Here is a 68,963-nt window from a genome sequence, read left to right as displayed (position 1 = left end):
CTCGAACCCTTGCCCTTCATTACCACCCCCCAAAACCACTCCCCCCCACCCCCGTCCAGTTTGGTCATGTAGATCTCACCCATTTCTCTCTTCTCTCTTAGTGCGATGATCCCTGTGTCTTTCTTAGGGTCTTCTTTTCTAGGTAGCCTCCCTGGAGTTGTGAGTAGCAGTCTAGTCATCCTTTGTTTTACACCTAGTATCTACCTATGAGTGAGTACATACCATGTTTGTCTTTCTGGTGGGGGAAGCTCATCAGCGGGTCCACTTGCTGAGTGTTCCTCACTCCCTGGCGCTTGGGAAGGTCTGAGATTGGGGCCTCCCATTGCCCTAACCTGGCTCTCCCTGAGTGGAGAGGTGAGTTCCCAGAGAGCAGGGCTCCAAGCATGGGCAGACTGGGCAGGAGAGGCCCCGAATGGGCTGGTGCCTCCCTCGCCGGAGCTTGGAACAGACTCACAGCCAGATGGTGCCCTCTTTTAACAATGTTTTTGTTGGAATAGACAGCATCAGACAATAGTCTAGGTGCTGCCCTCAGGACATCCAGTCCAAGAAACTGGTCTCAAGGATATCCTGCCATCACTCCCAACATAGCTACAAGGTAGGAGTTTTATAGAGTCAGTCTTTGCAGCCTGTTCTTTGGCTTTTTCAAGTGGAGGTTCAGGCCCAGGAGATTTTTCACACTCCCCATTCCCATATTCTTGGTGAAGCATGATCTCTCCTTGGGAGAAGAAACAGTGAATCTGCCTTAGTGTCATCAACACCGGACAACTCTGGGGAGTTGCTAGACCACTCTAACAGCTCAGTACTCAGGAAGCATTCCCTCCCAATTTATTCCTTTTCCTTGGCTCTTATGCTATTGTCCTTTATGGTCTCCTGGAACCTTCCCATTCTCCTTCTCTTGTAATTTTGTGTTATCTTTCCCATTGTGACTATCTCTCCTGGAAAGCTTTTCTAGATCATTGCTGCCTGCACTTCTGCTTCTATGACTTTGTGCAGGAGCATAGTCTTCTCTGGGCCCTCTTGTGAAGGGTGAATTTCTAATATGAAGAGGTGAAAGTCTCTATGGAGGGAAGTCCTCTCTGGTAGCTGAGGGTCTAGACTGTCCCCCACAGCATACCTTTGTATTACTTCTTAAACCACTCTCAGTAGCCATTTCCTCTCCCATTCCCGGTAGTGTTCTTTCTCAAAAGGGACCCTAAGGTGGACCCTCTGCCCTTAATAGGTTTTGATGTCATGAGGGTGGGTGAACCTTCTCTGAGGAGATCTTGACCGAGAATGATAACGTCTATTTTCAGGTGACCTTGACCTAGATCTGTGACCTGCCCCTCGAGATCTGGACCCTGAAGGTTGATGATGTCTCTCGCCTCTGCCTCTCTTGGGGAACAGACGTGTTGGCGAAGAGAGGCCAGAGTGTGGGCGGCTGGAGGATATAGAGTAAGAGCTCGACCATGTCGAGCCAGATCTTGACTTTGAGTCAGTATATGCACTTCTTGGATCTGATGAACCAATAGAGGGAGATTTAGGCCTGGAACAGGAGCGTCTACACTTCCTCTGAATCTTTTAGCACCCTGTCGACGCCTTAAGAAAATCATTGGTAAACTCGGCTAGCCTGGACTTTTCCTTCTCCTCTTCCCTCAGTCTATGTTGCTCTCTATAGAATTCTTCCCTGGACAAAAGCCGAGCTTGCGTTGTAGGCGTGGTGTTTGGGTGAGCAGTCTGCACACCTGACGACCATACCCAAGGTTTCCATGTACTGGCAGGAGCTGGTAGAAACACTGGACCGGGGACACTGTATCCTGAAGGCTTCTGCTGGCCAGGAGGAGACCCAGGAGAGACCTGTCGGGGAGGGACACCTGGAGGAACAGGCACACAGACCGGAGAAGCTGGGAGTGAGGGGCCTTGAGGCCTCTGGGATCTACGGCTGTGCTGTCTCCCATGCTCTGTTCTCCTGGAACAACTTCCTTCCCCTCTTCTGACTTGCTGTGGTAGAGAAAACAGTTAGCCAAACTCGTGGAAATGTCCCGAACCTGGTGGTCCACCACCTGGATGAGCAGCACGTTTTCTTACCGGACCAGTTGTGGGGATCAACTTTCCCTGCATTGATGACGGTCCCAACAGAGATGGAGTTCCAAAGACAGGCACCTGGTGACCCTTTTCCTCAGGAAGAGCAGCAGTTGCAGTTGAGGGGACTCCCTTAGAATGTTCTGGTTCCACCGCTGTGACTAGTGAGAATTTATCACCTGCCTCCGGAAAAGGGCCATCTAGCTTTTCAGAATGAACTGGTACAGACACCGTCCCAGACAAATCAGGTACCAGAGCTGGGCCAGAAGATGGATTTCCAGGAACAGAAGGAGCCAAGGAAGATGGACTGGAAGTGAACTAAGATAAAGAGGGAGCTGGGCCAGCTGAAGAAGAGGTCACTGGGATCCTCAGGGGATCCTGCTGCCTCGATACTGGGCTTCTCATCAGAGGCTCTGCTTTCCCCTGAATGAGGGGTATCGGTGGCAGGACTGGGGGTGGGGCTGGAGCTAAATGTTTGCCAGGTCCTTTGGTATAGCCAGTTCCGTTTCCAAAGTTAGTAACAGCCAGTTGTAAACACTTGTTGGCAGTTAAAGCATCTGGAGAAACATCGTTCTGATGACACGTTGGACATGTATGTTCATCTGATTCCAGGAGGGCTGTCCTAATGCATTCATCACAGTAACTGTTGCCACAGCAGGGGATGATGGCGGCATCCACCATGAGGTCCTTGCAGATGAGGCACAGGAGCTGCTCCAGGTTAGGATGGTCTTATTATGAAGATGAAGATGACGACGGTTCCCTTGGTAACAAGGGTGCCTTCTCTTTCTTCCCCACAGCATAGGGCTCTGCATCTATGGTTGGTATTGCATATTTTCCAGTGCTCATAAGCAGTGCACCCTTCACGTTAGGATCTTTCACCTCAGTGAGAAAACTTGTAGGAATTCCAGTGCTCCTTCTGATTCTCTGGCCAGATTCAAAGTTCTTATCCCCATTTGTTGGGCAACTCTTAACATGATGACCAGGGACACCACAACGAAAGCAGGTATAAGATGGAGGTGGTGGACCTAGAGGTTTCTTCACGGAACCCATTGGGCCGTATTCACCGCCACATTGCAACATCATTGCTTTGATTTTGTCTTCCTCCGAAGCGTTGGCTTCAGCCAGATTGGCAGTCTCTGTGAGCTGGGCCAGAGAAATAGATGCAGATGAGTCAGCGCTGGCCTGTTTGGTTCCCGTCACTGGTTCAGTTCGACTTAGAGCATATGTCTTCCTGGCTGACTTAACACCTCCACTAGGAATTCTTCTGACAATTATAGATGTGTTTTTAGGAACTGGCGCATTGTCATCAGTATATTCTTCTTCTGTCTCTGCGTTGAAGATCTGCAGATCGCTATTGGCTGCTTTCAGTTTCTCTCTCCTCATAATCTGCTTTTTTAAGTTGCAGAGGGAAATATTGAGCCCATCAAAGATGATCATGTCTTAGTTGGGTTTAGAGTTAATTATATAGTGCACACAGGGCATGGTGGCAGAGGATTCTGTGTGCTGGGCACAGCTCTGAACCCTGACCTTTGCAGCTGGGCCTGAAGTCAGCGCCGGGACCTTGATTTAACTCCTATCTTCCAAGACACTGTCTCAGAATAGAGCTAGCTCCGAGGGCTATAGCCGAAGACTCTTACTCTGAGGGTCGTGCAACTGTGCCTCACACTGGCTACCAGCTAAACCACCAGTTCTACTTGGTTCGAATAATAAAAACCCACAGACAGATATCTCAGACAGTAATCGCCAAAAGATCAGAGACCAGGAGTCAACCCCCAGCCAACTCTCACCCACCTTTTCAACTCCTCAGCTGGAAGGCGGAGATCCCATCTCTAGGAATCCTCAGACCGAATGAGCTGAGATCCTGTCTCCACCTGCCTTATATTCCTGTCACCACCTCCCTGGTGGTGGGATTAAGGGTGTGGCTCAACCCCACCCACTGGTGCAGGGACTCTCTATCTATCTATCTACCTATCATCTCTGTTATACTGATTCAATCTGGTGGAACTAAGGTGGTCTTGAACTCCTGATCTTCCTGCTTCCTCCTCTCAAGTGCTGGGATTAGTGGTATGTGCTAACACTCCCTGGCCTCTACGCTGAACTAGTGACTGGATCTCCACTCTGATCTTCAGGCAAGCTTTTATGATTGGGGCACAAACAAAATATCACCACTGTCATCCTCGGCTACAAAGGAGTTAGTGACCAAGCTACAGAAAACCCTTTTTTAAAAAAAAGTTTTCGATATATAGCTCTACTGCTGGGATTCGCAAAGTGTATAAGTAATGGAGGATGTGACAGATCAGGCACAATAACACTGTGGCAATGCTGTGCAAAAAGTTGAATGGAAGAAACAGCCGTACAGGATATAAAGTTGACTGCAGAACTTGCCATGTACGTGAAATATCAGAAAGAAATGGAAATAAGCAAAAAGAAAAACACATACGAACTGAAGAAAACACTGGGGTCATGAGATGTTTAGGAGCTTTTAATTTTTATTTTTCCATCTCTCAAGCTGATATGATTATATTCTGTTGCCTCCTTTTAACAATGTTTTGTTAAAATAGACAGTATCAGATGCTAGTCTAGGTGTTGCTCTCAAGACCAGTCCAAGAAATTGGTTTCAAGGATATCCTGCCATCACTCCCAATATAGCTACAAGATCTTTCTCCTACTTCACACTCATTAGTTGCCTATAGACCTTTATGTAGGGTTGAGGTCTTTACGTTTTCTCTGTACTTCCTTCAAAGAAGCAATTCATTGCTTGGTCGAATCTTATTAATGTTCATTTGGCCTCCATTTCTTAAAAGCCTGCCATGGTCTTCATTATTTCTTACTACTTACTGCTTCTCATTGTGAATGTTCTTGTTTTTCTTAAGGTACATCTTAAGGTTATGTATTTTAGGTTTTTTATTTTTAGCATACGCATTCACAACTATAAACTTTCCCCTTAAATGTGCCTTGGTCAGACCCCATAGGTTCTGTTAGGTCATATTTTTATTTTCATTTGATCCTAGGGACTTTTTTAGTTTTCTCTCTGATTTCTGTAATAACCCATGAGTCATTTAAGAGTGTATTGTTCAGTTCTTATACACACTTGTAGTTTCTGTATTTTATTTTGTTGTTGATTCAGTGTCTCACTGTGTATCTCTGGCTAACCTGGAACTTGCTATGTACACCAGACTGGCCTCAGACTCTAGATGTGTAAATTTAAAAAGGGAATCACAGGGGGAATGGGTTCAGGGCAGCTTCTTTCTGGGTCCTTGAAAGCTGGAGGCTACGGGTTACATCATGGAGGAGGAGGGGGAGTCGTCTGTCAAGCTTATGGACACTTGTTTTACCTGTGGTTTACACTGTGGCAGCATCTGTACCAGACAGATATCTGCAGCCTAATCCCTTCTTTGTGTCTCACCGCCCTCTGCTGGTCACATCTATATTTGCACTCTGTGGGCTGGGCAGATTCCCTCACCCTTCTGAGCTCTTCAGATCATACCCACTTAAGGTGGCAAATGTTTGCACTGGGGATGATTCTGGGTAGTGTGGGAGCGTGGAAAGAAAAAACACAGCACTGTAATCCATGTAAGCAGAGCACATTTCCTCACACCTCAGCATTACTCACCCCACTGTAGAAACACAGCAGTGGGTACATTGTACAGCCTTGGAACACCAATGTTCTTCAGCTCCATGGCAGTACACGATGGGCTGGTGGCTCCAGAATCTTCCAAGATGCTTCAGGCTCAGGACTATCAAATTCCAGGATTATATCTGTAGATACAATTTGTCTGTAACCACCGAGAGCTGGGCTAGCTCTCTTTATTCTCTTCACAGCCTGAGCCCAGATTCTGTCACTTGAGTCTTTGGTTTGCTAGTGTCTGGCCTCCTGTTCTCCATGACTGCCTCTCTGGGTGTTCTCTCACCCAGAGGATGTGACAGGCAAAACTGAGACCTGTGAATGTTCTGAGGTATCCAGCCCTCACAGTAGCTCAGCTTTTACTAATAGATTGTCAAGACAATGCCTAGCCACTGCCTCTTGCCCCATCAGTCATCTGCTGGGGGGACGACTGTCTCCTCAAAGCCTGCAAATGAATCTGAGCCTTGTGAGGGCTGTCGGTAAGTGCCCGTGCCTACTTACCATGCCAATGCCTCCTGACATGGTGGCAAGAAATTAAACCAGGCTGATTGGAGGGGCCACAGCAAGACTGAGGCTGTGACAATTTTATTGAGAGCAATCAGACTTTTTATACCATTATCAGAAACAGAATATAATGGTAAGGGGACATACAGAGAAACACAAAGCGGCCTGAATGCTTCACAGTCTAAAGGAGTGCTTTGGTCTCTCAGGAACTGGAAGGCACATTGTGCAACCAGGAGCCATGGACTCCAACTAAAAAACCTATGGCGCATACCGCTCCAGGGAGTTAGGCCAGGCCAACTCCGTGGTTCCTTGTAATTCCCTTTTTTTATTTTTTATTTTAATTTTAGGCTATGCAAGTCCATATTCAAAGAAGATGTGGAGTAGCAAATTATTCTTAAGACTATAATGCTTCCCAGTATAACCAACCAAAAAGTTTCCCAAAGGCATCCCTATGGACCATAGTTTAGAAATCCAATTAGAGACAGAAAAAAAATGACTAAAAATCTTTGCCAGGTTTTGTGCAGCAATGGAAGAGGGTAATTCATCTAACTTTGAATGCAGCGTGGTTAATGTTTTATCATGTAAGGCCTGAACATCAACACTCAAATTATCATGTGACCACCTTGCCTCAGGAGCAATATGGTTAGCGGTGGGCGCATCCAGGATCTGGGAGTCATTTACATAAATAGGGATGTTATTCTCTTCCCAGTTAACAAAGCAAAGCACAGGAGGATCAGACACATAAACCCAAATATGCTTCAGCAGTAACAGATGCTTTCAACAAAGACAACTTAGCAAGAAATAGCAACTAGGCAGGCACAGCTAAGATTCCATTAATCTCTCCCTTCAGTCAGTAGTTTCTTCAACTGAGTCATTGTTGGTAGGGAGACTCTGTTCTCCATATGGAGTTTCTTCAATGCCCATATCTTCTCTGAAGTAAATTGGTACTGCCAGGAGCAGACATATCTCATAGTCATAAAAAAAAAGAAAAAAATCTATGTTTTCTTGTTTGTTTTTTATTATGAAAATTTTTATTCATTTTACATACCAATCAAAGATCCCCCTCTTCCCTCCTCCCACCCTTCCAGCCTCCTCCTCCCAACCCACCCTCCATTCCCTTCTATAAGAAGGTGAGGCCTCACATGGGGAGGTACATTTAGTAGAGGCAAGTCCAAGGCCCTCCTCCTGCCTCAATGGTGTGTGAGGTGTCCCATCATAGGTAGTGGGCTCCAAAAAGCCAGCTCATGCACCAGGGATTGATTCTGATCCTACTGCCAAGGGACCCCTTTAGCAGATCAAGCCACACAACTGTCTCGCTATGCAGAGGGCCTAGCCCAGTCCCATGCAGGCTCCACAGCTTTTGATCCAAATTTCATGAGTTCCCATTAATTTGGATTGGTTGTCTCTGTAGGTTTCCCTATAATCTTGATGCCCCTTGCTCATAGAATCCCTCTTCTCTCTCTTTGTTTGACTGGACTCTTGGAGCTCTGCCTGGTGTTTGGCTGTGGATCTCTGCTTCTGCTTCCATCAGTTACTAGAGAAAAGCTCTACAATGACAGTTAGGGTGTTCACTGATCGGATTACTGGGGTAAGCCAGTTCAGTTCAGGCACCCTCTCCACTATTGCTAGTAATTTAAGCTGGGGTCATCCTTGGGGATTTCTGGGAACTTCCCTAGCACAGTTTCTCTCTATCCCATGATGTCTCCCTCTATCATGGTATCTCTTTCATTGTTTTCCCACTCCATCCCTGTTCCAGCTTGACCACCCCATTCCCTTATGTTCTCATGCCTCATCCCCTACTCTCCATTGCCCTCCCCTCATCCCTAGTTCACTCATTGAGATCTCATCTATTTCTCCTTCCCAGGGAGATCCATGCTTCCCTCTTTGGGTCCTCCTTGTTAGCTAGCTTCTCTGGAGCTGTGGGTTGTAGTCTGGTTATCCTTTGCTTTAAATCTAGTATCCACTTATGAGTAACTACATACCATATTGGTCCTTCTGAGTCTGGGTCACCTCACTCAGGATGATATTTTCTAGTCCCATCCATAAGCCTGCAAATTTCATGATATCATTGTTTTTCTCTGCTGAGTAGTACTCCATGGTGTCTATGTAAATGGGACCTCCTGAAACTGAGAAGCTTCTGTAAGGCAAAGGACACAGTAAATAAGACAAAATGACAGCATATAGAAAGTGAAATGATCTTCACCAACCCCACCTCTGACAGAGGGCTAATCTCCAAAATATATAAAGAACTCAAGAAACTAGACATCAAAATAACGAACAATTCAATTTAAAAATGGGCTACAGAGCTATACAAAGAATTCTCAATGGAAGAATCTCAAATGGCCAAAAGACATTTAAGGAACTGTTCAACATCCTTAGTCATCAGGGAAATGCAAATCAAAATGACTCTGAGATACCATCTTACACCTGTCAGAATGTCTAATATCAAAATCACTGAAGACAGCTTATGTTGGAGAAGATGTGGAACAAGGGGAATACTCTTCCACTGTTGGTGGGAGTGCAAACTTATACAGCCACTTTGGAAATCAGTATGGCAATTTCTCAGAAAATTGGGAATCAATCTTCCTCAAGACCCAGCTATACCACTCTTGGGCATATACTCAAGGAATGCTCGATCATACCACAAGGACCCATGCTCACCTATGTTCATAGTAGCATTATTCGTAATAGCTGGAACCTGGAAACAACCTGGTTGGCCCTCAATTGAAGAATGGATTAAGAGGCCAGGTGGTGATGGTGCAGGCCTTAATCCCAGCACTCGGGAGGCAGAGGCAGGCAGATCTCTGTGAGTTCAAGGCCCACCTGGACTACAGAGTGAGTTCCAGGAAAGGCACAAAGCTACACAGTGAAACCCTGTAGAGAAACCCTGTCTCAAAAAACCAGAAAAAAAAAAAATGGATTAAGAAAATGTGGTACATATACAAACTCTATGTTATTAAAACATCTTAAATGCCATATTCTGTGGATCTCTGAAGTGTTTGACGATGACCTGTCTATCTAAAATATATCTCTGCTTGACCTTGAAAACATACCTAATGTGCCTACAAGTTCAATTATAATGACTAACTACTAACTTTCATTTCTTTATATCCTAATATCCTTTCAAGGATTAGCAAATTACACTACATTGTTAAATGAATTGTATAGGTACAATATCTTGAACAAGATTAGAAATATATGTACAATATATTCTAACAAAATCAATCTCAAATTGGTATCAATTAAATAATCTACCTTTTTATCTTATCATATCTATATAAATCAATCTCAAATTTGTAGCAATATACATAATTTGCATACAATATACAAAAATCCAATCCAATGTAAAATATTTATAACTAGTAGTTGCCTTTTAAAAGTAGATTCAATAATCTATCTTTTTAATCTATATCCTCTTTTTTCTTTTCAGAGTAGATTCAATAACCTACTCTTTAGTCTATCATTTCTGTATCTTTTTTTCAAGAGTAGATTCAATACTCTACCTCTTATCTTTTTTCTTTTTCTTTTTGTTTCAAACAAGAACCTTAAATCTAATCTCCTTTGTTTAACCTTTTTCCTGACCATTAACAATAACAACTTGTAACCAACCATCCTGAACAATGACAATTATCCAAAACCTATAGAAAGACCAAAAACCATCCACCCCACCTTTTGGAAATGTGGATGTGCTGTTCTTAAAATTGCTTCCTGCTGTCTGGGGGTGAAGGCATCTTTAAGGGATCCTGAAAAGGAAAATTTTGAGTTAAATGTCAAATCCTGGAAGAAGTAGCTGTATCATTTGTTGTCTAGTCTCTGTATAATGCAAAAGTGCAGGGTTTATCTCAAGTCCTCACTCGAATAGTCTGTGAGGCTGGATCATCTCAGCTAGACATCTCGAAATTGTGCTCAGCAGTTTGTAGTCCAAAGCTGAACTTTGGGTGGTGTTTGTCAGCTTAGTGGTATTATCATTATCCTGATGGAATCCTTTTTGTGGGGCCCCATCATCTTTTTGGAGACTTCAAATTTGCTGTTAGGCATGGTCATGATTCTCTGCATAAAACTGATAAAGACTCAAACATGAAAACATGTACAGGCAGTTAGATGAAGCCTTTTTTTTTATAGAATTAGTAATCTATATGACCATTAATATCATGACGAAAGTTAAAATATATATACATATATTATAAATTTTGATATAAAATTCATAACTTAAGAAAAGTTTTAAACATCCAACTGGCCCCTGGTCCAGTAAGACAGAAGATAAAGTCTGTATTCAAAAGGAAATAGTTCTTTTACCTAACTCTTCCAGCCTCCAGTTGCTAAAGAGACCTTCAGCAGAAATAGCGATGCTGGAGCTTCCACGAAACCCAATCCTCCAGTGCTGTTCTAGAGCCAACGTAACAAAAACAGAATGGTCCTGGTACAAAACTCACATGTGTAGACCCGTGGAATAAAAGAGAGGACCCAGAAATAACCCACACAGTTACAGCCACCTAAGTTTCGACAAAGTCATAAAAATATATATTGGTACATTCAAGAACACAGCCTCTAAACCCACTTATCTTACTTCCTGCTTGTGCTCGGCTGCTCTCTCTGAGTTTCATGCTTAGGCAGGCAGCTTTCTAATACCATCAGACATCACGTCCTTCTTTAGGTCTCAGTGAGTCTCATGGTTGGCAGCAGCCATTCCGACAGAGGTGAGACAGAATCTCAAAGCAGTTTTAAATTTCATTTCCCAGTTGATTAAGCATCATTACTTTTTAAAAACTTTTAAGAATATGTATTGGTCATTTATATTTCTGAGAAGGATTACCTTTAAATATCCACTGGATGGAGAGAGAGGGAGAGAATTGAATTCTAGGTTGACAGACTTTCAACACTGTAGATTCATGGTCCTCGGTTATATAAACAATCTGGAAAATGATCATTTTAAAGGAAAATGTGAAGATGGTGGTCTGAAGATATACTGAAATGGAGAGTTTAGAAGCATGGAAAAACATGTTATGAGCTTAAATGTATGTAGTGATTCTGTTACCTGTTTTAACACATGTCTAATAAATGTAAATGCGTTAGGAGTACACAACATATAAAGATCTGCAAGTATGGAGGGTTAATGATGGTTAGTTTTCAGCTCCGAGACCAGGGGGTGGGATCCTGATAAAAAGCTCCACTCTCACTCTCCTAGACCAGCATGAATCTCTGCTCCTCCCAGAAGCTTTCCCCAGCAGAGAACTCGCCTTCAGGCAGAGACAGCAGCTCAGGGCTGTAACCCACTGGGCCAGGCCTGCAGTGAGGAGTTCTGCCCACGGACCAGGATGAGGGTTTAGCTGAAGACAGAAGGGCTGCTAGACAGTCCAATCCACCCTAAACCAACAGTGAGCTCAAGCTGGCAACGTGCCAAAGACCTGCAGCCAGCCTGAAAATAGGAACGGAAGTTACAAGGGTAGATTCAAACAGCTGGCTGAGATCACCACCCACGCTGGAGACAGAGCTGCTCCTCTGCGCCCCACAGGCGGGTGACCAGTCCACCACTGGAACTCCACCCGACCTCAGACCCGCAGGTGCCAGAGGCTGAGTTCTGGAAGGAAAGGTTCGTGCCTGTGTCCAATTTCTGCTCTCCGAGGCAACCAGGGGAAGTGGAGCAAGAGAACTGGGAGTCCTTTCTGTCAGATTAAAAGAGGTGAGGATTGAGCGCGACTTCCAGGGGGCCAGGGTCGGATGCGAGGCGGGAGGCAAAGGGGAGGGCCTGGCGAAGAGCTTTTCTCCTCTTGAATGAGTTTTATCCCTTCTTGTGTAATTAATATAGACATATGAATAGATTTGATAAACAGATTGATTGATAGATGCAGATCAATGGGCAGGTGCCTGAGCCCTGGGAGAGCGGAAGAGCAGGAAGGAGTAAGAATGGCGGCGGAGACCAAAAGAGGGACTAAAGACGCCAGGAACAATTCGGAAGCTCAATGTATCTGAAGTCTAGGATGATTAAAGTTTAGCTCACGAGTTTCAAGTTTCCCTGTGTTTAGTAGACTTCCTATTGGTCTCTTTGTTTCCGCGACTTTGGCGGGGGAGCACAGCCAATCATTGTAAAGGAAAGGCGGGACCTTAGTGCCAGCCTGGCAAACTCACTGGATGTGGGATTTTAAGGCCAGGCCCAGGTGCTTTTCCGCCCCTCAGCTCCCTAGCGCAACCACCAAGGTCTAGCCCGCCAAATCCGAGACGTGCAGGCCTGAGCAGTCTAGCACCCAAGGTTACATCTGTGTGTCTCTCCTGCCTGAAGGCCCAGGTATTTTATCAGGCTCAGCCACAGGTTCCTTAAAAATGATGAGGGTGATAGGGGATGATCCTGACTAGGTTCTCATAGGGGAAGGGAGGCCAGCAAAGACAGAGTAAAGGACAAGGGGGGGGGGGGGGGGGGGGACACGGAGCGGGACAACGCACGCACTCACATGAGAGCCGCTCTCAGCAGCAGGTTTCTGTGCTGGCAGAGCCTGTCACAGTTAGCAGATGCAAGTTAGATTCCAAGAGCGCAAAGTGCTCAGGCCCCCAGCTGCAGTTTTTGAAGTTGCAATGTTGAAAGAGATTCTACAGGTGCGACTGAGTAACCCCTGTAAGACACTGACCTTAGCTAAGGAGCTGAGAGGAGGAAATAGAACTGTTTCTATCTCACCCGGAGTTTATAATCTAGAAGCTGTTAGAAAAGAGCCAAGAACCCTGTGATTTCAGTTTCCCAAAAGTCTCTCATTCTACAGTGCTATTTCTTTCTGTTCTGGTTCTGCCCCAGGATAGCCGGTTCCAACTTGTTATGCGCAGTGTCTTGCTCCAGCCTGTCTAGAGTTTTGTGCGTCTAAGCACATCCATCAGAGGCATAATCTTTCACCAACAGTTTCTACGGTGGCCTAAAGGAGACAAAGATCACTTTTCTTTAGTTGTCATGGAATGGTGCGATTGACTCAGGACCAGTTGTCCCACAGGGCCCTCTGTGGTAGCTTACCCATTTCCTGTTGGGAGGCATTCTGCCTATCAAAGTCTAGCATAGCTTATTATTCTGTGTCATATGACATTTTTTAAGATTTTACTTCCCAAAAACTCTGTTATCTGGAGCTGGACAGACGGCTCAGCAGTGAAGAAGACTTCTTGTTTCTGCAGAAGACCCAGGTTCAATTCCCAGCACCCACATGGCAGTGAACAACTGTCCATAATTCTGGTCCCAGGGATCTGATGCCCTTTTCTGACCTCCACTGGCATAGGGCAGGTGGTGCACGGAAACACATACAAGCAAAACACACTGAGCCATCTCTTCAACCTCTTGTCTTTAAGCTTTTTATTTAAATACTATCATAATATACATTGTCCTGCTATAAAACTGCTTTTTCAAGTCATTATTACATTTTATGAATTTATGTGTGTTGGGTACATGAAGACATGGTATAACACTGTTCAAGGTCGACTTGATGAGAAATGGAATCACCTAGAAGAAAGGCCTCCGGGCACATACCTGAGGGATTATTTCATCTATAGGCATATGTGTGAGTGATTATGTTGACTGAGTTAAAGGAGGGTGGCACTTTTTCCAGGCTGTGGTGCCGAGACTGAATAAAAGGGCCAGCTAGCTGAGCACAGGCATTTCTTGCTCCCTCTTCCTGACCCTGGGTGGGTGATTACACTGTGACCAAGCCGTGCAAACTCCAGCTGCCTTGTCTTCCTGGCTCTGGTCATCGGTACTTCTCACCATGAGCCAGACAAACCCTGTCTTCCTAAGTTGTCTTTGTCAGGGCGTTTTATCACAGAGGCAGAGAAGTAGCTAAGACACATGGCTCACACGTTTTCTCTGCAATCTTCCTTTGTGAGCACATCCTTCATTCCCCATATCACTGTGATATTCTTCAAACTTTTTCCACTCTATTGCACTACATTTCTCAGCAAAAGCCTCTTTCCAGAGGGGGTGACTTTGTTTCCTAGCTGAAGAGGAAAAAGGAAGTCATCGGAAGAGTCTCCCTCCTGCCTCCCCCCACAGCTATAAACCTAACCTCACTATCAACAGGTTTGCTTTTTTCCTCTTTGTCTTCTTCCAGATTCTGAACCACAATCTTTTCCAAACTTGTTTCAGTCACTCGGCCTCCTCATCCATCTTTAAGTTCTCACTTCCCTACTGGCTCTCTCTCTCATCCATGGCAAATATTGTTAAGCCTTTTCCATCTTAAAGAAATACAATCTTCAACTTCTCATCCTCCATATACATTTCTGTACCTTGTAGCATGAATCTTAAAAGTTCTAATTAATAAAAACAAGCAAACAGCCAGGTATTGGGGTGAATGCTGAATGATCAGAGAAACAGAACAAGCCACGTCCAACCTCACCTTGCTAGTTCCTCAGCTGATCTTGTTTCCTCAGACTGGAAGCCTCTGTCTCCTTATCCAAATGGATCTCAGCTGAACTGCTGCTAAAAGCTTAACAGCTCTCTAGTTCCTGGTCCTCATGCCTTATTTACCTTTCTGCTTCCTGCCATCACTTCCTGCTATTAAAGGCATGTGTCACCATCCTGGCTGTTTCCAGTGTGGCTTTGAACTCACAGAGATCCACACAGATCTCTGCCTCCTGAATGCTAGGGTTAAAGGTGTATGCTATCACTGCTTAACCTCTATGTTTAATATTGTGGCTGTTCTGTTCTCTGACTCCCAAGTTTATTAGGGTGCACAACATATTGGGGAACACAATATCACCACAGTACCTTTTTTTAAAGTAAGTTTATCTAATGACTTATTGTCTACCCTTGATAACACTACACCTGTACCTAGTATCCATTCCTCAAGCCATTGTGACATAATGACAATTAGTATAGTTTAGCTTACCAGGCATCTGTGTGCCAACACACAGTGTTAAGTGCTTGGCAAATTATTTAATCCTTACACTAAGAGCCATATTAAGGTAGATGATCCATGCTCTGTTAACAAGGGCATAGAGTTAGGCATTTTAAGAATCCAGATAAATATAACAATAGTATGTTGTAATGGATCTTTCTCTGTCCCACTAGCCAGCTCCCAAATTTGTAAGTTTGTTTGGACTGTATAACAAACTTCTGTCCATGCCATATGTGTGGTTTATTGCTCTCAAGAACAGACCACTTTAAGAGTTTTATTGGTAGAGAGTGGGGGAAGGGAAAGGGAGGGACTAGTCTGCTTTTAAAGGTATCTCAGCTTACACATATAGGGGCTGGAGTGACTAAGCAGTTTGCCTGAATGCTGAACAGTGGATGTGTGGCCATGGAACCCTGGAAGTGGCCAGGGATGCCAGAAATGATAATATTCCACCCTTTTGTTTATTATAAAAAAGTAAGGGGTTAAGGGTAGCAGATGGGAGGGAATGAAGGGGCCAGGTCTCACAAAATTGCTCCCAGCTGACTTGGTGGTTATCAGTCTGGGGAGCATGTCCTGAGGTGGCTGCTTGTCTTCCTTGTTGTTTGAGCTCTGTGGAATTGTCCAGGGTCACTTGGACCTGACAGTTTGGACCTGACAAGATGCTGGCAAGGTAGAAGATGAAGTTTAGAAAAATTTTTCTTAGATCCTGGTAATTGAGGGAGGAGGGTCACAAGGTGAGGGGGCAGTCCCAAGATGAGGGAAGGGGGTCCCAAGTACAGGGAAAGGTTGAATGATACTTATCTGGAGTGAATCTGACTTTTTCGGATGAGTCCAATTTGGCTCCCTGGAGCTTACAAGAATTTTTAAGTTTACAAAAGATAAATTTTAGGCACCTTAAGAAGCAACCAAAGGGAATTTAAAATCTTGAGCTTGTGGCTATGATGCTATAGTGAAATAGTATTTAGTACTCTGCTAGAGTTGGGTCAGTAGCTTATCATAATTTTATTGGTTAGTGTTAGGGTTATGGACAGTCACATAACAAGGCACAGAGAGAAACAGAGAGAGAAACACACACACAGAGAAGAGAGAGAGAGAGAGGAGAGAAGGGAGAGTGAGAGGGGGAGAGAGGGAAGAGAGATCTGGAACATGCTTTATTTTTCTTGGTACCAATTAAACTTCCTATCTCCACCTGAAACAAACCTAAGGTGCCTGTTACTTTTCTGTCATCATGGTATTATCTTGCCATTCAAGAGACACAGGTGGTTGATTGCTGAGGTCAGTCAATAATAATAAACTGTTATATTAAAATCTGTTCTGTGAGTCTCCCATTTGAGTCTGGGGGTGAATATCTCTGGGGTGTTACGTTCCTTACCACTTGGGCAAGTCTGATAGTCTTTGTGCCTCCAGCTCTGTAGCTAACGGTGGTCCCTGCAACCACAGCTGAGTAGTTAATTAGAAATTGGATATGTCATTAGAGACACAGAGAGAAAATTGATGAAGCAGAGTGTGTTCAGTAGAAACAAGAGAATGCAGAGCAGGAGACAGGAAGGAAAACATATGGGGTTTCCAATACAGTAGATTTGAGTACAGTTGTGGGGTGAGACCTCATTCTTCTGGAATTGGAGACAAAAAAGTTGATCTCGGTGTCCTCTGGAACCTAAGAGACAGGGCCCTGTTTGAGTCGATGTGTATGAGGAAAGATTATCCTGAGGTGGGGGAGTAAAGGGTTTAAGGTAAAATAGGTGAGTCCGATGAGGAAGGCCCTCAAGCTTAGCAGCCGTGGGGCTTACAAGAATTACCCTAAAGGGACCCTGCCATTTAGGGAAAGGGGGTGAGAGGCGTTGGTATGGGGAGAGAGAAGGACCTGATCCCCAATGTTGATTAGAGGTGGACAGGGGGTATCACATGGCTGGAGTAAGGAATAGTCAGTAAAATTCCACAGGAGAGAACAGAGGTGATAGAGTAAGTGGGTGAGCAGGTGGTCAGGGAGGGGTGAAGGTTTGGATGGGAGGCTGGGAGTTAGAACTGGCCTCCCATCCATGAGTTCAAATGGTTTGATTAAAGGGGTCACTTGGGGAGAGTCCAGAGCCTGAATAGAGCCAGAGGCAAGAGTTTTACCCAGTCAAGGTGAATTTCCTGAGATATTGTAACAGGAATATTTTTTAAGGAGTGGTTAGTTTGTTCTACCTTTCCTAAGGACTGAGGGTGATACAGAATATGAAAATGCCAGGGATTTAAGAGCCTTAGATAAGATTTGGGAAGGTGAATTCAGGACCACTGTGAGACTGGAGAGAGGCAGGAATCTCAAATCAAGGAATAATCTCCCAGAGAAGAAGGTCAGAGACTGTCTGAGCCCAGATATTAGTAAATTGGAAAAGCCACAATCCAGCCTGAAAACGTATCTACTAGAACCAGAAGATACTAAATACATCTGACTGTGGGCATGTGAGTAAAATCAAGTCCCCAGGAGGGAGGCCCTAGCCTGGTGGGTAGGAAAACGGTGGCTCTGATGTTTGGAATTAGAGTCTGACTTTTGACAAATTTTTTAAGAGGCAGTAATAGTTTTCAAGAACTGTGAGCCCTCAGGGGTTGGATGGAGGTAAGCTTTGCAAAATGAGACAGAGCCTGACTATTAGGATGAAAGAGCTGGTGTAGCCAGAACAGAATTTGCCGAGTGTTAGGGAGTGGCTGTGAGGACAGTGTGGGTTGTAGTGTATGGTTTTCCTGTGGTGGGTGAGGTGAGTCTGGGCCCTGGAGGGCTGCTGTCCTGTCTGCCTAGTCAGCTCAATTATTTCCCTTGGAGATGATGAAGCTTTCAGTCTGATGAGACTGCCCATGAATAATTCCAAAGCTCTGGGGAGATGGGAGGCTTTCAGCATGGCCATAATTTGGCCTGAATTAGTTATGGGTCTCCTTTTGTCGTCAGTAGCCCACACTCTTTCCAGAAGGCAGTGTGGGCCGGGGGTGGAGGGAAGTATAAAAAGCATATTTGGAGTCTCTGTAAACATTTAGGGACTGTCCTTGTGCTAATTGGAAGGTCTGGGTAATGGCTATTAGTTCAGCCTGCTGGCTAGTAGTGTGGGCAGCGAGTGCCCATGCTTCACCCCCCCCCCCAGTATCTGAAACTATGGCATGGCCTGCTTTATGGGTCCCCTCATGTAGAAAGGAGCTCTGCATGTGTATACCAGGTATAGGTGGCCTGAGGCAACATGCCATGTGTGAAGAATGGAGCAGTATTTCCTCTAGGGATTCAATGCAGGAATGAGATGAGGAATAGTCAGTATTGGGTTGAGGGAGAAGATATGAAATATTAAGGGGTGGGCAAGATTGGAAAGTAAGTGTGGCCTCTTCCATTACTGCCACTTGGAGAGAAAGAACTCGGGAAGGAGGTAGAGTTTGTAAACCTTTATAAGTTAAGAGATGGGACAGGTTGTGGTGGGAGAAGACAAGGTCTGAGAGACGAAAAACAAAGCCTCAGTCCTCAATCATGGGGAATTGCCAGAGTTGACAATTGGCAAAAGGAACTCGTCATAGCCTTAAAGACCATGGTTGGCAGCTCTCCTACTCTCAAAGACACCAAATTAGGACTCTGGGTGATCAGCAGTTGTTCCCAGGGGTCTAGGAAAGCTTTTAAGCTATCTAGAAGAGGGAAAACTCGCCAATTGAATCAGCCAGTGTTGCACAAAGCAGTCCTGCAGCCAGGCAGATGGAAAATGGGCAGTTGTAAATGGGCAGAATCCTGGTGCACCCCAGAGGCACCAGGAGAGCCTGTTGAGTCTCACAGCACCAACTGTTGTTTATCCCATGTGAGGACAGACCACAAGATATACAATGAAACCCACTTTAAGAGTTTTATTGGTAGAGAGTAGGGGGAGGGAATGGGGGTTGGATACAGGCCTGCTGGAAGAAACGTGACAGAAGAAGGAATAAGGAATGTGCAAGTCTGCTTTTTTTCTTTATTAAGAAATTTTTTATTCATTTTTACATACCAACCACAGATCTCCCTCTTCTCTCCTATCACTCCCCCCTCAACCATTCCACCCCAATCCACTCAACACCACCACCACCCCACTCACCCCTGTTCCCTCCTCTGAAAAGGTAGGGCCTCCCATGGGGAGTCAGTAAAACCTGATATATTCAGTTGAGTCAGGTCCAAGCCCTTCCCCCGGTATCAAGGCTGTGCAAGATGTCCCACCATAGGTAGTGGGCTCCAAAAAGCCAGTTCATGCATCAGGGATAGATTCTATTCCCACTGCCGGAGCCCCTTAAACAGACCAAGCTGCACAACTGTCTCAATTATGCATAGGGCCTAGTCCAGCCCCATGCAGGCTCCACAGCTGTCTGCTTTAAAGGTAGCTCAGCCCATGAATATAGTGGTTTATGTATCTACTCAACCAATGCACATAGATTATGTAGGATATAAGGCCCTGGAATGACTTAGCATTTTGCCTGAATGCTGGCAGTGCATGTGCAGCTATGGGACCCCAGAAATGCTAACGCCTGGGGTGACCAAGCATTTTACCCGACTACTGACAGTGGACATGTGCCCATGGGACCCCAAATGGGATGCGGGAAATGATAACAATAAGAAAGGATGGCACATAATAAGTCATGAGGACTCTGTAGCCAAAAAGATGTATCATATCTCATCCAGCCTCACAGCTGTTCCCATGTTGAGGGATCAGTTTATACATCACCTGTCTTGTAGTCTTTCTTGGCTTTTTTCCCCATATATCTGTAGCCAAGAACCTCAGGAGGTCTCCCCCACTCAAATGTGATCTCAATTAACTTCCAAGGAATCCATAGCTTTGCATTTTCTGTGGAAATAAAAGCACAACCTCTCCCCCAACACAACATATTGTCCCACTTCTGAGACATCCCAAAAGTATTGAGGCTGGTTTAATTCAGCACTCTCTTCCACAATCAAATGTCTCTCAGCAGCTGTTGTTCTCTGTTCATTAGCATTTTAAAAATTCAAAACTAACAAAGCATCATACAGGATCCAGGCACCCTGTGTATTTCCATCCACATGGCTTATTTTTTTTATATTATTTTACTCTCTCTTTAAAGACTTTATTATTTTAAGCTATATTTTTTCTATGACTGTCTATACCATTTCTTTTCTTTCTTCAGCATCTAAGCACATTTTTAAATATACTGTACCTTTTCAGAGGATTTTTGTGTCTGGACCTGACTTTATAAGCATCTATAGTGTTCTCTGACCATGTGGGACAAATCTTAAACTGCCATGTCAGCCACTACATGGCTCAGGTTAGTGCACAGCACTGGCACATGGCACCGGAAGCTGACCCAGGCCACAGGCGACAGCTGGTAGCTACGCCTCTGTATGCCACTGAGCACCAGCCCACCTGAGAGACTCCAGGACTAGCTAGCTAAATCTTTCCCCTTGTCCAGAACTTTTCTTAGCTTTCTCAGGCCCTGTGTTTGGATATTTGAGCCCCACGTTGGGCACCATATGTATCAAGTCTTTCTCTGTCCCACAAGGCAGCTTCCAAATAATGACGTGGAGAATTCTTAGTAATTATGAATGCTCAGCCTTGGCTTAGGCTTGTTCCTAACTAGCTCTTATAACTTAAATTAACCCATTTCTATTCATCTGAGTGTTGCCATGTGGCTCATGGCTTTTACCTTGCCTCCTGCATGTCCTGCTTCCTCTGTATCTGGCTGACAACTCTGCCTTTCTTCTTCCCCAAGTCCTTCCTGTCCCCAGAAGTTATGTCTAACCTCTTCTTGCCTAGCTATTGGCCATTCAGCTCTTCATTAAACCAATCACAGAGACACATCTTCACACAGTGTAAAGGAATACTCTGCAACAGTATGTGATAAAAATACAAGCCAAGCCATGTCTGTTGGCACTTGTCTTAAGACCTCAGCTTCTGTAGTCCTTTCAAAGTCACCAGTGTGTCATTTATTAGATCCTTTTTTGAGGCAGGGTGGATTTTTTGAGACAGAGTTTCTCTATGTAGCCCTGGTTGTCCTGGAACTTACTCTGTAGACCAGGCTGGGCTTGAACTCAGAGATCCTCCTGCCTCTGCCTCTGCCTCTGCCTCCGCCTCCCAAGTGCTGGGATTAAATACATGCACTACCACCTCCTGGCACTTCAATAATCATGCAATAGACTTTCCAATCTCAACCTGCAGCACCTGTCAGTAGCTAACATACATGAATTCTCAGCAGGTGGCCCTGTGCTCTGATCCCTGATACCTTATTCCTTTTGTGTTTCTCCTACCTCTCTGGGTTTTCACAACCTTTTTGATATTTCCTACCAGTATATTCTCTATTTGCCCCATAGTTCATTGGGAATATGTTTCAAGCTGAAGTCTCATGCCATGGCACACCCTTGTATTAGGTGATACCTCCTTCTCCTATACCTCAATGCTGATGGCTTCACTCTAACAATTCCAGTGAGTAGCTGACATTAGCCCCTCCTGAAAGCATTATTAAACTACAGTTTAATGGGCAAATTTGTTCAGACACCTCTTTAATGTGTTTTTCCTCCCATAGCCAATCTCACATGTGATGGTAAGTTCTATTTTCATTACCCCCAAAACAATTTGTAAAGAGAAATGGGTATTTTTATTACTTGATATTTTATTGCCCTGACAGGATATATTTGACTAAGACTAAATATTTTCAGTAAGTAGATGAATGAATTGTGTGCTTGAGAGAATGAACTGTAGTAAAGGTAAAACAAATGTTTAGATTGTTTGACTCTAGGACCAACATGGAAACAAATCTCTGCTTAGAGGTGATACAGTCTCACCCAGACTTGGTCATCCATGTAAAAGAAGTGACTCTTGGGGAAGTAAATCGAAATAAAATGGACTCAACGAAGAGAAAGCTGGAGAACACAAAAATTACAAAGGCTGCCTGTGCTCTGTTAAACTCTGGAGGAGGAGTGATTGAGATACAAATGGCCAACAACCATGATCATCCTGTGGAGATGGGACTTGATTTGGAACAGTCTTTGAGAGAGCTTATCCAGTCTTCCGATTTGCAGACTTTCTTTGAGACCCAACAACGAGGAAATCATTTTTACATTTTTGTTAAATCTTGGAGCTGCAGCCCTAGAGGTGGTTCTGCTAAGCCTCGTATTTGCAGCAAAAATTCTTCCTTGTACTGTAGATCTGGAACTTCTGTGATTGAAATGAATTCTATAGATGCATTCACATTTCTAAAGGAAAGGAAGAGTGTCAAATCTAGTCTGACTGATGAAGGAACTCCACCTGCTAAAAAATCCAAAACTATGCATCAGAACAACCCTGAATTAAAATCTGCTTCTGAAATTTTCCAGTGTGAGAAACTTGAATATGGTCAAGCCTTGCCTTTTCCTGAATCTACTTATATAGAATTTAAACAATTCTCTACAAAAAAAATTCAAAACTATATAAAAAATATAATTCCAGAGTATGTCTCTGCATTTGCAAATACCCTTGGGGGCTACCTTTTCATTGGAGTGGATGATAAGAGTAAAAGGGTCCTGGGTTGCCCAAAAGACAATGTTGATTGTGACTCTTTGGAAAGAGTAGTAAAAGAAGCAATATCCAAGTTGCCAGTTTTCCATTTTTGTTCATCTGAAGAAAAGGTGTCTCACCAGACCAGAGTCATAGATGTGTTTGAAAAGGGGAATTTGCATGGTTATCTCTGTGTGATCAAAGTGGAGCCTTTCTGCTGTGCAGTGTTCTCAAAAGATCCCACTTCATGGATGGTAGACAAGGAGAAGGGTATCTACAACCTGACTACCAAGGAGTGGGTAGACATAATGATGGATGCTGGTCCAGGTAAGAGGGGAGAGTTCTTCCTTCTCTGTCCTTTCAAACTCTTTTGAGTTCCTGTATATCCCTCACACTCTCAAAGCCTGAGTTCATTTCACCTACTGAAGTTGGCTTTCTCTGGATATTTATGCTTTTTTGGATATAAGAAATTTGTAGGTCTGGAGAGATGGCTCAGCAGTTGAGAGCACTGGCTGCTCTTGCAGAAGTCCTGAGTTCAATTCCCAGCAACCACATGGTGGCTCACAACCATCTATGCGATCTGGTTCCCTCTTTTGTCATGCAGGCATGCATGCAGGCAGAACACTGTATATAATAAATAAATCTTATTTAAAAATTGGAAATGGATTTCTTTTGTGGCACACGTGTGCATATGTCATGGTTCACACATGGAGGTCAGAGACCTACATGAGTCACTTCTCCTTCCACCATGTGGGTGCCAGAGATTGAACTCAAGTCATCAAGCATGGAAGCAGGTGCCTGTCTTAGTCAGGGTTTCTACTGCTGTAAAGAGACACCATGACCACGGTACCTCTTATAAAGGAAAATACTTAATTGGAGTGGCTTGCTTACAGCTTCAGAGGTGCAGTCCATTATTGTCATGGTGGGATATGGCAGTGTGCAGACAGATGGGTGCCAGAGGAGTGCTGAGTGTCCTATGTAGTGCATTCCTGCTGAGCCCCTGGCCTGGCTCCAGAGAGCAGCACCTAGCCCTAATCCTTCCTTTGTTTAACCACACCTTTTGTTTCGCTTACCTTTTGTTTCTCTTAGCACCCTATGTGAATCTTGTCTGAGAGTCAAGGATCAGAGAGTCCCCCAAGGATCAAAGGCCAATGCAAATTTGGTTCAGGAAACCCTGAAGACCATGGTACCTAACAAATCAAGTAATTTGCACTTGGCGTTTGGTCTCTGGGAGCTCCTTTTAGATTGCTCTGAATGTATGGAAATTAACTAGCTAAATGGTAATAGACAGAAAATAAATATGTCCTAGGCAAAGGGTAAGTGCTTCAGTCCTTTGAGGCTGGACCCCCCTGCAGCAATGAAAGGCTATATTCATTCTTAAGCACCTCTGAGTCATCATTCCACAGACCTCCTGAACCCACACACCCATATCACAACAAACAGCGACAGTCCTACATCTTGCAGGCAACAGGAAGTGATCTGAGAGACTGGGCAGTATCTTGAGCACATATGAGACCTCAAAGTCAGCCTCCATGGGGGGAACAGAGGGTGTACCCACCACCCCCACATTTCCCCACGTGCTCTTGAGTGAGAGTAGCAGAAAATATTACATAGAAAGATTATAGAGGGTGGAGATAAAGATAGAAAATACAAGATAGCCTCAAGACAGCATGGAACCTATTCCATCAGGCCCAGACTGACTCTGCCCCAGGGTATTTAGAGGAATGCCAAGGGGAGAGAAAAAAGAACTCCCCCAGGCATAGCCAAGCGCAGACCATCTCAGGCATGTGAACTCAGGCCCGAAGTCCAATCATCCTCTCTATGCAGACCTGCTAGATAAACCCCTAAGAAAGCTGGAAATGGGCTCCCACACTTCCACACTGGCATACTTCCTCCAACAATGCCACACTTCCCAATAGTGCTACTCCCTTTGGGAACCATTTTCCTTCAAACCACCACAACACCTCTACCCACTGAGCCATCTCACCTGTACCATAAAAATGGACTTCTTATTTATACACATATTATTTAAAATCCTCACACTATAATTTGCAGGAATGTCATAATAATGATTACCTGGTAACAAAGTTAAGCATGTTACCAACTCCGGGGAGTCAGGAACCCACACCAGATGTGGTGTATTTTGGTTGGACTTAATTTATCTTTTTGCTAAATCCTCTTTGGCTAATCAGTCTCTTGTTCTTCTGTACGAATTCCAGGAACTTTTTTCTTAGTTCTGTGACAAACATCATTGGAATTTGATAGGGTTTGTAGGGACTCATTGAACTGAGTTTAGTGACAACCATTTTCACAGGAGATTTTGTTCTTCTGGTTTCTGCCTCAGGATTGAAAGTTTTCATCTTAGAGGCCTGTTGCCTCCTTTATTAGGTATGTTCTCAGTGATTTTTTTTTAAAGCAGTCATTAAGGAGATTTCCAGATCTGTTTCTCATCAAGTTTGTTATTGGTATATAGAAGAGCTGCTGGGTTTGTCCATTGGTTTTTATATCGTGCTTACTCTGTGGGAGGTTAGCATGTATAAGAATTCACTGGTAGAGTCTTTAAGGTCTTTAAGTTTAGGGTCACATCATCTGCAAATGGGGACAATTTACTTCTTTTCTATTTGTACACTTGCCTTGAATAAGAGTGAGCCCTTGATTTTAGAGGCAGTAATTTTAGTTATTTCTTACCTACTATAATGTTAGACTTAGGTTTGTATGCAGCCTTTATCATGTTGACGTCTGTTCTTTCTGTCCCTGGTTTCTTCAGGGCTTTTATTATAGAAGGATGTAAAATCTTGACACAGGCATTTTCTCCATCTAGTGAGATGCTCTGTGATTTTTGTCCCGGTTCTACTTATGTGACACATTGCATTTATTAATTTGCCTATGTTAAGCTACCCTTCTCTGGAATGCAGCCTACTTTGATGGGAGGTGATCTTTTCAGTGTTGGGTTAAGTTTGGTTTGCAGGTTCTTTATAAGTTTATCATGGAAACTGAGTGCATAATTTTTTTGTTTTTTCTTTTTATGGTTGTGGTAACAAGACAATACAGCTTTATGGGGGTGAATTAACAGTGCTTCTTCCCTTCTATTTCACAGAATAGTTTGAGGAACAATGATACTAACTCTTCAGTGATAGTCTATTAGAAGTCAACATGAATCCACCCAGATCTGTACTTTTCTTTGCTAGAATTCTCTTCGTCTTCCTGTTGGGTATGCACACATGGGAGTCTGTATTTCTGTCTAAGCTCTATGCAAAGAGACAACACAATCTTCCTGCAAAAGTGAGAAGGTGCATTGAATTGAAAGGGATTTAGCTGCATTTTGGCAGCTGCCACATGAGCAATCTTGGGTAGGTGATACATGTCCAAAGGATACATGTCTCCTTTGATCCAAAACCCTAGGTTTTTCACCTCTTTAGAATATAGGTTTTCAAAGTATTCCCTAATGATCCTCTGGATTTTACTGATACCTGTGGTTATGTTATCTCTTCTCTTTCTTTAGTTGGTTTAGCTAAGGGTTTATCAATCTTACCTATTTTTTAAAAGGTCTGTTTTACTCATTCTTTTGTTTATTCTTTTCATTTCTACTACATTAATTTCTACCCTGATGATTATTATTTTTTTCTATCTACTAATTTTTGGCTTGGGTTGTTCTTGTTTGATGAATTGTTTCTCTGAGTTGAAATTCCATGATGTTACTTATTTGGGATGGCTCTGGTTTTTCCATGTAATTGCTCACAGCTATAAACTCCACTATTAGATGTGCCTTTGATACATTCCAAAGGTTCCTATAACTGCTGCTTCCATTTTCATTTGGTTATGTGAATGTTTTAATTTCCTGATTTCATCAATGACACTCTAGTCATTCATTGTTTAATCTCCAGGTGTTTGTAAAGTTCTGTACTTTCTCTTGCTGTTGGTTTATAGATTTATTTCATTTTGATCTAATGACAAACGAGATTATTATTACTTTTCTTCTCTTTTTTTCTTTCTTTTTTTTTTTGGTCTTTTCTTTTTTGCTTTTTGCTTTTTGTTTGTTTGTTTGTTTTGTTTTGTTTTTTGGTCTTTTGTTTATTCAAGACAGATTTTCTCTGCATAGCTCTGGCTGTCCTTGAGCCATATCTCCAACCCAAGCTTCTCTTTCTGAGTCCAGCCTCCTACAACCTTTTTGGCATGTCAGTGCCCAGTCCTTCGTTGCCCCATGCTTGCCTTTCACAGCCGTCTGCTGCCCATGAACTGTGACAGGCTGACACCAGGATCCCTGATTTGAGATTATTTCTTGCTATCAGGACCCCCAAGGGTACTAACCAGTGGGTCCTCTATCCAATTGGCATCCAGTGAAGTGACATAGGGGACCTCTTCTATACTGCTTACCCATATCAGAGGAGTCACTGCCTCTTCAGAACTTCTATTGGATTTGAAGCTTTTGTTGATTCTGATTTTGTCATGTGGCTGGGACTTCCAGTCTCTTCACCAGGGCTGCTTTGTTATTCTGACTGTTTTCATTCACTGTGTTACACAGAGGCAGCTGCCAATCAGCCATCTTCCCTCCATAACCTGTGTGAAGACTTTGAGTCTCAGCTGAGTATCTCCAACAGCCCTCTACACTGCAGACCAGTGTATTCTAAGAAAGGATTGGAGGATAAAGTCACTCTCCAAAAGCATTTATTTCCAGGTATGAACAGCTAGTTTTTCCATTAAGAGAAAGAGACCATTTAATACCTTTGCTATAAAAGAAATCAATGAGACTGCCTTCTGCGACACCAAGTTTATGATGTAACAGTGCTACTAACTCCTTGGAAATGAGGTATGGGTACTGTTGAAGTGATCTACCAGGGTAACTGCAAAATCTGATAAATATGCAGCAGCCAAGGTCCCCACCATGAATTTAAGCATAGTATTCCCAGGGCTTGAGCAGCATTCACTTGAGTCAGCTTTCCGAGGGTTCAGACACTGGGTTCAGAACTCAACTGAACCAGTGCGGCCATAGCAAAAGCCTTACACTGGAAGCACATTGAAACAGTTGACCATTTTAGTCAGCTTTTAGGGACAGAGGGAAGAACACAAGCCTTCACATGGAGAAATAGCAGGGCACACAGGAACCGTGAGTAATTTGTCTTCAAAGAAGGTGGTGAGAATGAGTCACTAGGGTCTGGGATTGGTTCAAAATAGTAATTTAAGATAATAGATTATTTCAGCTTTTAGCTATATTTAGGAATTCCTCCTTAGGAAAGATCAGGGTTTCTGAAGGAAGGAAATGACCTCTTTAACCTCACACCGTGTGTGTGTGTGTGTGTGTGTGTGTGTGTGTGTGTGTGTGTGTGTGTAAAAACAAGGCCCAGATAATTAATGTATTAGGATAGCCTTAGGTCCATATCCAAAGTTAATTAACCTGAAATCTTTTTTATTTTTAGCATGTCAGTAATGTTTTCAAACTTTCCACAAAGGAATCTTTTTTAAGATAAACTGCACAGATTTTTTTTTTTTTTTTTTGTACCTTTTTAGGCTCAATAAATTCCATTTTGCTTGGCAGAGACTTTTCTGTAAGATAATGGGAGGGTCACATCATTCCATCAACTTGGTGGAACTCGAGTTGAAGGGGATGTATACAGATGGAATTTCTCTTATGTTGTGCTGTACATAAGAGTTTAGTTCCCCTTTTGTTTTCAACATTTTTATAACTTTAATTTTTATTGAAAACATATTTTTCATACAATATATTCTAATCAAAGTTTCCCCTTCCCCATCTCCTCACAGATCCTTGACACCTCCTGAACTACTCAAATCCACATCCTTTTCCCCACTCTCTCTCTTATTAAAACAAAACAAAACAAATGGACAACTAAAACAAACCAGAATAGGACAAAACAAACAGAAATAAAAATAAAGAAAAAGAACAAGAAACACAAACATACAGCACGTGTACACACACACACACACACACACACCATAAGAACACAAAATTGTAAACCATAATAAATAAGCAAAGACCTATAAAGTAAGAAATAGACCCATAATAAATAAGCAAAAGACCTGTAAGGTAAGAAACAGACAAAGCATGTGAGGGAAAAAAAAAAAAAAACCTCCAAAAACACTATTAAGTTCCTTTTGTGTTGGCCATCTAATTAATTCTCCATTTTAGATATAATATGTGAGTCATACAAAACAATATACACACTTATTTGAAATTTTGTCTATTCTTTCCATGTCCAGTGTCACCAGGATGTTTGACATATACTCCCAAATCCCTCTGGAGGGAGCTGTGCTCAGAGCATGAGAGATTGGACAACTTAATAAGCCAGGAAATGAGTTTTGTCCCCTGTGGTTTGCTGATCATCTCTAGAAGCTGGGCTGTGGACCTGGACCTGGAAGAGAAGCAGGGAGTCATCTGTGATGCTCTGCTGATTGCAGAAAATAGCTCCCCCACCCTCTACACCGTTCTTAAGGAGCAGGATGATGGACAGGACTACTGTACCCACACTGCCTTTACTCTCAAGCAGAAGCTAGTGAACACTGGTGGCTACACTGGGTGGGTGTGTGTCATGAGCAAGGTTATCTGCCTGAGTTCTGAGAGCAATGCAGACACCAGTGAGTGGCCAGCCTCTCCTTTAGATTACCCATGCTCCTACAAGCTTGCCAACACCCAGGAAATGGAAGCCTTGCTGCAGGCCCTTGTGATTGTCTTGCTCAACTTCAGATCTTTCTTGAGTGACCAGCTTGGCTGTGAAATTTTGAATCTTCTCACAGCCCAACAGTATGAGATATTCTCAAAAAATCTCCGCAAAGCCAAGAAACTATTTGTGCATGGCTTGCCAGGGTCAGGGAAGACAATCATGGCCATGAAGATAATAGAAAAGATCAGAAACACATTCCACTGTGAAACAGATACAATTCTCTACATCTGTGAAAATCAGCATTTGAGAAACTTTATCGGGTAAGTGTTTGGCTCTTATGTCTATGTGTTATCAATTTGGGTTTGAAGTTTTCTCTTAAGTTACCCTGATTCTTGGGAATTAGACAGTACAATGACCTGTGACAGCAGTGCTGTGTTGCTGGGCATGTGATGCAGTTAGAGAAACACCTAATGTCCTTTCACTGTTACAGGGCAAAAAATATTTGCCAGGCAGTGACCCGGACAGCTTTCATGAGAACTACATTTAAGACAGACGGGATCCAACATATCATTGTTGATGAAGCCCAGAATTTCCGCACTGAAAATGGGGACTGGTATGGGAAGGCAAGATTCATCACTCAGAGAGAGAAAAATTGTCCTGGAATTCTCTGGATCTTTCTGGACTATTTTCAGACCAGCCACACACAACAGAGTGGCCTACCAAGTTTCTCATGCCAGGATCCAAAGGAAGAGCTCACAAGAGTGGTTCGCAATGCAGACCAAATAGCTGAGTTCTTAAAAGATGAGTTACAGATAATCAAAACTAACCCTCCACCCAGGATCCCTCCCGATTCCCTGAAGATGCTTGATGAATTTACCTGGGCTCAAGGTGTATCAGGCAGCCTGGATCTCATAAAATTGAGCTTGGAAGAGATGGTGATCTATGTAGCGGACGAGTGCAATTGTTTCTTGAGGGATGGCTATTCTCCCCAAGATATCGCTGTGCTTTTCAGCACAGAAGAGGAAAAGGATAAATATAAAGATATGTTCCTGAGAGAAATGAGGAAGAAGAGAGTGTCTCAGATGGATGATGTCACGTTTGACAGCATCCGCCGATTCTCGGGCCTGGAAAGAACCATTGTGTTTGGTATTGATCCCCATTCTATTGAGCGGGGCATTTCCCACAACCTATTGCTTTGCTTGGCCTCCAGAGCAAGGAAGTATCTGTATATTCTGAGGCTTCCTGGTCATTTTACTCCTGTTGGATATAGCTCAGTAGTAGAATAGGATGCTTGAGGCCTAAGTTCCTTCACTGGCGATAGGAAAACTAAACCTAGTAGAGGCACTTCAGTACAAGAAGAAAAATAAAGATAGGACAAAGTTTCAGAAAATGCTGACAAAAAGATTACCAGTGGACACTGAAACGCACTGTGCATCTCCAGCTGGAAACTAAGTTGAAGAAAAGAGTGGCAAAACAATGCACATGACTCATGCTGTGAAAATACTGAAACCACTGAGGAACCCACACCTTTGCCCAGACCCCTGCCTTGGTCATTCTGCAGCCACAACAAGCTGGGGTAAAGACCCAACAGAATGTAGGCCTCTGTCCGAGTAGGCTATGCCCTCGAGCCCCCAACCAAGTTACAGAAAATCCCCACCAGATATTCCTATATGGTAGAAGAAGTCAATTAAAAGTTACAACTAGCATGTTCATGATAAAGAAAAAATATAGTAACCACAGCTTCCACTGAAAGAGATAATAGTTTTCCCGCAGCTGCAAGCTAACCAAGGACACTACCTCTGGATGGGAGGGGGCATCAACCCTGAGTCTGTTCCTATGTAGTCTGTAGACCCCAAACCTCCACCTTGCTTTATCCCCTATAAAAGCCCTGCCCCACTGCCACTCAGGGTTTCTCCTGCTCTGCTGCTCCATCAGACAGATGAAGAAGCCTGAGTTAACTTGCAACAATAAAAACACTCTATGCATTTGCATGGTATTTCATCTCTTGGTGGTCTTTGGGGGACTCTGGGTATAACACCACAAGGATTGAAACTACAGATCAAAACAATATACATAGTAAGTCATATCTGATTTTTAAACAGACTTTCATTTTAAACTGGTAAATACATTTATGAAAATTAAATGCATTTACAAGTACAAAGATAAAGACTAAAACACCCCAGGCTCCAAAGAAAAAACCCAGGCCCATCCAGTACCTTGCAACACCAGTCAGAAAGTCACTATTAGCGTGAGCAGAGCAGTATGGTATCTTGTGTGTGTGTGTGTGTGTGTGTGTGTGTGTGTGTGTGTGTGTGTGTGTGTGTGTGTGAGAGAGAGAGAGAGAGAGAGAGAGAGAGAGAGAGAGAGAGAGAGAAGATAGTTCAGGTCCTGTGGACAGAGGCATATCTGAAGCAATGAGAGAGGAAGGGAGCAGGCTGAGATGGTGAGGGAGCTGGCCTCTTAACTCAGGAAAGTGAGTCCTGAACTTTGTCTGGGCAGCACAGCAGAGGTGACCCTGGATGAGAGTGTAAGAAGTCAACCCTGAGGACATGAGCATGGGAGACCTCATAGAGTTTTTCCAAGGGCCTGCCCTGAGAAGATTCCTTCCAGAGTCCTGGGGAAAACACTACCCCAGCATGGGGTTATCTGAGGGAAAAGAATCTATGAACGCCATTCTCTTTTGTCCACTTACTTTATTTCTCTAAGACAAAATTCTATCTATACAGCTTCAGTTCTCTCCTGACGCCCAGTCCTGACACTCAGTTCCTCTCTGACCCTTCTCTATCTGTCCTCATAGTTTTAGTAAGCTCCTCTGTTCTTTAATCCTCCATCTTTCCTTCCTTGCTCTTTACCCTGGCTCTGAGAAACTCTGCCTTCTTCTCTTCTCTCTGGCCACATGGTTCTGCCATCCATCTTCAGAAATTCTCCTTGATCTCTTCTCTCTAGCCATGTGGCCCTTCTCACCATCTACAGAAATTCTCCTTGATCTCTTCTCTCTAGCCATGTAGCTCTGTTCACCATCTACAGAAATTCTCCTTGATCTCTACTCTGGCCACACAGCTCTGCCTGCCTCTGGAATTCTGCTCCAGTCCTTACTGCACCTAGTTATGCAAAAAGCCCTGTTGTCCTGAGACAATTGCTCTGCCATTCTACTAGGCCTGAAGGTAAGGAATGGTCTGAGTTTCATTTGCATAAGAAACAAAGCTATGCATCTACAGGCCACCTGTCTGCTAGGCTCTCTCTGCAGGGATGTTAGTTAGTGGATCAGCAGTAGGTCTGAGAGGCTAAACCATTTGCCATAATGCCTAGTATATGGGCACACAAGAATTTCATAGCAGAAGACAGCTGATATATATTCATAAGCTAAATAACACCAAATATTTCTTCATAAATGGCTTCCTCTTGAAGGACACCTTGGTCAGTCAAGGTATAGCTTATTATATACAGCTGAATCTCTATAATATATTCTTGTGGCTCGCTGCAGAGACCTAGCCCTTTCCCCTTATCTGCCACATGGGGGCATGGGCTTGGAAGAGATGCACCCCCATCAATGCCTGGGGCAAGTGGGAGAGATGACCCTATGATCCTAAGAGCAGGATAATTGTCCCTGACCCCCACCAGCTGCAGCAGTATGGAGACCAGGCCCTGCACCTTGCAGCACAATTGAGCCAACACTGTTAATGCAGGTGTGGTAGAGCCAGTCCTGAAACTGTGATCATGGGAGAGCTGTCCTCATCTGTTTTGTGGCCACATGGGCAGGTAAGAACTGCCATTCCCCCACCCATGCCCATCAATGCTGGAGGCATATAGTCTGGCCCTCTGGTCATAAGAGTGGGAGAGCCATCCCTGACCCCCACCAGCTGCAACACTGGGGAGAACAAGCCCTACACCTCCAGGGCAGCACAATAGAGCCAAGACTGTTAGTGCAGGTATAGGTGAACCTGAAATTGTGATCATAGAACAGCTGTCCCCATTTCCAAAATGGCAGACCAACCCTGTAGCTGCCCAGGCCCAGACCCAGGGTTATGACCTGGCTTGCCCCATCATCCACCTCATCTGTGATCTGTTGGAGCATGTCAAGGAACCTGACCAAAAGATCCAAAGCTGCAGGATCTCCACAACATAGGGTGGCAGAGGGAGGTCAAGGAAGGGTCCTAGTTGGGGCCCTACATTGAATGTGTAGGGGAGACTGGGGGCCTCAAACCAGACCAATGAATGACTCTTTGCAATGAACACTTAGAAGTAAACATGTATAGACAAAGGAATATATGGCATGACATTTTGAGGCACACTGCATATTCCATGTTGAGATTTTTAATTCCTATCCTTTTTTATTTTTTCTCAATTTATTTTTTGCTTTTTTTTTTTTTTTTTTGAGCTGAGGATCAAACCCAGGGACTTTAGCTTGCTAGGCAAGTGCTCTACCACTGAGCTAAATCCCCAACCCTTCCTTTTTTTTCTCTTCAATTTTGTTTTATTTGGGGGGTTGTGCATGGGTAGAGGTCAGATGCAAAGGGATGGAGAATGAATGGGATCAAGATATAATGTGAAAAAAAGGAACAAAAAAAACATAATATTATTAAGTGGTAGTGGATAGTCTGGTCCATGTTTCCATCTAAGCACCAGCTTTCCTGCAGCCTTGCAGACAGCCAGGTTAAGAGGCCAATGGGAGGACACACTGCACTTGAACTCTGCAGTGTGTCCCCAGGTCTGTTCCTTATACCACCCCACGTTGTTTTTTTTTTTTTTTTTTTAATAAAAGGATAAAGAAACTGACCAGTACTTGAAATAATTCCATTCAAAGATAAAGAGGCAGGAAGAACATGAGACTCTTAATCTCAGGGTCCTGAATTCATGCCCCACATTGGGCACCAGAAAAGATGATAAATCTATGCGAGTCTGTTTAAGAAGTATTAGGGAAATTTACTAAGGTAAATTGAGGAAATCCACTCACAAATACAGAACAGAGTAGACAGTGGAAGTCATCCACTGATCTGACCTAGAAAGAATCCACCTCACAGGCAGGCAGCAGGGAGAATGGGCATGTGACCCTCCTTCCTCTCCTTTTAAGAGGTCATGTACAATGGCAAGAAGCACCACCTCCTTCGGGTCCCATAGCCCAAGGTCTTGGGTGAAGCAAATACCACTACAATATATAACTTGCCAAAAGGAACCTCCCAAAAGTTAGGGTTGGGCAGGGTTTTCTTTTTGTTTTTCAGGAGAGTAGGCAATCAGCTAAGGAATCTGAAGACCACTGAACAAATAAGACATCTGAAGAAAAGGGACAAATCATGCAGAATAAATGTCCCACAGAAAAAAGTAAATTGGCCCATTAATACATCACATTTCCAACAGGATAAAATTTCATAAATCTTCCTAAATGTTTGTTTCTGCTGTTCTCTAAAGACATATAATGCAAATGGTCTTTTTCTAGTTCCAGTTCAATTATAGATTAAAACTGACATTGGAGTTGGAGTGTGGCTCTCTCCTTCTCTAACCCCAAGCATGCTTGTGAAAGGAAAATTCAAAATTTCTGTATCAAGTCAAAAGAGCCGCTTGGTATGGAACAGAAGAAAAACCAAAATTAACGGACTATTCTAATGCTACTAATCTCATGTTCTTTTTCTTTTATTTTGACTCTTTAAAGCTTTTTTAAGGTATTTATAAGATTTTTTTTTTCCGAGACAGGGTTTCTCTGTGTAGTTTTGCGCCTTTCCTGGAACTTGCTTTGTAGCCCAGGCTGGCCTTGAACTCACAGAGATCCACCTGGCTCTGCCTCCCAAGTGCTGGGATTAAAGGTGTGCGCCACCACTGCCCAGGTTATAAGATTTTTATAAGAATGATTTGTAAGATTAATTTATAAGATATATATAAAATTTTTATTATTTATTTCCTAAAGTTTTTATCATTTCTCTCTTTGTGGCTGAAGAAAAAAAAAATCCCATTATGTATATGAACCAAATATCATTATTCACTTGTCTGTCAGAGTTCAGTTTCAAACGTTAAACATGAAGAAGTTAATTTTCTGTGTGTGTTTATTTCATTTTGTTTTACAGAGAAAGAGAGAGAAAACAAAGTTGGGTAAATAGGGAGGTAGGGAGGATCTTGGAAGACATGGGGGAAGGGAAAACATCCAAATATATTGTATGAAAAAAATTGTCAATGACTCGGGCAGTGGTGGCACACACCTTTAATCCCAGCACTCGGAGGCAGAGCCAGGTGGATCTCTGTGAGTTCAAGGCCAGCCTGTGTAACTTGAGAGCTTTTCTCCATGTGCCACCAAGGCCCCATGGTCCCACAACCCACATATATAATAATCACTCAGACGCTTATATTATTTATAAACTGTATGGCCATGGCAGACTTCTTGTTATCTACTTCTTCTATCTTAAATTAACCCATTTTTATTAATCTATAATTTTCCACATGGCTCGTGGCTTACCAGTATCTTACATCTTGCTTGTCATGGCAGCTGCTGGCAGCTCTCTCCACCTCCACCTTCCACTTCCTAGAATTCTCTTCTCTGCTTGTCCCACCTATACTTCCTGCCTGGCTACTGGCCAATCAGTGTTTTATTTTAACCAATCAGAGCAACACATTTGACATACTTGAACATCCCACAGTAAGCCTGGGCTACAGAGTGAGTTCCAGGACAGGTGCAAAGCTACACAGAGAAAGGCATCAGCACAGACACAGAAAGTATGGAAGCTGCTTTGTTACAAGGAATCTGTGCACAGAAGAAAACCTCCCCTCCCTTCCTCTTCTCCCCTCACCCTTCTTCCTTCTCCTCCCTCCCCTTCCCTGCCTTTACCTGGAGACCTTGAACCAGAGTGTAAGAGGTGAGGGGGCAGGACAGAGCAGAGGCTACAGTAGAGGTCCCAGAGAGTGCTGAGAAGAGGCGGAAGGAGCAGTAGGAGAGCAGAGGCTGGAGAGGGAGGGACTGGAATAAAATAGTCATTTTATATCACCAACCTTTGGGTTCTGACTTACTTGTCACACTCCTGGGCTCACTGAGGGAATGCTGCTCACATCCTGTTGTCTTCTAGTGTTTTCCATCACTGTTATGTTCCTGATTTACTCAGACCTCAGTAGGAAATGCTGCCTAAGGCCTTGAACCTTACTTGATCTACTAAACCCAAATTTGTGTACAGGTCCACAGGTCTGTAGCCAGAAGTTTTCCTGTGTCTTGCTTGGTCTGCAGCCACTCAGACCCAAGTAAACACACAAAGGCTTATGTTAATTAATTAAAACTGCTGGGCCATTAGCTCAGCCTTACTACTGACTAACTCTTACACTTAAACTCAGCCCATTTCTGTTAATCTATATGTCACCATGTGTACCATGGCTTTACCTGTGAGCCATTACATGCTGCTCCCTGTATGGCAGGCAGGCTGGCATATACTGATTCAGCCTTCCTCTTCCCAGAATTCTCCTTGTCTGCTTATCCTGACTATACTTTCTGCCTGGCTATTAGCCAATCAACATTTCATTAAACCAGTGTACAAAAGCATTATCCCACAGCACAGGTCCACAAGTGCACCTGCTGAACTCACTTTCCAATACTTCACAGTTTCAGCTTTTAAAGTTTTTAAGGACTTTTAAGGTTTAGCTTACATTTCCTGAGTTGCCAATTATATATTGGTGTTTATCCAATTTTGTTGCAAATATGTGTAGATTTACCCAAAGTAAACTGATACCACTATGAGTTTCTGTAGTGAACATGATGTAACATCACTATGTGTTAACATTTTCTACTGTCTTACAAGAAAATACCATACAGAAATGCTGTCAGATTTTGTACACTTTTTGCTAGATTTATTCCTTTATTCTTGTTATTTATTTAATGGTATATAAATGGAGATTTGACAGATTCCTGCAACAACTTTAAAGGGCTGTGAACTATCTTTTAGACTTTGGTGATCCTGATTTTTTTTACCTTACTTTTTATTCTCCTGTCTCTCTCTCTCTCTCTCTCTCTCTCTCTCTCTCTCTCTCTCTCTCCACAGGAGGAGGCTTTGACTGCAGGTGCAAACCAAAACAGCCAGGTTTTTGTGGGTTTGGGGGACCCATCTCAGGTCATCAGGCTTGTGTGACAAGTGCTGAGCCATTGTACCTCTTGTTAAATGAAATGTCTTGTTAGCATAGAGAATAGTGGATTTCCTCATGGTATCTTCATGTACATGTTAGGGTATGTCGTTCCCATCGGTGACACCTGTACCACCACAGCTACTTCTCTTTCTCCCTCCTAGTCACCCTCTGCTTTCTTAATACAGGCACTCCACTGCACACTCCATTTCCTCCCTCCTCTAAGTGCTCTTCCTCTCTTCTCATGATCCTTTATTCAGTTGTATGTCCAACTCAGATACACACAGAGAGAGACAGAGACAGAGAGACAGAGACAGAGACAGATGGACAGACACACAGAGAGAAACATGTATACATACACACATATACAAATATATGATTTTTTAAGTCTAATTTCTACATATAATAGAAAACTTGTATTTGTGTAAGTTTGGCTTGTTTTGCTTAACATAGTAAATTACAATTGTATCTGTTTCCTATAAATATCATGATTTCATTTTTCTTTATAATTGCATAATATTATACTCATTATGTGTACATTTTCCTTATCTGCTTAATTATGACAAACTTCAGGCTGGTTCCATTTCCTAGTTCTTGTGAATAGTGTGGCATGTTGGACCAAGCTCGGATCCCTGGACAGAAACCCGTTGGTCATGGTGTATGATCTTAGTGTGTTACTGAATTTGATTTCCAAGAATTTTACTAGAATACTCACCTCTGTCTTCAATAGGGAAACTGGTTTTTAGTCACCCTTCTTCAGTGTGTCCTTGTCCTGTTTCATTATCAGGATAACGCAGACTTCATGGAGTGAATTTCTGACTCCCTTCTATTTCATGATGCTGTTTGATGAGCATCGGTGTTAGCTCTTTTTTAAATGTTTGGTAGAATTTGAAAATGAATCTATCTGGTCCTGGGCTTTTCTCTGCTGTGTCATTTTTCAACTTTTATACTCTTAGTTATTGCTTGTGGTAGGTCTATTTAAGATGTTTGCATCCTCTTGGTTTAATTTTGGCAGGTCTCATGTGTCTAGGAATTTACCTGCTTCTAGATTTACCAGTTTTACAAAATATAAGTTTTTAGGGACTCTGCATTACTATGTATTTCACTGGACTCTGTGGTCACCCTCTTCTTTTATTTTTTTCTTTTTTTTTTTTTTTTTTTTTTTTTTGTTGTTGTTGTTGTTGTTGTTGTTGTTTTTCTAGGCAGGGTTTCACTAGTTGTCCTAAAACTCACTATGTAGAGCAGACTGGCCTTGAACTCATTGAGATCCACCTCCTTCTGCATCCTGAGTGCTGGCCTGCATCACTATGACTGACTTTTACCTCCCCTTTTAACCTCTAATTTTTTTAAATTTTTGTTTCTTCTCCATGTGTTCTAGCTAGGTTGATTAGTGGTAGCTCAATTCTGTTTTTCTATTTTTATTATACATTTTAGATTATAACTACATCATTTTCCCCCATCCTTTTCCTCCCTCCAAACCCTCCCACGTACCCCTCCTTACTCTCTTTCAAATTCATGGCCTCTTTTTTCATTAATTGTTACATGCCTATATGAATATACATACATATTCCTAAATATCTCTGTTCAGTCTGTATGTTACTTGTATGTGTGTTTTCAGGGCTGACCATTTTGTATTAGGTAACTGATGGATGTGTTTGTCCCTGGGGAAGACTCTTTCTCCTACTCCACACTCATTAGTTGCCTATAGTCCCTTATGTAGGGTGGAGGTCTTTAGGTTTTCTGTTTATTACTTTCAAAGAACCAATTCATTGCTTGGTTGATTCTTTGTAATTTTCTTTTGGTCTCTATTTCTTAAAAGTCTGCCCTGTTCTTCATTATTTCTTACTACTTACTGCTTCTCATTTTGAATATTCTTATTTTTCTTAAGGTACATCTTAAGGTTTTTTTAATTGAGTTTTTTTTTATTTTTAGCATAAGCATTCACAACTATAAACGTTTCCCCTGTGTGCCTTGGTCAGACCCCATAGGTTCTGATAGGCCATATTTTTATTTTCATTTGATCCTTGGGACTTTTTTAGTTTTCTCTCTGATATCTGTAATGTCATTTAAGAGTGTATTGTTCAGTTCTTATACACACTTGTAGTTTCTGTATTTTATTTTATTGTTGATTCAGTGTCTCACTGAGTATCTCTGGCTAACCTGGAACTTGCTATGTACACCAGACTGGCCTCAGACTCTAGATGTGCAAATTTAAAAAGGGAATCACAGGGGGAATGGGTTCAGGGCAGCTTCTTTCTGGGTCCTTGAAAGCTGGAGGCTGCGGGTTACATCGTGGAGGAGCGGGGGGAGTCGTCTGTCAAGCTTATGGCCACTTGTTTTACCTGTGGTTTACACTGTGGCAGCATCTGTACCAGACAGATATCTGCAGCCTAATCCCTTCTTTGTGTCTCACCGCCCTCTGCTGGTCACATCTATATTTGCACTCTGTGGGCTGGGCAGATTCCCTCACCCTTCTGAGCTCTTCAGATCATACCCACTTAAGGTGGCAAATGTTTGCACTGGGGATGATTCTGGGTAGCGTGGGAGCGTGGAAAGAAAAAACACAGCACTGTAATCCATGTAAGCAGAGCACATTTCCTCACACCTCAGCATTACTCACCCTACTGTAGAAACACAGCAGTGGGTACATTGTACAGCCTTGGAACACCAATGTTCTTCAGCTCCAGAATTTGATCCAGTTTCTTCAGGTTCAGGACTATCAAATTCCAGGATTATATCAGTAGATATGATTTTTCTGTAGCCACCAAGAGCTGGGTTAGCTCTCTATATGCACCTCCCAGCCTGAGCCCAGATTCTGTCACTTGAGTCTTTGGTTTGCTAGTGTCTGGCCTCCTGTTCTCCATGACTGCCTCTCTGGGTGTTCTCTCACCCAGAGGATGTGACAGGCAAAACTGAGACCTGTGAATGTTCTGAGGTATCCAGCCCTCACAGTAGCTCAGCTTTTACTAATAGATTGTCAAGACAATGCCTAGCCACTGCCCCTTGCCCCATCAGTCATCTGCTGGGGGGACTACTGTCTCCTCAAAGCCTGCAAATGAATCTGAGCCTTGTGTGGGCTGTCTGTAAGTGTGAGAGCTTACTTATCAGGATAATGCCATCTGATATGGCTGCAAGGAATTAAACCAGGCTGATTGAAAGGGCCACAGCAAGACTGAGGCTGTGACAATTTTATAGAGAGCAATCAGACAATTTATCCCATTATCAGAAACAGAGAAACACAAAGCAGCCCGAATGCTTCACAGTCTAGGGGAATGCCTTGGTCTCTCAGGAACTGGAAGGCACATTGTACAACCAGGAGCCATGGACTCCAACCTGAAAAACCTATAGCATATGCCTCTCCAGGGAGCTAGGCTAGACCTACTCCAGGGTTCCTTGTTATTCCCCCTTTTTATTCTATTTTTTTAATTTTAGGCTATGCAAGTCCATATTCAAAGAAGATGTGGAGTAACAAATTAATCTTAAGGTTATAATGCTTCCCAGTATAACCAATAAAAAAAAAATTCCCAAAGGCATTCCTATGGGCCATAGTTTAGAAATCCAATTAGAGACAGAAAAATAATGACTAAAAATCTTCGCCAGGTTTTGTGCAGCAATGCAAGAGGGTAATTCATCTAACTTTGAATGCAGAATGGTTAATGTTTTATCATGTAAGGCCTGAACATCAACACTCAAATATCTTGTGACCACCTAGCCTCAGGAACAATATTGTTAGCAGTGGACGCATCCAGGATCTGGAAGTCATTTACATAAATAGGGATGTTATTCTCTTCCCAGTTAACAAAGCAAAGCACAGGAGGATCAGACACATCAGCTCAAATATGCTTCAGCAGTAACAGATGCTTTCAACAAAGACAACTTAGCAAGAAATAGCAACTTGACAGGCACAGCTAAGATTCCATTAATCTCTCCCCTCAGTCAGTAGTTTCTTCATCTGAGTCATTGTTGGTAGGGAGACTCTGTTCTTCATGGATCGACAACTTTGTCACCCTGTTCACCTTCTTTTCTTTCGATGTCTCTTCTGTAGACACTTTGGAGGTTCTCTGTCCACCTTCCACAGGTCTAGTCAGTCTTTCAGGTATTCAGACTGACTTTTTAGCACCCTGAGGAAAATACAAAAACAGACCTTTGGCCCTACTGAATTGCTGGAGCTGGGCCACTCAGTTGCCCAGATTCAACATCTCTAAAAGACCCTGAATTTTTTTTTAGAAGGGCCCAAAAATGTTCTGTAGCAGTGAGACCATCCTTGCCTAAGTTTATAAAATGTCAAATATATATAACAAAATACAAAATATTGTAAAAAGTGGCCATATACCTTTATCCCCCTCCTTTATTTTTAAATAACATTTAAGTTGCTCATTAGCTCTTCCTATAAAACATTGACCCTGAGGGTTATATGGGATGCCTGTGATGTGCATTATAGCAAACTCTTGGCAAATTTTTGGAAAAGAAGTGGCAATGTATGCAGGAGTGTGGTGGTTTGAATGTAATTATGAAGTACGAATTTTGGCCCCCATAAGCTCATAGGGTGTGGCACTATTAGTAGGTGTGGCTTTGTTGGAGAAGGTGTGGCCTAGTTGGAGAAACTGTGTCTCAGTAGGGGTGGACTTTGAGGTCTCCTATGTTCAAGTCACACTCAGGGGAGACTCAGTTCACTTCCTGTTGCCTGTGGATCAAGATGTAGAACTCTCAGCTCCTTCTCCAGAACCATGTCTGCCTGCACACCATCATGTCCCACCATGATGATAACAGACTAAATCTCTGAAACCGTAAACTATCCAAATTAAATGTTTTCCTTATAAGAATTGCCATGGTCATGGTGTCTCTTCATAGCAATAGAGATCCTAACTAACATAAAGAGCATTGTCATCAATTTATTTTTAAGATTTATTTATTTATTATGTATACAGAAGATGGCATCAGATCTCATTACAGATGGTGGTGAGCCACCATGTGGGTGCTGGGAATTGAACTCAGGGCCTCTGGAAGAGCAGCTGGTGCTCTTAACCTCTAAGCCATCTCTCCAGCCCTGTCATCAGTTTTTAATATTTTGCAGGGGCCTAAAACAGGAAAAGCTCTGAGTAAAAGGTAATAATATCCGTAACTGCTTTTCCTGATAGGGAAATAGCAAAAATGAGCAATGAATAAGAGTCCACAATGATATGAACATATTTCAGCCTCCCAAAGCTAGGGACATGATGAACATCCATGTGCCCTGGGGAAGGAGTGGATCTATTGTTAAAATGGCTTTTTTTTTTCAGGAGCCAAAGCTGAATTGGGTTATTTCCTATTATGTTACCATGTGTTGGATTATCTGAGCCTTTTGTGGGTATACTAAATATCCTGCAGCTGCCAGGAAGTTTAAAATGTTAATAGAGTGTCTTAAAATATTGCTGTATTTATTGTGTATGCAGTGGTCTGGCAGCATGTATGCCTGCATGCCAGAAGAGGGCACCAGATCTCATGGTTGTGAGCTACCATGTGGTTGCTCAGAGTTGAACTCAGGACCTCTGGAAGAACAGGCAGTGCTCTTAATTTCTGAGTCATCTCTGCAGCCAATAGAGTGCTTTAAGGGTAACTTTGTAAGTCTACAAATGAGAAGACCACCTATGTACTGAGATAAACGTCTGCTCTTTAGAGTCAAGGACTCTCTATACACCAGGACAAGGCTATCGTTGCAGGGTAGAAACCCAAAGACCATTCAGCATGACCAAATTTAAGTTGATAGTCTGTATTAAGCCTTGAACACATATTACAGGGAGTTTTTAAAGACAAAGAACACAGAAAATCTACATTCTGGTTGGCAGTTGAAGGGGGAAGTAAAGCAAGCCAGCAGCTTAACAAGAGCCAAGACCTTGCAATCAGCTGGGAGATTTCCACCCTGAGCTTCTAGAAGAGGGTTTAGGGCTTTCCCTCTAGAAACACAGCCAGTGCTTCTAATCTCTGAGCCATTTCTCCAGCCCCATTAAATGAATGAATAAACACCAGGTAGCACATTAACTGTCTGTCCTGGAGTCTCTACATCCCAGATTGGAGGATCTTCTTGAGGTAATATTTCTTTTCTTTTCTTTCTTTTTAAGATTTATTCATTTATTATGTATGCAGTGTTCTGCTTGCATGCATTCCCACAGGCCAGAGAGGGCGCCATATCTCATTACAGATGGTTGTGAGACACAATGTAGTTGGGGGGAAATGAACTCAGGACCTCTGGAAGAGCTGCCAGTGCTCTTAGCCAGTGTTCTTAACTGCAGAGCCATCTCTCCAGCCCCTGGGATATATTTCTAGAGCAACATTTGAGGTGTCCTTCTTTGCCACCTTTGCATACAGCACTCGTGTGAAAGGAGACATGTACTCTGGGGCCAGGTGGAGGGGTGCACTCAAGGAAGCTAAAGACATCTTCCTAACAAAAGGGTAAGACATTCAGGAAGACCTAAAAGATGACAGAAACTAAACCTCTGAGTCTCCTGTACACAGTTCACTGAATCCTAGATGCTAATTAACACCTTGTCACAGTTTCACACACAGAGCTGTCCTGGGTTCAGTCAGGCAGAGCAGAAAGTCTGTATTCAAAAGGAAAGTAATACTTTTACTTGCCACTTCCGGCCTCCAGTTGCTAAAGTGACCTTAGGCAGAAATAGTGATGCTGGAGTTTCCTCGAGACCTAATCCTCCAGTTGTACTCTAGAGCCATAGAAACAAAAACAGTGTGATCCTGGCACAAAACCCACAGGTGTAGACCCGTGGAATAAAAGAGAGGACCCAGAAATAACCCATATAATTACAGTCACCTAAGTTTCGACAAAGCCCTAAAAAATACACATTAGAACACAGTCTCTTGACCGACTTACCTTACTTCCTGTTTGTGCCCGGCTGCTCATCTCTTGAGTTTCATGCTTAGGCAGGCAGCTTTCTAATACAATCAGACACCACGTCCTTCTTTAGGTCTCAGTGGCTTAAGAGTCTCATGGTTGGCAGCAGCCATTCTAACGGGAGTGAGACAAAATCTCAAAGCAGTTTTAATTTTCACTTCCCGGATGATTAAGCATCATTACTTTTTACAAACTTTTAGAAGTATGTATTGGTCGTTTGTATTTCTGAGAAGGATTACCTTTCAACCTCCACATAATTACCCCTGTAGTATAGGCTTCACTCGGGTGATTCCAAGTGTCGCTCTGGTACTAATTTCCATCAGGATTTTAATGCTTCCTGTGATGGAGATCTGCTGGTGACAAATCCCTTGCTGGATTATTTTGTCAGGAAAGAACATCATTATTTTCTGTCCAATGGGTGGAGAGGGGAGAGAGAGGAGGGGGGGGGGGATTGAATTCTAGGTTGATAGTATTTTCTTTCAACATGGTCCTTGTTTATGTAAACAATCTGGAAAATAATCATTTTAAAGGAAAATGTGAAGATGGTGGTCTGAAGATATACTGAAATGGAGAGTTTAGAAGCATGGAAAAACAGGTTATGAACTTAAATGCATATAGTGATGCTGTTACCTGTTTTAACACATGTCTAATAAGTGTAAATGCGTTAGGAGTACACAACATATAAAGATCTGCAAGTATGGAGGGTTAATGATGGTTAGTTTTCAGCTCCGAAGCCAGGGGGTGGGATCCTGATAAAAGCTCCACTCTCACTCTCCTAGACCAGCATGAATCTCTGCTCCTCCCAGAAGCTTTCCCCAGCAGAGAACTCGCCTTCAGGCAGAGACAGCAGCTCAGGGCTGTAACCCACTGGGCCAGGCCTGCAGTGAGGAGTTCTGCCCACGGACCAGGATGAGGGTTTAGCTGAAGACAGAAGGGCTGCTAGACAGTCCAATCCACCCTAAACCAACAGTGAGCTCAAGCTGGCAGCATGCCAAAGACCTGCAGCCGGCCAGAAAATACGAACAGTTTCGTTTTCCCCCAAAGCAGGGTACGGAAGTTACAAGGGTTGATTCAAACAGTTGGCTGAGATCACCGTCAAACCCACGCTGGAGACAGAGCTGCTCCTCTGCGCCTCACAGGCGGGTGACCAGTCCACCACTGGAACTGCATTCGACCACAGACCCGTAGGTGCCAGAGGCTGAGTTCTGGAAGGGAAAGTTTCGTGCCTGTGTCCAATTTCTGCTCTCTGAGGCAACCAAGGGAAGTGGAGCAAGAGAACTGGGAGTCCTTTCTGTCAGATTAAAAGAGGTGAGGATTGAGCGCGACTTCCAGGGGGCCAGGGTCGGATGCGAGGCGGGAGGCAAAGGGGAGGGCCTGGCGAAGAGCTTTTCTCCTCTTGAATGAGTTTTATCCCTTCTTGTGTAATTAGTATAGGCATATGAATAGATTCGATAAACAGATTGGTTGGTGGGTGCTGGTGGATGCAGGTACATGTAGGTGGGCAGGTGCCTGAGCACTGGGAGAGAGGAAGAACAGGAAGGAGTAAGAATGGCGACTGAGAACAAAAGAGGAACTAAAGATGTAAAGAACAATTCGGAAGCTCAATGTATCTAAAGTTTGGGATTATTAAAGTTCAGCTTATGAGTTTCAAGTTTCCCGGTATTCAGTAGACTTCCTATTGGTCTTTTGTTTCCGTGGCTTTGGCGGGAGCGGAGCCAACCTTTGGAAAGGAAAGGCGGGACCTTAATGCTAGCCTGGCAAAAGTACTGGACCTGGAACTGTAAGACCAGACTCCTGGTGCTCAGAGCCCTGCAGCTCCCAGTGCCACCACCACAGAGGTCCAGCTTGCTAAATCCGGGACCTGGAGGCCAGAGCAGGCCAGCAGCCAAGGTTACATCTGTGTGTCTCTCCTGCCTGAAGGCCCAGGTATTTTATCAGGCTCAGCCACAGGTTCCTTAAAAATGATGAGGGTGATAGGGGATGATCCTGACTAGGTTCTCATAGGGGAAGGGAGGCCAGCAAAGACAGAAAAGTAAGGGACAAGGGGGTTGGGGTGGGGGGAATGGGACAACGCACGCACTCATATGAGGGCTGCTCTCAGCAGCAGGTTTCTGTCCTGGCAGAGCCTGTCACAGTCAGCAGGTACAAGTTAGATTCCAAGAGCGCAAGTGCTCAGGCCCCCAGCTGCAGTTTTTGAAGTTGCAATGTTGAAAGAGATTCTACAGATGCCTCTGAGCAACCCCTGTAAGACACTGTCCTTAGCTAAGGAGCTGAGAGGCAGAAGCAGAACTGTTTCTATCTAACATGGAGTTTATAATCTAGAAGCTGTTGGGAAAGAGCCAAGGACCCTGTGATTTCAGTTTCCCAAAAGTCTCTCATTCTACAGTGCTATTTCTTTCTGTCCTGGTTCTGCCCCAAGATAGCTGGTTCCAACTTGTTTTGTGCAGTGTCTTGCTCCAGCCTGTCTAGAGTTTTGTTCATCCCACTCCACTTGCCACTCACATTCATCACAGGCCTCATCTTTCATCATCAGTTTCTACGGTGGTGTAAGGGAGACAAAGATCACTTTTCTTCAGTTCTCATGGAATGGTGCGATTGACTCAGGACCAGTTGTCCCACAGGCCCCTCCGTGGTAGCTTACCCATTTCCTGTTGGGAGGCATTCTGCCTACCAAACTCTAGTATAGCTTATTCTGTGTCATGTGACATTTTTAAGATTTTACTTTCTAAAAATATATGGAGAGCGGGCTGGGGAGATGGTGCTGGAATGAAGAAGACTTCTTGTTTCTACAGAAGACCCAGGTTCAATTCCCAACACACACATGGCGGTGAACAATGGTCTATAACGCTATTCCCAGGGATCCGATGCCCTTTTCTGACTTCCACTGGCACCAGGCAGGTGGTGCACAGACATACATACAAGCAAAACACTAATACACACTGAGCCATCTCTTCAACCTCTTGTCTTTAAGCTTTTTATGCAAATATTATCATAATGTACATGCCCTGCTATAAAATTGCTCTTTCAAGTCATTATTATATTTTGTAAATTTATGTGTGTTCTGTGCATGAAGATATGGTATAACAGTGTTCAGTGTTGACTTAATGGGATATGAAATCACCTAGAAGAAAGGCCTCCACGCACACACATGAGGGATTATTTCATCTATAGGCATATGTGTGAATGATTATGTTGACTGAGTTAATTGGGAAGACCCGTTCTAAAGGAGGGTGGCACGGTTTCCAGGCTGTGGTGCCTAGACTGAATAAAAGGGCCAGCTAGCTGAGCACAGGCATTTCTTGCTCCCTCTTCCTGACCCTGGGTGGGTGATTACACTGTGACCAAGCCGTGGAAACTCCAGCTGCCTTGTCTTCCTGGCTCTGGTCATCGGTACTTCTCACCGTGAGCCAGACAAACCCTGTCTTCCTAAGTTGTCTTTGTCAGGGCGTTTTATCACAGAGGCAGAGAAGTAGCTAAGACACATGGCTCACACGTTTTCTCTGCAATCTTCCTTTGTGAGCACATCCTTCATTCCCCATATCACTGTGATATTCTTCAAACTTTTTCCACTCTATTGCACTACATTTCTCAGCAAAAGCCTCTTTCCAGAGGGGGTGACTTTGTTTCCTAGCTGAAGAGGAAAAAGGAAGTCATCGGAAGAGCCTCCCTCCTGCCTCCCCCCACAGCTATAAACCTAACCTCACTATCAACAGGTTTGCTTTTTTCCTCTTTGTCTTCTTTCAGATTCTGAACCACAATCTTTTCCAAACTTGTTTCAGTCACTCGGCCTCCTCATCCATCTTTAAGTTCTTACTTCCCTACCGGCTCTCTCTCATCCATGACAAATATTATTAAGCCTTTCCCATCTTAAAGAAATACAATCTTCAACTTCTCATCCTCCACATACATTTCTGAACCTCTCCTTTTTAGTAAGTTTATCTAATGACTGGCTGTCTACACTTGATAACACTACACCTGTACCTGGTATTCATTCCTCAAGCCATTGTGACATAATGACAATTACTATAGTTTTGCTTACTGGACATCTGTGTGCCAAAGCATAGTGTTAAGTGCATGGTGAATTACTTAATCCTTACGCTAAGTGTCATATTATGGTAAATGATCCCTGCTCTGTTAGCAAGGACATAGCAATAGGCATTTTTAGTATCCAGATAAATATAACAATAGTATGTTGTAACGAATCTTTCTCTGTCCCACCAGCCAGTTCCCAAATCATGACATGGAGAATTCTTAGTAATTATGAATGTTCAGTTTTAGTTTAGGCTTGTTCCCAACTAGCTCTAAAAACTTAAATTAACCCATTTCTATTATTCTACATGTTGCCATATGGCTCATGGCTTTTACCTCTCCTCTTGCATGTTATGCTTCCTCTGTGTCTGGCTGTTGACTCTGCCTTTCTTCTTCCCAGAGTTCTGTCTGTCCCCAGAAGTCCTGCCTAACCTCTTTCTGCCTAGCTATTGGAAATTCAGCTCTTTATTAAACCAATCACAGTGGCACATCTTCACACAGTGTAAAGGAATATTCTGCCACATTCCCCCCATTTTGTCTAAATAAAAAGGAAAGGTTTTAACTCTAACATAATAAAACTATAAACAATAAGAATAATTATCAGGTAAGAATTATATTCACAATGTCTAGTCCATTTGTATTTGGCAAATTCAGAGAAAATACTCCATTATCTGTCCTATCCTGGTGAGTCCAAGATGTTGTACCTAATTCACTTTTTATCCTAATTTGTATTACCAATCCATAATTTTTTTAGACCTCAAAACATTTTCTTAGATAAACAATTTAAGCTTATATGTCTCTCCGCATTATATATTTTACAACACTTTTGTGAGATTCAATTTTCCTGAATTTGGTAACAAAGAAAACTGTAACTATGACCATCTAGTCTTCAATTCCATCCAAGAAGGAAATAATATTACCTGAGTAAACAGAAGTGCAAAGCAAACAACTCCCAAAACTATAGAAATGACAGAAACAGCTGGCTGCCTGAACAGTCAGTCTCCCAAAGTTCCTCTGTAACATTGGGGCATCCATTTCAGCCTATAGGCTTAGAATATCTGACATACTTTTCTGTGAAGCAGAAATGTTGAAGGACTGTCCCATCTTGTCTTGGCAAAGTTTGGCAGTCATTTTCTTTTGTGTTCTGCTTGTCCAGTTTGGACAGCATAATGTCAGCATTCAAGGCAAGAGCAGTTTCCTGCCCAGTGCCTAACCTTGCCACAAAGAAAGCAAACTCCATGTGGAAGTTCTTAGACATCCATCATCCTTTCATGAAGTAGATTGGTGATGCCAGGAAGAGATATGTGTCATTGTTATGAATATCCTCAGGTTATTAAAACATCTTAAATGCCATATTCTGTAGGTCTCTGAAGTGTTTGAAGACCACCTCTCTATCTACAATATATTGGTTTAACCATGAAAACATATGTAACATGACTACAGATTTGATTGCCATAGATGACTGATTATTAATCTGTGTTTGTGATCCTGAATAGATTTCAGGGACTAAAACTTTATATTACATTTTCAAATGAGCTGCACAGGTACAATACCTTAAACAAGAGTAGGAACACATATAAATATAACAAAAAACAACCTTAAATTTGTATCAATATAAAAAAAAAATATCTTAACAAGAGTAGAAACATATATTCACTATGACAAAAATAACTCTAAATTTGTATCAATATACAAAAATCCAAACCAATGTAAGATATTTGAGACTAGTAGTTGGTTTTTTAGTTTGAAAGTAGATTCAATTCAGTAATCTACCCTTTTACCCTATCATTTTTATATCCCCCTTTTTCTTTTCAGAATGAGACCCCTGAATCTAATCTCCTTTGCTGAGTTTTCTCCCTGACTATAACCAATAACAACTTGAAGTCAACTCCGCAAAACAATGATAAACGTCCATAATCCACTGAACAACTGAAAGCCACCCATCCCACTTCTTGGGAATGTGGATGTCATGTTTCCTGTTGTCTGGGGGTGATGACGTCTTTAGGGGACCCTGAGGAAATAGAGATAATGGTCCTGGGAGCACTAGCTGTATCACTCATTGTCCAGTCTCTGAGGTATGAGAAAGGGCTTATCTGAAGTCCTGGCTGGAGGAGTGCATGAGGCTGGACCATCTCAGCTAGCAGCTTTGAAGTTCTTCTGGATGTAGAACTTTGAGGGCACTAATAGAGGCAATTCTGAGGGCTGGACCACCTGGGCTACTTGTCTTCACTGGTGTCTGGTCCTTTTATTTTTCTGAAAACACACGAACTTTTCAAGATAACATATATATCTGCATTAATACAAGTATGGAGTGTGCAGTGTATACCAATCAGCTGAAGAAGATTTTCTGTTTTAAGTTTGAGCAGATAAAACACATCTGCCAACTTTATAAGTTTGGTTGGACTGTATAACCAAACCTCTATTCATGCCATATGAAAGGATGGCATGTAATAATAAATCATGAAGACTCTGTAGCCAACAAGATTTATCATGTCTCATCCAGTCTCAGAGCTGTTCCCATGTCACAGGATCAGCTTATACAAGACTATCTTATAGTCTTTCTTGGCTTTTTCCCTCATATCCGTAGCCAAGATCTTCAGGAGATGTCCCCAGGTCAAATCTGATCTCAGTTTATTTGAAGGAATACACAGCTTTTCATTTCCTGTGGAAAAAAAAAGGACAACCCCTCCCCCAACACAACATGTTATCTGATTTCCATTCTGAAGGCAAGACATCCCTAAAGTATAATGGTGATTTAATACAGCAATCACTTTCACAATCAAATGTCTCTCAGCAGCTGTTGTTCTCTGTTCATTAGCATTTTAAAAATTCAAAACTAACAAAGCACCATACAGGATCCAGGCACCCTGTGTATTTTCATCCTTATGTGGCTTATACTTTTTTATATTATTTTACTCTCTCTTTAAAGACTTTATTACATTTAAACTATTTTTTCTATGACTGTCTATACCATTCTTTTCTTTCTTCAGCATCTAAGCACATTTTTAAATATACTGTACCTTTTCAGAGGATTTTTGTGTCTGGACCTGACTTTATAAGCATCTATAGTGTTCTCTGACCATGTGGGACAAATCTTAAACTGCCATGTCAGCCACTACATGGCTCAGGTTAGTGCACAGCACTGGCACATGGCACCGGAAGCTGACCCAGGCCACAGGCGACAGCTGGTAGCTACGCCTCTGTATGCCACTGAGCACCAGCCCACCTGAGAGACTCCAGGACTAGCTAGCTAAATCTGTCCCCTTGTCCAGAACTTTTCTTAGCTTTCTCAGGCCCTGTGTTTGGATATTTGAGCCCCACGTTGGGCACCATATGTATCAAGTCTTTCTCTGTCCCACAAGGCAGCTTCCAAATAATGACATGGAGAATTCTTAGTAATTATGAATACTCAGCCTTGGCTTAGGCTTGTTCCTAACTAGCTCTTATAACTTAACCCATTTCTATTCATCTGAGTGTTGCCATGTGGCTCGTGGCTTTTACCTTGCCTCTTGCATGTCCTGCTTCCTCTGTATCTGGCTGACAACTCTGCCTTGCTTCTTCTCCAAGTCCTTCCTGTCCCAGAAGTTATGTCTAATCTCTTCCTGCCTAGCTATTGGCCATCAGCTCTTTATTAAACCAATCACAAAGACATGTCTTCACACAGTGTAAAGAAGTATTCTGCAACAGTATGTGATAGAATTGTAAACCAAGCCATGTCTGTTGGCACTGGTCTCTAAGACTTCAGCTTCTGCAGTCCTTTCAAGTCACCAGTGTGTCGTTCATTACATCCTTTTTGTGGGGGGTGGAGTTTTTGAGACAGGGTTTCTCTGTGTAGCCCTGGCTGTCCTGGAACTCATTTGGTAGACCAGCCTGGGCTTGAACTCAGAGATCCTCCTGCCTCTGTCGCTGTCTCTGCCTCCCAAGCGCTGGGATTAAAGGCATGCACCACCACCTCCTGGAATTTGACTAAATCATACAATAGACCTTCCTATCTCAACTTGCAGCACCTGTCATTAGCTTTCATACCTCAAAAATCTCAGCAGGTGGCCCTGGTGCTCCATTATCTGATACCTTATTCTTTTTGTGTTTCTCCTGTCTCTACAAGTTTTCACTACCGTTTTTATATCTCCTTCTAGTATATTCTCTATTTGCCCCATAATTAATTGGGAATATGTTCCAAGCTGTGAAATCTCATGTCATGGCACACCTTTGTATTATCTGATTCCTCCTGTTCCTATACCTCAATGCTGATGGCTTCACTCTAACAATTCCAGTGAGTAGGTGGCATTGGCTACTCCTGGGAGCAATATTAAACTACAGTTTAATGGGCAAATTTGTTCAGACACCGCTTTAATGTGTTTTTCCTCCCATAGCCCATCTCACATGTGATGGTAAGTTCTACTTTCATTACCCCCAAAACAATTTGTAAAGAGAAATGGCTATTTTTATTACTTGATATTTTATTGCCCTGATAGGATATATTTGACTAAGACTAAATATTTTCAGTAAGTAGATGAATGAATTGTGTGCATGAGAGAATGAATTGTAATAAAGGTAAAACAAATGTTTGAATTGCTTTACTGTAGGACCAACATGGAAACAAATCTCTGCTTAGAGGTGATACAGTCTCACCCAGACTTGGTCATCCGTGTAAAAGAAGTGACTCTTGGGGAAGTAAATCGAAATAAAATGGACTCAACGAAGAGAAAGCTGGAGAACACAAAAATTACAAAGGCTGCCTGTGCTCTGTTAAACTCTGGAGGAGGAGTGATTGAGATACAAATGGCCAACAACCATGATCATCCTGTGGAGATGGGACTTGATTTGGAACAGTCTTTGAGAGAGCTTATCCAGTCTTCCGATTTGCAGACTTTCTTTGAGACCCAACAACGAGGAAATCATTTTTATATTTTTGTTAAATCTTGGAGCTGCAGCCCTAGAGGTGGTTCTGCTAAGCCTCGTATTTGCAGCAAAAATTCTTCCTTGTACTGTAGATCTGGAACTTCTGTGATTGAAATGAATTCTATAGATGCATTCACATTTCTAAAGGAAAGGAAGAGTGTCAAATCTAGTCTGACTGATGAAGGAACTCCACCTGCTAAAAGATCCAAAACTATGCATCAGAACAACCCTGAATTAAAATCTGCTTCTGAAATTTTCCAGTGTGTGAAACTTGAATATGGTCAAGCCTTGCCTTTTCCTGAATCTACTTATATAGAATTTAAACAATTCTCTACAAAAAAAATTCAAAACTATATAAAAAATATAATTCCAGAGTATGTCTCTGCATTTGCAAATACCCTTGGGGGCTACCTTTTCATTGGAGTGGATGATAAGAGTAAAAGGGTCCTGGGTTGCCCAAAAGACAATGTTGATTGTGACTCTTTGGAAAGAGTGGTAAATGAAGCAATATCCAAGTTGCCAGTTTTCCATTTTTGTTCATCTGAAGAAAAGGTGTCTCACCAGACCAGAGTCATAGATGTGTTTGAAAAGGGGAATTTGCATGGTTATCTCTGTGTGATCAAAGTGGAGCCTTTCTGCTGTGCAGTGTTCTCAGAAGATCCCACTTCATGGATGGTAGAAAAGGAGAAGGGTATCTACAACCTGACTACTAAGGAGTGGATAGACATAATGATGGATGCTGGTCCAGGTAAGAGGGGAGAGTTCTTCCTTCTCTGTCCTTTCAAACTCTTTTGAGTTCCTCTGTATCCCTCACACTCTGAAAGTCTGAGTTCATTACCCCTACTGAAGTTAGCTTTCTCTGGATATTTATGCTTTTTTGGATACAAGAAATTTGTAGGGCTGAGAGATGGCTCAGCAGTTGAGAGCACTGGCTGCTCTTGCAGAGGTCCTGAGTTCAATTCCCCAGCAACCACATGGTGGCTCACAACCATTTGTAATGTGATCTGGTTCCCTCTTCTGTCATGCAGGCATGCATGCAGCCAGAACACTGTATATAATAAATAAATAAATCTTTTTTAAAAATTGGAAATGGATTTCTTTTGTGGCACACATGTGCATATGCCACGGTTCACACATGGAGGTCAGAGACCTACATGAGTCACTTCTCCTTCCACCAAGTGGGTGCCAGAGTTTGAACTCAGGTCATCAGACATGGAGGCAGGCGCCTGTCTTAGTCGGGGTTTCTACTGCTGTGAAGAGACACCATGACCACAGCACCTCTTATAAAGGAAAATACTTAACTGAGGTGGCTTGCTTACACTTTCAGAGGGTCAGTCCATTATCATCATGGTGGGAAATGGCAGCATCCAAACAGATGGATGCTGGAGAAGTAGATGAAAGTCTAACATCTTGCAGGCAACGGGAAGTTATCTGAGATACTGGGCAGTATCTTGAGCATATATGAGACCTCAAAGTCAGTCTCCATGCAGGGGGGGCTACCCATCACCCCCACATTTCCCCATAGTGGTCTTGAGTGAGAGTAGCAGCAAATATTAGATAGAAGGATTTTAGAGGGTGGAGATAAAGATAGAAAATACAGGATTGCCTCAAGATGGCATGGAACCTATCCCATCACGGTCAGACTGTCTCTGCCCTAGGGTATTTAAAGGAATGCCAAAGGGATGAGAAAAAGACCTCACCCAGCACAGCCAAGCGCAGACTATCTCAGGCACCTGTACACAGGTCTGTGGTCCAATCACCCTCTCTATGCAGACCTGCTGGCTAAAGCCACTAAGAAACCTGAAAATGGGCTCCCACACCTTTACACTGGCATACTTCCTCCAACAAGGCCACACTTCTCAATAGTACCACTCCCTTTGGGGGCCATTTTCTTTCAAACCACCACAACACCTCTACCCACTGAGCCATCTCACCTGTACCATAAAAAAATGGATTTCTTATCTATACACTTATTATTTAAAATCCAACACTATAAGATGCTGGAACCTCATAATAATGATCACCTAGTAACAAAGTTAATTAAGCATGTTACCAACTCTGGGAGTCAGGAACCCACACGAGATGTGGTGTATTTTGGTTGGACCTAATTGCTCTTTTTGCTAAATCCTCTTTGGCTAATCAGTCTCTTGTTCTTCTGTATAAATTTCAGGAACTTTTTTCTTAGTTCTGTGACAAACATCTTTGGAATTTGATAAGGTTTGTAGGGACTCATTGAACTGAGTTTAGTGACAGCCATTTTCACAGGAGAATTTGTTCTTCTGGTTCTGCCTCAGGGTTGAAAGTTTTTATATTAGAGGCCTCTTGCCTCCTTTATGTTCTCAGGGATTTTTTTTAAAGCAGTCATTAAGGAGATTTCCAGATCTGTTTCTCAACAAGTTTGTTATTGGTATATAGAAGAGCTGCTGGGTTTGTCCATTGGTTTTTATATCCACCTGCTCTGCAGAAAGTTATCAAATATAAGAATCCACTGACAGAAGTCTTTCAAGTCTTTACATTTAGGGTCAGATCATCTGCAAATGGAGCAATTGATTTCTTTTCTATTTGTACACTTGCCTTGAATAAGAGTGAGCCCTTAATTTTAGAGGCAGTAATTTTAGTTTTTTTCTCACCTAGTATAATGTTAGGTTTAGGTTTGTCATATGCAGCCTTTATCATGTTGATGTCTGTTCTTTCTGTCCCTGGTTTCTTCAGGGCTTTTATTATGGAAAAATGTAAAATTCCAACACACTCATTTTCTGCATCTAATGAGATGCTCTGTGATTTTTGTCCCAGTTCTACTTATGTGACACGTTGCATTTATTAATTTGCCTGTGTTAAGCCACCCTTGCCTCTCTGGAATGCAGCCTACATGATCATGGGAGGTGATCTCTTCAGTGTTGGGTTAAGTTTGGTTTGCAGGTTCTTTATAAGTTTATCATGGAAATCAAGCAGCTAATTTTTTTGTTTTGCCTTTTTATGGTTGTGCTACCAAGACAATGTGGCTTTATGGAGTGAATTAATAGTGTTTCTTCCCTTCTATTTCACAGAATAGTTTGAACATTGCTGTTAATTCATCAGTGACAGTAAATTAGAAGTCAACATGAATCCACCCAGATCTGTACTTTTCTTTGCTAGAATTCTCTTTATCTTCCTATTGTGTATACACAGATGGTAGTCTGTATTTCTGTCTAAACTCTATGCAAAGAGACAACACAATCTTCCTGCAAAGGTGAGAAGATGCATTGAATTGAAAGGGATTTAGCTGCATTTTGGCAGCTGTCACTTGAGCAATCTTGATTTAGATTGGGTAGGTGATACATGTCCATGGATTTCTCCTTTGATCCAAAACCCTAGGTTTTTCACCTCTTTAGAATATAGGTTTTCAAAGTATTCCCTAATGATCCTCTGAATTTTATTGATGCCTGTTGTAATGTTGTCTCTTCTCTTTCTGTAGTTGGTTTACCTAACAGTTTATCAAACTTACTTTTTTTTTTTTTTTTTTTGAGCTGAGGACCGAACCCAGGGCCTTGTGCTTGCTAGGTAAGCGTTCTACCACTGAGCTAAATCCCCAACCTTACTATTTTTCAAAAGGTCTGTCTTACTCATTCTTTTGATTATTCTTTTCATTTCTACTTCATTAATTTCTACCCTGATGATTATTATTTTTTCTATCTACTAATTTTTGGCTTGCATTGTTCTTATTTGATGAATTGTTTCTCTGAGTTGAAATTCCATGATGTTACTTACTTAGGATGGCTCTGATTTTTCCATGTAATTGCTCACAGCTATAAACTCCACTATTAGATGTGCCTTTGATACATTCCAAAGGTTCCTATAACTGCTGCTTCCATTTTCATTTGGTTATGTGAATGTTTTAATTTCCTGATTTCATCAATGACATGCAGGTCATCCATTGTCTAATCTCCATGTGTTTGTAAAGTTCTGTACTTTCTCTTGCTATTAGTTTATAGTTTTACTTAATTTTGATCTAATGAGAAACAAGAGATTACTATTCTTTTCTGTTTTTTTTTTTTTTTTTCTTTTTTAATTTTAAGGTTTTTCAAGACTGGATTTCTCTGCATAGCTCTGGCTTCCTGGAACCTACTCTATCTATGTGCAGGCTGGCCTCGAACTCACATACATATGCATGCCTCTACCTCCCAGTTAGTGCTCTTGACCTGTAACCCATCTCTCCAGCCCCAAGCTTCACTTTCTGAGGCCAGCCTCCTACTACCTTGGCATGTCAGTGCCCAGTCCTTCCTTGCCCCATGCTTACCCTTCACAGCCATCTCCTGCCCTTGAACTGTGGCAGGCTGACACCAGGACTCCCTAATTTGAGATTTTTTTTTTCTTGCTGTCAGGACTGTCAGGTAGCTCAGTACTAACCAGTGGGTTCTCTATCTAGTTCACACCCATTGAAGTGACATGGTAGACCTCCTCTCCACTGCTTACCTGTGATGTCAGTGGAGTTATACCTCTCCAGAACCTTCTATTGGATTTGAAGCTTTGAGGATTCTGATTTTGTCATGTGGATGGGACTTCCAGTCTCTTCACCAGGGCTGCTTTGTTATTCTGACTGTTTTCATTCACTGTGTCACACAGAGGCAGCTGCCAATCAGTCATCTTCTCTCCGTAGCCTGTGTGAAGACTTTGAGTCTCAGCTGAGTATCTCCAACAGCCCTCCACGCTGCAGACCAGTGTATTCTAAGAAAGGATTGGAGGATAAAGTCGCTCTCCAAAAGCATTTATTTTCAGGTATGAACAGCTAGTTTTTCCATTAAGAGAAAGAGAGCATTTAATACCTTTGCTATAAAAGAAATCAATGAGATTGCCTTCTGCAACACCAAGTTTATGATGTAACAGTGCTACTAAACCCTTGGAAATGAGGTATGGGTACTGTTGAAGTGATCTACCAGGGTAACTGCAAAATCTGATGAATATTCAGCAGCCAAGGCCCCCACCAGGAATTTAAACATAGCATTCCCGGGGTTTGAGCAGCATTCATTTGAGTCAGCTTTCAAGGGTTAGACACTGGGTTCAGAACTCACTGAACCAGTGCGGCCATAGCAAAAGCCTTACACTGGAAGCACAATGATAGAGCTGACTGTTTTAGTCAGCTTTTAGGGACAGAGGGAAAAACACAAACCTTCACATGGCAGAATAGGAGGGAACACAGGAACCGTGAGTAATTTGTCTTCAAATAAGGTGGTAAGAATGAGTCACTAGGGTCTGGGATTAGTACAAAATAATAATTTAAGATGATAGATTAAATCAGCTTTTAACTATGTTTTGTCTAGGAATTCCTACTTAGGAAAGATCAGGGTTTCTGAAAGAAGGAAATGGCCTCTTTAACTTCACACTCAGAATATTTGTGAGATCTGTTAATTGAATACAATACAGAGATATCCTGTGTATATATAAACATGTATGAAGGCCCAAATAATTAATGTATTAGGATAGCCATAGATCCCTTTTCTTTTTTATTTACTTTTTTTTCTTTTTTGGGTTTTTGAGACAGGGTCTCTGTGTAGCTTTGGTGCCTGACCTGGATCTTGCTCTGTAGACCAGGCTGGCCTCGAACTTATAGAGATCTACCTGGGTCTGCCTCCCGAGTGCTGGGATTAAAGGCGTGTGCCACCACCGCCCAGCATCAAAGATCCATTTTCAAAGTTAATTTACCTGAACTCTTTTTTACTTTTTAGTTTATCAAAATTGTTTATCTTTCCACAAAGGAATTTGATGTAAAAATAACTGCACAGATTTTCTTGCACTTTTTTAGGGTCAATAAATTCCATTTTGCTTGGCAGAGACTTTTCTGTAAGATAATGGGAGGGTCACATCATTCCATTAGCTTGGTGGGACATGACTTGAAGGAGATGTATATAGATGGAATTTCTCTTAAGTTGTACTACACAGAGGAGCTTAGTTCCCTTCTTATTTTTAAAATGTTTCATAATTTTAATTGTATTAAAAACATATTTTTCATACAATATATTCTGATTTCAGTTTCCCTTCACCCAGCTCCTCCCAGATCCTTGACACCATCCGAACCACTCAAATCCACATCTTTTTCTCCTCTCTCTCTTTACTAAACAAACCAGAATAGAATAGGACAAAACAAACAGAAAAAAAAATAAAGAAAAAGAACAAGAAACACAAACATACAGAGCACACGTGCCCACACACACACACACCATAAAAATGCAAAATTGGGGTTGGGGATTTAGCTCAGTGGTAGAGCGCTTGCCTAGCAAGCACAAGGCCCTGGGTTCGATCCTGAGCTAAAAAAAAAAAAAAGAATGCAGAATTGTAAACCATAATAAATAAGCAAAAGACCTCTAAGGTAAGAAATATACCCAGACAAAGCATGTGAGGGAAAAAAAACCCTCCAAAAACACTATTAAATTTTTTTTTGTGTTGGCTATCTAATTAATTCTCCATTTTAGATATAATATGTGAGTCATACAAAACAATATACATGCTTATTTGAAATTTGTCTATTCTTTCCATGTCCAGTGTCACCAGAACGTTTGACATATACTCCTGAATCCCTCTGGGAGGAGCTGTGCTCAGAGCATGAGAGATTGAAGAACTTAATGAGCCAGGAAATGAGTTTTGTCCCCTGTGGTTTGCTGATCATCTCTAGAAGCTGGGCTGTGGACATGGACCTGGAAGAGAAGCAGGGAGTCATCTGTGATGCTCTGCTGATTGCAAAGAATAGCTCCCCCATCCTCTACACCATTCTTGAGGAGCAGGATGAGGGGGGACAGGACTATTGTACCCACACTGCCTTTACTCTCAAGCAGAAGCTAGTGAACACTGGTGGCTACACTGGGTGGGTGTGTGTCATGAGCAAGGTTATCTGCCTGAGTTCTGAGAGCAATGTAGACACCAGTGAGTGGCCAGCCTCTCCTTTAGATTACCCATGCTCCTACAAGCTTGCCAACACCCAGGAAATGGAAGCCTTGCTGCAGGCCCTTGTGATTGTCTTGCTCAACTTCAGATCTTTCTTGAGTGACCAGCTTGGCTGTGAAATTTTGAATCTTCTCACAGCCCAACAGTATGAGATATTCTCAAAAAATCTCCGCAAAGCCAAGAAACTGTTTGTGCATGGCTTGCCAGGGTCAGGGAAGACAATCATGGCCATGAAGATCATGGAAAAGATCAGAAACACATTCCACTGTGAAACAGATACAATTCTCTACATCTGTGAAAATCAGCGTTTGAGAAACTTTATTGGGTAAGTGTTTGGCTCTTATGTCTGTGTGTTATCAATCTGGGTTTGAATTTTTCTGTTAAGTTACCCTGATTCTTGGGAAATTAGACAGTACAATGACCTGTGACAGCAGTGCTGTGTTTCTGGGCATGTGATGCAGTTAGAGAAACACCTAATGTCCTTTTACTGTTACAGGGCAAAAAATATTTGCCAGGCAGTGACCCGGACAGCTTTCATGAGAAATGCATTTAAGACAGACAGGATCCAACATATCATTGTTGATGAAGCCCAGAATTTCCGCACTGAAAATGGGAACTGGTATAATAAGGCAAGATTCATCACTCAGAGAAACCAAACTTGTCCTGGAATTCTCTGGATCTTTCTGGACTATTTTCAGACCAGCCACACACAACAGAGTGGCCTACCAAGTTTCTCATGCCAGGATCCAAAGGAAGAGCTCACAAAAGTAGTACGCAATGCAGACAGAATAGCTGTGTTCTTACAAAAGGAGTTACAGGAAATCAGAAATAACCCTCCACTCAGGATCCCTCCCAAGTGCCTGAAGATAATCAATGAATTTACCTGGGCTCAAGGTGTATCAGGCACCTTTAAGCTCAAACACTTGAGCTTGGGGGAGATGGTGATCTATGTAGCAGACAGGTGCAATTATTTCCTGAGGAATGGCTACTCTCCCCAAGATATTGCTGTGCTTTTCAGCACAGAGAAGCAAAAGAATATACATAAAGGTGAGTTCCTGAGAGAAATGAGGAAGAAGAGAGTGTCTCAGATGGATGATGTCACGTTTGACAGCATCCGCCGATTCTCAGGCCTGGAAAGAACTATTGTGTTTGGTATTGATCCCCATTCAATTGAGCGGGACATTTCCCACAACTTATTGCTCTGCTTGGCCTCCAGAGCAAGGAAGTATCTGTATATTCTGAGGCTTCCTGGTCATTTTGCTCCTGTTGATGTAGCTCAGTAGTAGAATGGGATGCTTGGGCTGGAGAGCTGGCTTAGAGGTTAAGAGCACTGACTGCTCTTCCAGAGGTCCTGAGTTCAATTCCCAGCAACTACATGGTGGCTCACAACCATCTGTAATGAGATCTGGTGCCCTCTTCTGGCCTGCAGTCATGCATGCTGTATACATAGTAAATAAATAAATAAATCTTAAAAAAAAAAAAAAAGAAAAGAAAGAAAGAAAAATAGAATGGGATACTTGAGGCCTAGGTTCATTCACTGGCGATAGAAAAAGAAAACCTAGTCAACGCCCTTCAGTACAAGAAGAAAAATAAAGATAGGACAAAGCTCTGTCCCGCAGTTTCAGAAAATGCTGACAAAAAGATTACCAGTGGACACTGAAACTCACTGTGCATCTCCGGCTAAAAACTAAGCTGAAGAAAAGAGTGGCAAGAACAATGTGCACATGACACATGCTGTGAAAATACTGAAACCACAAGGATTGAAACTCTAGATAAAAACAATACAATATAATAAGTCATATCTGAGTTTTAAAATAGACTTCCATTTAAAATTGTTAAATACATTTATGAAAATTAAATGTATTTATTTATAAGAATAAAGATGAGGACAAAAATACACCCTGGGCTCCAAAGAGAAACACAGGCTCACCAGTACCTTGCAGCACCAGCCAGCAGGCCACTATCAGAGTGAGCAGAGGTACAGTGTGGTGTCTTATTTGGGTGGGGGAAGGAGAGAGAGAGAGAGTTCAAGTCCTTTGGACAGAGGCATATCTGAAGAGATAAGAGAGGAAGGGAGTGGGCTGAGATGGTGAGGGAGCTGACTTCTTGACCACAACACACCGGAAATCAGGCCCTGCACCTTGTTGGGCCCAGCAAAGCAAAGGTGATCACACTCATGCTGAGGACATGAGGTGGGAGGTCTAGCCCTACTCCTCATCTGCCACAAAGTGGCATGGGATGGGGAGAGATGCCCTCCCACCTCCCCGCTGCCCTGCACCCATCAACACTGGATGGAGGCAGGTGAGAGAACTGGCCCTGTAGTCATAAGAATGGGAGAGCTGGGCTGGAGAGATGGCTCAGAGGTTAAGAGCACTAGCTGTTCTTCCAGAGGTCCTGAGTTCAATTCCCAGCAACCACATGGTGGCTCACAACCACCTGTAATGTGATCTGGTGCCCTCTTCTGGAGTGCAGGCATACATGCAGACAGAATACTGTATACATAATAAATAAATAGATAGATAGATAGATAGATAGATAGATAGATAGATAGATAGATAAATCTTTAATTAAAAAAAAAAAAAAGAATGGGAGAGCCATCCCTGACCCCCACCAGCTGTAACACTTGGGAGAACAGCCCCTATACCTCCAGGGCTGCACAATAGAGCCAACACTGTTAGTGCAGGTGTAGGTGAACCAGCCCTGAAATTGTGACTATGGAAGAGCTGTCCCCATTACCCATCTGTTGGACCAGCCCTGCAGCTGCATAGGCCCAGATCCAGGGTTATGAGTTGGTCTGCCCCAACATCCACCCCATCTATGATCTGCTGGAACACGTGAAGGAACCTGACCCACAGAAACAATGCTGCAGGATCTCCATAATACAGGGTGGCATTGGGATGTCAAGAGTCCTAGTGGAGGCCCTGCATTGAATGTGTAGTGGAGACCAGGGGCCTCAAACCAGACTCTTTGCAATGAACACTTGCAAGTAGAGATGTCTGGACAAAGGGATTTACAGTGTGACTTGTTGGGTCGCACTGCAGCTTCCATGATGAGATTTTTAATTCTTTCCCTTTTTCTTCCATTTCCCATTTATTTTCTTCCTTTTTTTTTTTCTCTTCCATTTTGTTTTTGGGGGATAGGGTACATGGGTGGAGGTCAGGTGCAAAGGGACAGGGAATGAACACAATCCAGATACATGATGTGAAAAACACATAAATAAAATAATATTAAAAATATAATATGATTAAGTGGTAGTGGACAGTCTCATCCCTGTTTCCATCTAAGCACCAGCTTTCCTGCAGCCTTGCAGGCAGCCCAGTAAGAGGCCAATGGAAGGATACACTGCACTTGAACTCTACAGTGTGCCTGCAGCTCCTTATACCACCCCAGGTTGTTTTTGTTTTTGTGGGTTTTTTTTGTTTTGGTTTTTTTGGGGTTTTTTTGTTGTTTGTTTTTTGTTTTGGTTTTTTTGGTTGGTTGGTTGGTTGTTTTTTGTTTTTTTTTTTTTTTTTGGTTTTTTTGAGACAGGGTTTCTTTGTGTAGCTTTGCGCCTTTCCTCACAGAGACACAGAGATCCTGCTGGCTGTGCCTCCCAAGTGCTGGGATTAAAGGTGTGTGCCACCACCGCCCGGCCCACCCCAGGTTTTTAAAAAAGGATTACAAAAAAAAAAAAAAAAAACTGGCGGGGTGGTGGTGGTGGCGGCGGCGGCGGCGGCGGCGGCGGCGGCGGCGGCGGCGCACGCCTTTAATCCCAGCACTTGGGAGGCAGAGCCAGGAGGATCTTTGTGAGTTCAAGAGGCCAGCCTGGGCTACTGAGTGAGACCCAGGAAAGGCGCAAAGCTACACAGAGAAACCCTGTCTTGAAAAAACAAAAAACAAAACAAAACAAAAACAAAAACAAAAAACTGACCAGATCAGTACTTGAAATGATTCCATTCAAAGACAAAGAAGCAGGAAGAAGCAAAGAAGGAATTGGGGATGGGGGAATCACACAAGATTAAACCCTGCCCCCAAATGAGAGGAAACCCAGAAAATAAGGGAGAGCCAGAGGAGAAGGAAGCAGCAGCAGAGGAGGAAAAATCTGAAGAAACTTCTAGGGAAAGGTCAATTGCGACTCTGCAGGGGTTAGAGAGGATTCACACAGCTGGCCTTTGAGCAGTAGAGAGATGTTTAGGGGAGTGGACGAAATAGAAGAGACAAGAAGAATTTGAAACAACAGTGTAGTGATGCTTTGGAAGGCTAATCAAAACCACCCTTACCCCTAGTTCATGTAGTTTGATTTCTGTTTTATCTGCTATACCATGGTGTGGTAGTTTGAATGTAATTGTCCCCCATAACCCCAAAGAATCTTAATCATAATCCCAAAGAACATGAATCTTAAAAGGTCTTATTAATAAAAACAAACCCAGTACCAGTTATTGGGGTGAACACTGGGAGATCAGAGAAGCAGAACAGGCCACAGCTAACCTCAACTCGCCAACTTCTCAGCTGATGCCATTTTCTCAAACTGGAAGCCTCTGTCCTCATCCAAATGAATCTCAGCTGAACTGTTGCTCAGAAGCCTAAAAGCTTAACCAGGCTCTAGTTCCTGGTCCTCACGCCTTATATACCTTTCTGCTTCCTGCCATCACTTCTTGGGATTAAAGGCGTGTGTCACCATGCCTGGCTGTTTCCAGTGTGGCTTTGAACTCACAGAGTTTCAGACTGATATCTGCCTTGGAATGCTAGGATTAAAGGTATGTATGCTACCTTTTCTGGCCTCTATGTTTATCTAGTGGACGTTCTATTCTCTGACCCCAGGTAAGTTTATTAGTGTTCACAATATATTGGGGAACACAATATCACCACAAGTGGCACTATTGGGAGGTGTGGTTTTGTTAGAGTGGGTAATGGCCTTGTTGGAGGAAGTGTGTCACTGTGGGGGTGGGCTTTGAGATTTTCTATGCACGGGATCCCAATCGACTTCCTGTTTTCTACAAGAGGTGGGACTCTCAGCTATTCTTCCAGCACCTCATCTGCCTGCATGCTGCCATGCTCCTCATAATGATGATAATGGACTGAACCTGAAACTGTAAGCGAGTCACCCAAATTAAATGTTTTCCTTATAAGAGTTGCCATGGTCACCCGGTGGCCGTGGCGCACACCTTGAATCCCAGCACCCAAGAGGCAGAGCCAAGCAGATCTCTCTGGGTTCAAGGCCAGCCTGGCCTATAGAGCGAGATCCAGGACAGGCACCAAAACTGCACAGAGAAACCCTGTCTTGAAATCCCCCCCCCCCCCCCCCCCGCAAAAAAAAGAGTTGCGTGGTCAAGGTGTTTCTTCAGAGCAATAAAAATCCAAACTAAGACACTTGGTGATACATTTGCCCATCTCCCTATATTGAATCTGTTACTGTTGGTTTTAGATATAGCTCTTGTTTGTACCTTAGTGTTCATTATATTTGGAACCAGTCTACAAGTCTCCAGCTTTTATTTAATAAAATTTCTTTACTGATATGTAAAAACATGAGCTTCTGATAGGGTACAAAGTGAGAAAGGTTACAAGGTAATATGAAAATATCATATTTTTGAAAGATGAGAGTACCTTGTATATTACGGATATGCACATGCAAACTTGTGAAAGACAAAAGAATCCAATTTCAGTGGTTGAATTATAAATGATATTTTCTGCTTTTTTTTTTTTCAAGACAGGGTTTCACTGTGTATCCCTGACTGTCTGGAACTAGCTTTGTACACCAGGCTATACTTGAACTCACAGAGATCCACCTGCCTCTGCCTCTCAAACGCTAAGATTAAAGGCATGCACCACCACCACCCAGCAAAATGGAAGCATTTAATTGGGGGCTTGCTTATAGTTTTAGAGGGTTAGTTCATAATCGTCCCAGCAGCAAGCAAAGGCATTGCACTGGAGCAGTAGCTAAGACCTTTACATCCTGATCAGCAGGCAACAGACAGAGAGAGATTGGGCCTGGGTGCTACTCAAACTTCAAAGCCCACGTCTAGGGGCACACCTCCTCCAACAAAGCCACACCTTCTCCCACAAGGCCACACCTAATCCTTTCCAACAGTTCCGGGACAAAGTATTTAAACATATGAGAGCAATAGAGGCCATTCTTACTTAAACCATCACACAAGGTCTCTCTACATAGCTCTGGCTGTCCTGGAATGCACAGAAATCTGCCTATTTCTGTCTCTGAATTGCTGGGATTAAAGGTGTGGACCACTACACCTGACCCTACAGTTCCTTTTGATCTATGTAGAAGTGAATCAGTTTCTCCTTCATAATCAAGATTGGTCACACAGGAAGTATGATTACCTTTTCTGACAATCAATTTAGCAACCCGAGAAGTCCAAAGAGCCCAGGACAAGAGTCTTGGCTCGCCGTGTCATAGGACCAGCTCTATCTGGAGTATTGGTTTTGTTTTTATTAATAAGACCTTTTACGATTCATGCTCTTTGGGATTATGATTAAGATTCTTTGGAATTATGGGGGACAAACTACCACACCATGGTATAGCAGATAAAACAGAAATCAAGTCTACAAGTTAACAATATTGACCATCATAACAGTATAGCTGGTGTATTAAAATAATGTAGCATTTGTCTCAGGGGGGTTACACATAATTTTCTTCTCCCACAAGTGTAACAGATTCATTTATCTTAAGATGCAAGATTCAATTTAATATGTGGAAATCAACTATGATCCATTGTATCATGGTTTGTTAAAGGAAAAAAGCTGACAATTACCTCAATAGAGACAAAAGTGTAACTTAGTATTACATGTGACACACTCTAGAAAAAGCTCCACAGAAGGTTGAAACCAAAGGGGAACTTCCTTTTCCTATTAATGGGAAAAGACCTCCACTTCTGGGGTCTTCTCAAAATCACCGGTTATGTCATTTCACTAAATCCTTTGGAGAGAGGGGTGTGTTGAAACAGGGTTTCTCTATGTAACAGCCCTGGCTGTCCTGGATCTCGCTCTGTAGACTAGGCTGGCCTCAAACTCAGAGATCCACCTGCCTCTTCCTCCTGGGTGCTAGGGCTAATGACGTGGGCCACCACCATAGGGCTGACATTTTCCAAGGTTCCCAGCAAACCTCTGAACAGTTGGAATAATAGATATCATTCTTAGAAATCACCCACTACCTAGGAATGACCTTGGCCTCTTTGTTGACATCTACCTAGTTAACTGGAGGGAGTCTGACTTTGGATATAACAAAATAAGAGATAAAGCGATGCCCCGGATTCCCTGGGGGTTGGTAGGAAAGGAGAGGAGAACCTGGAGCTGGCTCCCACATCATTAGATGCTACAGTTTCAGTTCCACTAACTGCCTACAGATCCAGACCAATCCAGTGTGACAGTGAAGCCAAGGAACCTTCTTCCCAAAGAATGAGCTAGGCCAAAACCTCAGAGAAGAGGGAGGAGGCAAAGAAAAATCTCTCCAAACCCAGAGGCCAGCACTCCTCCCCCACCCCAGGCTTCAGCTCCAAACCCAAAATCTAGATTGGAACCCTATCTGCACCTCACTTTTATTGCAGTGATGGGCTGTGAGATGGCCCTCCAGAAACACTCACATTCCTGGGGTAGGGGTAGTGCTGCCATTTGGGGACATTTAGGTACATACATCCCAACCCTCACTCCTGGCCAAGGGCAAATGAGACCTGGGTTGACCATCAGGCTGCCAGGAGGCTAACTGGCAATACCTGGGACATAAGATACAAATGAGATCAGCTAAGGCCTGAATAAACTCAGACATAAGTTGCTTAAGTAACAAAGTGTTACTGCATTAAGCAAGGCAAGCACCCTTGTGGCAGACTCCTGTACCAATAATACATCTATTTTCAGCCAAAACTTTGGGTGATTCTAGTTGAACAGCCTAGAAGTATTCCTGTCCATCACACTAATATAGCATGTGTGATCCAGGACTTTGAACTACCTGTATCCCAAAGTATGACTAACTAACTTTTCTTTTTAAATTATGACCTTAAAGTAAGCATGCCTTGGGTATGTACTCCTTAACTGAGCATGCTCAGGAATAGGCCCTGAGACGGCTTGAATGAGAATGGCCCCATAGATTCACAGATTTGACTGCCTGGTTTGCAGTTGGTGGAACTCTTCAAGATAGAGTGTGGCGTTGAAGGTGTGTCACACTGTGGGGTGGGCTTTGAGGTTTCAAAAGCCCATGCCGAGCTGGGTGGTGATGGTGCATGCTTTTAATCCCAGCACTAGGGAGGCAGAGGCAGGTAGACCTCTGAGTTCAAGGCCAGCCTGGTCTACAGAGCAAATTCTAGGGTGGTCAGGTCTACACAGCAGAGCCTGTCTCAAATAGACAGACAGATGAATTAATTAATTAATGAAATAAAAAGCTCACAAAGCTCTCAGCTATTGCTCCAGTATCATGTGTTAGTTCCACTGGGTAAGAATAAGACCACTAACACAATTTTTAAGCCAAATTTGAGGCAAGCTTTATTAAATACTGGTCAGATCCATGAATAGTGGCCAGATCCACACCTGGGATTCCCAGAGTATAAGCCCCAAAGTACATTTGTCAGGAGTTGATAGAGGCAAAACCCACACATCTATGCACCTCACACCCTCCTCCAATGAGGGACAAGCACACATCCTGACAGACTTCCTGCCTATGTGTGATCTAGCACATACGTTGTGCAATTGGTGTGAGCACGCTTGTTTGCAGACGTGAAAACACTGCACTTGTTATCTTACATGAACCCCCAGCATTCCCTCTGTCCCTGCAGGAGTGAGGCTTACAGGCTAGAGGTGTGTGGTGTGTGTGTGTGTGTGTGTGTGTGTGTGTGTGTGTGTGGTGTGTGTGTGTGTATGTGTGTGTGTATGTGTGTGTATGTGTGTGTATGTGTGTGTATATATGTGTGTATGTGTGTGTGTATGTGTGTGTGTGTATGTGTGTGTATGTGTGTGTGTATATATGTGTGTATGTGTGTGTATGTGTGTGTATGTATGTGTGTATGTGTGTGTGTGTATGTGTGTGTATGTATG

General features: G+C 42.8%; 2 protein-coding genes and 1 pseudogene across 2 annotated transcripts; 2 read left to right on the top strand and 1 right to left on the bottom strand.

Moving 5' to 3' along the window:
- Window positions 1-515: 515 nt before the first annotated feature.
- LOC118588718 lies at window positions 516-3,540 on the bottom strand (annotated as a pseudogene).
- Window positions 3,541-21,781: 18,241 nt separating this feature from the next.
- Window positions 21,782-30,417, top strand: LOC118588717 (schlafen family member 13-like). The gene is made up of 4 exons (XM_036195270.1): window positions 21,782-22,844; window positions 27,040-27,192; window positions 28,731-29,451; window positions 29,622-30,417. Exons 1-4 carry the CDS (start codon window positions 21,788-21,790, stop codon window positions 30,415-30,417), a joined length of 2,727 nt encoding a protein of 908 aa, XP_036051163.1. The 5' UTR covers window positions 21,782-21,787.
- Window positions 30,418-45,304: 14,887 nt separating this feature from the next.
- On the top strand, window positions 45,305-61,254 carry LOC118590131 (schlafen family member 13-like). Its single transcript, XM_036198006.1, has 5 exons — window positions 45,305-45,410; window positions 52,718-53,781; window positions 57,636-57,788; window positions 59,550-60,273; window positions 60,445-61,254. Exons 2-5 carry the CDS (start codon window positions 52,725-52,727, stop codon window positions 61,229-61,231), a joined length of 2,721 nt encoding a protein of 906 aa, XP_036053899.1. The 5' UTR covers window positions 45,305-45,410; window positions 52,718-52,724; the 3' UTR covers window positions 61,232-61,254.
- Window positions 61,255-68,963: the final 7,709 nt, after the last annotated feature.

Source organism: Onychomys torridus, chromosome 8 (assembly GCF_903995425.1).
Source record: "Onychomys torridus chromosome 8, mOncTor1.1, whole genome shotgun sequence".
Taxonomy (NCBI): Eukaryota; Metazoa; Chordata; class Mammalia; order Rodentia; family Cricetidae; genus Onychomys; species Onychomys torridus.
Note: the sequence above shows the minus strand (reverse complement) of the source record. Positions and strands in the feature narration are given on the sequence as shown.

Coding starts and splice junctions, on each gene's coding strand:
- LOC118590131 (XM_036198006.1), top strand. CDS start 52,725: ATGGAAACAAATCTCTGCTTAGAGGTGATACAGTCTCACCCAGACTTG. Junction 53,782..57,635: donor AATGATGGATGCTGGTCCAG/GTAAGAGGGGAG, acceptor TGTGTCACACAG/AGGCAGCTGCCAATCAGTCA. Junction 57,789..59,549: donor CCAAAAGCATTTATTTTCAG/GTATGAACAGCT, acceptor TTCCATGTCCAG/TGTCACCAGAACGTTTGACA.
- LOC118588717 (XM_036195270.1), top strand. CDS start 21,788: ATGGAAACAAATCTCTGCTTAGAGGTGATACAGTCTCACCCAGACTTG. Junction 27,193..28,730: donor CCAAAAGCATTTATTTCCAG/GTATGAACAGCT, acceptor TTCCATGTCCAG/TGTCACCAGGATGTTTGACA. Junction 29,452..29,621: donor CATTTGAGAAACTTTATCGG/GTAAGTGTTTGG, acceptor TCACTGTTACAG/GGCAAAAAATATTTGCCAGG.